Below are 72,089 nucleotides of genomic sequence, written 5' to 3'. Positions count from 1 at the left end.
AGATACAGGTGTGTTTTTACAACAATCAATTGAACCACCTTGACTGCACACAGGTGACCTCCATTTAACTAATATTGTGACTTCCAAGATAAATTGGCTGCACCAGTGATGATTTTGTCTGTCGTATTAAAGGGAGTGAATACTTATGCAATCAATTACTTTGTGTTTTATATTTGTAATTAATTTAGTTCACTCTGGAGAGGTTTGTTTTCATTCTGACATGACAGACTTTTTCTGTTGATCATTGTAAAAAGAGCCACTGTGATTGAATGATGTAAAACAATATAACATGAAATCTCAAAAGGTTGGTGAATACTTTTTACAGGCACAAAATAAACAGACCCCCAAACAGTATTTAGAATATGGCCTACAACTTGTGATGGGAAATAGAAAATGCATTCCAAAAGGGCAATGTTACAATAGTCATGGTGGATTTCAATATGCGGGTAGATTGGGGTTGGTGCTGATAACAAGAGGGGCAATATCTATAATGCCCATGAATGTTTTTTAGAGTAACGCATGGTTGAGCCCACTAGGGGATCATTTATTCTGGATTGGGTGCTGTGCAATGAACAGGAATGGATTAGAGAGTTAAGGCAAAGGAACCCTTGGGAGAAATGATCATAGTATGATTGAATTCAGACTGAAATTACAGAAGCAGAAGATGATGTCAAATGCATCAGTATTACAGTGGAGTAAAGGGAATAACAAAGGTATGAGAGATGAGTTGGCCAAAATTGATTGGAAAAGAACATTTGCAGGGATGATGGCACAGTAGCAATGGTTGCAATTTCTGGAAGCAATTTGGAATGCACAGGATATATACGTCCCAAAGAGGAAGAAGTATTCTAAAGGCAATATACCACAACCGTTGTGAACAAGAAAAGTCAAAGCCAACATCAAAGCCAAAGAGAGGGCATATAGGAGTCCAAAGATTAATGGGAAGTTAGAGGATCAGGAAGCTTTTAAAAACCAACAGAAAACAACTAGAAAGACATTAAGAAGGAAAAGGTGGAAAAGTCGACTGTACTTCCTTAGAAGGTTGGCGTCATTCAATGTCTGTAGTGAGATGCTGAAGATGTTCGATAGGTCAGTTGTGGAGAGCGCCCTCTTTTTGTGGTGGCGTGTTGGGGAGGAAGCATTAAGAAGAGGGACGCCTCACGTCTTAATAAGCTGGTAAGGAAGGCGGGCTCTGTCGTGGGCAAAGTACTGGAGAGTTTAACATCGGTAGCTGAATGAAGGGCGCTGAGTAGGCTACGGTCAATTATGGAAAACTCTGAACATCCTCTACATAGCACCATCCAGAGACAGAGAAGCAGTTTCAGCGACAGGTTACTATCGATGCAATGCTCCTCAGACAGGATGAAGAGGTCAATACTCCCCAATGCCATTAGGCTTTACAATTCAACCGCCAGGACTTAAGAACTTTTTAAAAGCTATTATTAATGCTTTTTGAGTAAGTGATTTAGATGCATATCATATTTTTTTTACTGAGTTAAGTATTGTATGTAATTAGTTTTGCTACAACAAGTGTATGGGACATTGGAAAAAAGGTTGAATTTCCCCATGGGGATGAATAAAGTATCTATCTATCTATCTATCTATCTATCACAAAAGTAAGTGGGACAATAATATTAAAGAGGATACCAAAAGTTTGTTCAGATACATAAAGTGTAAAAGAGGGGCGCTGGAACCCGATGCTGGACAGGTAGGAATGGGGCACAAGGAAAAGGCAGATGAACTGAATAAGTATTTTTCACAGTGGAAGACACAGCCTGTACGCTTGAAGTTCAAGAGTGTCTGGGGGCAGAAGTTTGTGAAGTTGCCATTACTAGTGAGAATGTTCTTGGGGAAACTGAAAGGTTAGAAGGTAGATAAGTGTACACACCACGGTTCTAAAAGAGGTGGCTGAAGAGCTTGTAGAGACATTAGTAATGATCCTTCAGAATCACTGGAATCTGGAATGGTTTCAAAGCAATGTAAAGTTGCCAATGTCAGTTCGCTCTTCGAGAAGGGGGAGAGGCAGAAGAAAGACAATTATAGGCCAGTCAGTCTGACCTCAATGGTTGGGTAGATTGAATCAATTGTTCAGGATGTGGTTTTGGGGTACTTGGCGTCACATGAGTTTCCTCAAAGGGAAGTCTTGCCTGACAAATCTGATGCAATTCTTTGAAGAATAACAAGCAAGATAATCAAAGGAGAATCTTTGGATGTTGGGTACTTCTATTTTCAGAAGCTCTTTTACAAGTTTAGGCTGGACTATAAGTGATCCACTCTTCCTCCAAGTTAAAGGTAAACTCAGGCCTAAAGACCCTGACTAGTCCAAAAACCATTGTTACAGAAACAGTAATAAGAAATCCTCCTATCATGGAGGACCTTCGTTGCTGCTCTCAGCACCAGCAGTGTAACGGACAGTGATAAAAACAAATTGAGAAGGTGCCACACATGAGGCTGCTTCACATGCTCAGAGCCCAGTGTATTACAGGAAAGATACTGGCATGGGTAAAGCAGGGACTGTCTGGCAGGAGGCAAAGAGTGGGAATAAAGGGAGGCTTTTCTATTTGACTGCTGATGACTAGTGATGTTCCTTAGTGACCTGTGTTGAGAGCCCTTCTTTTTACCATGTCTGTCAATGACTTGGATGACGAGATGAATGGCTTTATTGCAAAATTTTTGCGAATGATAGGTGGAGGTGCAGGTAGGTTTGAGGAAGTAGAGCCACTACAGAAGGACCTAGCCATGTTAGGAGAATGGCAAAGAAGTGGCATTTGGAATAGAGTGTAGGGAACTGTGTATCATGCACTTTGGTAGAAGAAATAAAAAGAAAGAAATCTATTTTCAAAATGGAAAGAAAATTCAAAAATCTGAGATGCAAAGGGACTTGGTGTCTTTGGGTCTCTACTCATTGGAATTCAAAACAATGAGGAGTGACCTCATTGAAACCTACTGAAAGTTGAAAGGCCTCAATAAATTGGACGTGGAGAGAATGTTGCAGGCCGCAGCTCCAGCTGTACGCTACAGTCTGGGATCCATGTCTGAACTACTCTCCGATCCCTTGTTCCAGCTGCACACTGCAGTCTGGGATCCAGGCTATGGCTGTACACTTTAGACCAGGCCTTAGCAACAGCTGTACACTCCATTCGGTGTCCAGGCTCCAGCTACGTGCTCCAGTCTGGGATCCGGGGTACTCCGGGTCCCAGCTCCAGCTACACTCTACTCCGGATCTAGGCTCTGTGCCCCCGCTCCAGCTGCATGCGACAGCTCCATTCGGTCAAGGCTCCATTTTTAGCTGCATGCTCTGGCCCTCCACCTTCTGATCTCCTTCATGCCTTTCGTCACCGAGGAGCTGTACCAAAGTTTGTCCAGGTGACTTGTTCAGGACCCGTCGAGTATCACCGTGACCTCGTATCCCCAGTGTGATGAGGTTTGTGTGTGTCTGTGTGTATGTTTGCTCGCTGTAGAACTCACAAGTAACCGGTAATCAGAATCAGGTTTATTACCACTGACGTCTGTCGTGAAATGTGTTGTTTTGTGGCAGCAATACAGAGCAAGACATAAAAATTACTGTAACAAAACAAAAAAAATAAATAAACCATGCAAAGAGGAAACAAAACAGAGCACATGAACACAAGCAATTCTGCAGATGCCAGAAATCTTGAGCAGCACACACAAAATGCTGGAGGAACTCAGCAGGTCAGTCAGCATCCATGGAGAGGAATAAAGAGTCCATGTTTCAGCTGGGACCCTTCATCAGGAACTTTTTCCCTCCACAGATGCTGCCTGACTTACTGAGTTCTCCAGCATTTTGTGCTTGTTGCTCAAAAGTAAGATATGGTTCATGTGTACATTGTTGGTTCGGAAATCTGATACGACCATAAGACATAGGAGCAGAAAGACGGAGGGGAAGAAACTGTTCCTAAAATGTTGAGTGTGCGTCTTCAGACTTCTGTGCCTCTTTCCTGATGGTAGTAATGTGAAGAGGTTTATTTTTGTCACATGAACGGAGAGGCGGTTTTAGGATGAGGGAGGGGAAGTGTAAGTTCAAGTTCAAGTTTTTTGTCATTCCAATTGTACACGTATACATCCGAATGAAACAACCGACCAGGGTACACAACACAGTACGTATAACTCACACACAACACATAAAGTCATATTACCACAAATCAACTGACAAATTATCAAGTGTATTTGCATTGCAAGTTAAAAATTAGACAGTATAACGCTACTGGTGCTTTATTGAGCTGCCGGAGGTGGTGATAGAGTGTTCTTAGACTGTTTTCAATGTCTGTGGATGTAACTCGTGCTGCCGTGCTTCAGCTTTCCTCCCCTTCCTCTCTTCCCGCAGAACAACTGGATGGTCGAGAGAGCTGACCACAACATGGAGTTTGTCCATCATCCACACCATCTGGTCCTTGCGAGCCGACTACAACTTCACCAAGACCAGTGCTGACTGTGAGTCTGCATTTCCACACCGCTGTCCTGCACGGATCACTTGAATTTCCCAGGCTGCACTGTGGTTTTTGGAATAGAACCATAGAACATTACAGCACAGAAACAGGCCTGTTGGCCCTGCTTGGCTGTGCAGAACCATTTTTCTGCCTAGTCCCACTGACCTGCACCTGGGCCATATCCCTCCAAACCCCTCTCATCCATGTACCTGTCCAAGTTTTTCTTAAATGTCAAAAGTGAGCCCGCATTCACCACTTCATCTGGCAGCTCATTCCACACTCCCACCACTCACTGCATGAGGAAGCCCCCCCCCCAATGTTCCCTTTAAACTTTTCCCCCTTCACCCTTAACCCATGATCTCTGGTTTTTTCTCCCCCAGCCTCAGTGGAAAAAGCCTGCTTGCATTCACTCTATCTATACCCATCATAATTTTATACACCTCTATCAAATCACCCCTCATTCTTCTACGCTCCAGGGAATAAAGTCCTAACCTATTCAACCTTTCTCTGTAACTCAGTTTTTCAAGTCCCAGCAACATCCTTGTAAACCTTCTCTGCACTCTTTCAACCATTTTAATATCCTTCCTGTAATTAGGTGACCAAAACTGCACACAATACTCCAAATTCGGCCTCACCAATGTCTTATACAACCGCACCATAACATTCCAACTCTTATACTCAATACTTTGATTTATAAAGGCCAATGTACCAAAAGCTCTCTTGACGACCCTATCCACCTGTGACACCACTTTTAGGGAATTATGTATCTGTACTCCCAGATCCCTCTGTTCTACTGCACTCCTCAGTGCCCTACCATTTACCTTGTATGTTCTACCTTGGTTTGACCTTCTGAAGTGCAATACCTCACACTTGTCCACATTAAACTCCATCTGCCATTTTCAGCCCATTCCTCCAGCTGGTCCCAATCCCTCTGCAAGCTTTGAAAACCTTCCTCACTGTCCACTACACCTCCAATCTTTGTATCACCAGCAAATTTGCTGATCCAATTTGCCACATTATTATCCAGATCATTGATATAGATGACAAATAACAATGGATCCAGCACTGATCCCTGTGGCACACCACTAGTCACAGGCCTCCACTCAGAGTAGCAATCCTCCACTACCACTCTCTGGCTTCTTCCATTGAGCCAATGTCTAATCCAATTTACTGCCTCTCCATGTATACCTAGCAACTGAATCTTCCTAACTAACCTTCCATGTGGGATTTTGTCAAAGGCCTTACTGAAGTCTATGTATACAACATCCACTGCCTTCCCTTCATCCACTTTCCTGGTAACTTCCTTGAAAAACTCTAATAGATTGGTTAAACATGACCTACCACGCACAAAGCCATGCTGACTTTTTCTAATAAGTCCCTGTCTATCCAAATACTTGTAGATCCTATCTCTTAGTATTCCCTCCAATAATTTACCAACTACTGATGTCAAACTTACCGGCCTGTAATTTCCCAGCTTACTATTTGAGCCTTTTTTAAACAACGGAACTACATGAGCTATCTTCCAATCTTCCGGCACCTGACCTGTGGATATCGACATTTTAAATATTTCTGCCAGGGCCCCTGCAATTTCAACACTAGTCTCCTTCAAGGTCCGAGGGAATACCCTGTCAGGTCCTGGGGATTAATCTACTCTGATTTGTCTCAAGACAGCAAGCACCTCCTCCTCTTTAATCTGTATGTTCCATGACCTCCCTACTTGTTTGCCTTGTTTCCATAGACTCCATTCCAGTTTCCTTAGTAAATACAGATGCAAAAAAACCCATTTAATATCTCTCCCATTTCTTTTGGTTCCATCCATAGCCGACCACTCTGATCTTCAAGAGGACCAATTTTATCCCTTACTATCCTTTTGCTCTTAACATACCTGTAGAAGCTCTTAGGATTATCCTTCACCCTGACTGCCAAAGCAACCTCATGTCTTCTTTTAGCCCTCCTGATTTCTTTCTTAAGTATTTTCTTACTCTTTTTATACTCCTCAAGCATCTTATTTCCTCCCTGTTGCCTATACATGTTATACATCTCTCTCTTCTTCTTTATCAGAGTTCCAATATCCCTCAAGAACCAAGTTTCCTTATTCTTATTCATTTTGCCTTTAACCCTGACAGGAACAAGAACATAAAAACTCTTGTTTTCTGTTTTCACTCCATTTTTTTGTCACCAGCACAAAGAAAAAGCTACTTGCCTTGTCATTACGAGTTAGATCTGGGGATGATATTGGTCAGAAGGTTTATTGGAAGTCAGAGATGAATGTCACAAATCTTGTGGTTACATCTATTTTATTAGGTATTCATAACAAAGAATTAGGTTGATTGGGTGGTTAAAATAATTTTGTTGCATTGGCCTTTGTTAGTTGGTGGATTGAGTTCAAGAGCTGCAAAGTGATCTTGCCCCACTCTTAGAATATTGTGTTCATTTCTGGTTGCCTCATTATAAAAAGAACGTGGAAGATTTAGAAATGGGAGAGATATTAAATGGGTTTTTTTCAGATTTATCAGAATGCTGCCTAGATTAGAGAGTATGTCTTGTGATGATAGGTTATATGAGCTTGGAGCTTTGCTGTTTGGAGCCAAGGAGGTGAAGAAAAAGGGCACATAAAAGTAGAGCAATGTTACTGTAGTCACGGGGGATTTCAATATGCAGGTAGAATGGAAAAATCAGGTTGGTTCTGGACGACAAGTGAGGTATTTGTAGCATGCCTATGAGATGGATTTTCAGAGCAGCTTGAGGTTGAGAACAGCAGGGGAAAGGCAATTCTGTATTGGGTGTTGTGTATTGAACCAGATTTGATTAGGGAGTTTAAGGTAAAGGAACCCTTGGGAGGCAGTGATCATCATATGATAGAATTCACCCTGCAGTTTGAGATGGAGAAGAGAAAGTCAGATGTATCAGTATTACAGTGGAGTAAAGGGAATTACTTGGATTTTCAGAATGCCTACAACAAGGTGCCACACATGGGACTGATTAGCAAGATCAGAGTCCATGGTATTGGAGGAAAGATACAAGCAAGGGGGCTCATTCTGGTTGCCTGCCTGTGACAAGGGGTATTCCGCAGGAGTCGATGTTGGAACCGTCTCTTTTCACATTGTATGTCAGTGATTTGAATGATAGGGAGTATGCAGAAGGATTTGGACAGATTGAGAGAATGGACAAAGATATGGCAGATGGAAGCATATGGTCCTACTCTTTGGCTGAGGAAATATAGTCATAAACTATTTTCTTAATAGGGAGAAAATTCCAAAATCACAGGTACAAATGGTTTTGGAAGTCCTTGTGCAGGATTCGCTCAAGATCAACTTGCAGGTTGAGTCAGTGTTAAGGAAGGCAAATGTAATGTTAAAATTAATTTTGAGAGGACAGGAATATAAGAAGACAATTGTAATGCTGAGGCTTTATAAGGTCAGACCACACGTGGAGTATTGTGAGCTGTTTTGGACCCCTTATCTGGCGTTGGAGAGGGTCCAGAGGAGGTTCATGAGAAGGATTTTGGGAATAAAGGGTTAACATATGAGGCGTGTTTCATGGTTCTGGGCTTGTTCTCATTGGAATTCAGAAGAATGAGGAGGGATCTCATTGAAACCTATCCAATATTGAGAAGGCCTAGACAGAGTGGAGATGGAGTGGATGCTTCCAATAGTCGGTGAGTCTAGAACCAGAGGCACAGCCTCAGAATAGAGGGATGTCCATTTAGAACTAAGATGAGAAGCAATTTATTTGGCTAGAGTGTGGTTAATCTGTGGAATTCATTGCCACAGACGGCTGTGGAGGGCAAGTCATTGAGTATATTTTGAGTGAAGTTGATTATTTCTTGATCAGGGTGTCAAAGGTTGTGGGGAGAATGCAGGAGAATTGGGTTGAGAGGGATAATAAATCGACCGTGATGGAATGGTGGAGCAGACTCGATGGACTGAATGGTCTAATTCTTTTCCTATGTCTTGTGGTATAAAAGGTCAGCACAATGTTGTGGGCTGAAAGGCCTGTACTGGGCTGTACTGCTCTATGTTCTGACAGTAAAACACAACAGCAGATAACTAAGTGTAAACAACTCACTCTGCTGTAAGTAGGGAAGAGAGAGCAAAGAACAAAGAACTTGCCTCATGGGGGAACTTTATACTGAAAACGAGTGTGAACTAGATAGATAAGGGAAAATATTTGCATAATGACAGTCAATGAGACAACAGAGAGAGATAGGCTGTGCTTTACTTGTGTTTGTCATGACACAAGTTTAAAGACACAGGAACTACAATAAAATACCGAAATGGCCACACTGTGAATTACTGAAAATCCACTGAATATGTACAGAAAAAAACAGGGGATTAAAGAAACACATAGGCAAGCATAAAAACAACTTAAACTACAAAAAAAATTAACTGCTGGACATTAAGTGCAGCGTGTAGTGTACTGATTAGTGTAACACTATTACAGCGCCCATGACCTGGGTTTGTATGTTATCCGGGTGATTGTATGAGTTTCCTCCGGATGCTCCGGTTTCCTCACACATTCCAGAGATGTACGGGTCAGTTGGCCAATTGGGTGACGAGGGCTCGTTGGGCCAGAAGGACCTGTTACTGTGCTCTATCTCTAAATAACATCAAAATGACAATTAGACCCGAATCCAACATGAGACACAACGTCAATCTAAAACATCCTCTCATCTGCCACTCCAAACACTCACTCGCTCCAGCATCGATGAAGGTCGTGACATCTAAAAAATTCCTCACTCACCTCGGTTACTCTGACCCATGACTGCAACACCATGAAGTACTGGCAGTGGGTGCAGGATCTTCTTTCCCCGACCTGGAGATGCATCGTTATTACACTGAAACTGGACCCAAATCCTGGAACTCCCTCTCCATCAACACCAGGTTAAAGATTACCTTTATCTGTCACTTGTACATTGAAACATAGAGTGAAATGCATTGTTTTGTGTCAATGAACTTTGTATCATTTATTAATGCATGCATTTCTAAATGACAATAAGTGAGGACTGAGTATCCTCATAATCTAATCCAGTCTAAAAATGACCAACACAGTCGGAATACGTGAACAAGTGTCACCACGTTTCCAGCACTAACATTGCATGGCCACAACTCCCTGACACAAAATGTAGAGCAGGGAACAGCACAGCACAGGAACAGGCCCTCAGTCCCACAGTGTTGTGTTGAACCAATTAAATTAGTAATCAAATGGCCAACTACGTTCATCTGTTCTGCCTACAGAATGTCCATTGTCCTCACATTCATGTAAACAGAAAGTTTTTGGAAGGTGGGAGGAAACTCACGCAGTCACAGGGAGAACGTACAAACTCCTCACAGAGCAGTGGGAATTGAAACTGATTGCTGATTGCTGAACACTGGGTCTGTAACAGTGTTACACTAACGGCTACGTTACCGTACCATCCCCATCATGGAAACACTTTTGCCAGGACTGTCATGGTTCTGGATGGCAGCTCAGTAACCCCCCACCCAAACCCTCTCCCCATCACCGCTTCGGCAAGGAGATTTCATGGGTGGGCTAAATCAGAGCAAAAATAAAAATAATGTATTTTGAAAAGATTGTATTAGAAGATATGCTGTTCCATGTGTAAACACTAGAGATTCTGCAGATGGTGGAAATCCAGAGTAACACACACAAAATGCTGGAGGAACTCACCAGATCAGGCAGCATCTATGGAAAGGAATATAAAGTTGATGTTTCAGGCCGAGACCAGTCCTGATGAAGGGTCTCAGCCAGATTCATCGACTCTTTATTCCTTTCCATAGATACCGCCTGACCTGCTGAGTTCCTCTCCCACTTTGTGTACATTCACACAGTGCTAGAGCAGGGGTTTCCAACCTTTTTTTTTGCCATGGACCCTACCATTAACTGAGGGGTCTGTGAACCCCAGGTTGGGAACCCCGATCCTAGAGAAACAACTCTTGCACGTTGTGTGGTTGGATCATGTGTCTTCTGAGGCAAGGAAGGAGAAACATCGAAGCCTCATTGGAACTGTTTCTGACTCAGGTTAAACCACAGGGTTCATACAGTTCTGATCTTGTGTAGGAGGGAGAACATGACAGCACACAGGAGATGAATGGAGGGCGGGTACATTACAGCTTTGAGGAGGGAGTGTGCAGCCTGGGGGTATTTTCTCTCAGTGAAGGAGAAGTGATTGAAGTTTGCACAATTAAGGGAGGCCTGGTCAAGGGAAACAAGTAGAACCTGTTTCCCCTGAGAAAGGAGATACTGGAACTGGAAGCAGTTCTGGAATGGGAGTGTTGGCCTGTCACAAGCAAATTAATGATCGTGGTCGGCCAGTCCGAGGGCAAAATCTGAAGTTGGGGAGATGCCAAGAGTCTGGGCCGAGGACTATAGGCCCGGAGGCGACCTGTCCTGGGTTCTGACTCCTGTCTGTGTGAGTGGGTGGGTAGTTGAGTGGAAAAGGGTTTTCTTTTGCTGTTGTTGTCATGTTTTGTTACTGTTGTTGTTGCTTGTGACATTCTAACAGTGAGTGATCGTCACGGACGTTTCTCTTGTTATCAGAATACCCTGTTGGTCATTAGTGATGTAAATTACTGCAAGTCCATTTCACTTGTTTAATGGTGAAACAGATTGGGGGAACTGCGCGGGCTCGGTTGTAGAGAAGTTTAAGGTGCAAGCCGTGGGTTTACGTGTTGCAGCAATCCAGGAAGGGAGACGCCACAGGCAGTGTAGCACAGCTTCCATACTGGATTGGGGGTTGCCGCCCCCCCATCGGTGCTGCCACTCAGTATTCAATGAGTGGAAGGACAAGCTGGACTGTGGGCGCGTGTACTTATGTGAACTGCTGAGAACGGCTTGATCTTGCCAACTTATGGGATGTGGGTGTCGCCAGATAAACCAGCATTTATTGCCCGTTCCTAGTTGCCCTCGAGAAGGTGGTGATGAGCTGCCTTCTTGAACCACTGCAGTTCCTGAGGTGCAGGTTCACCCACTGTGCTGTTAGGGAAAGAATTCCATGATTTTAGCCCAATGACAAGGAAGGAACGGTGATATGTTCCCAGGTCAGGATGGTGAGTGACTTGGAGGGGATTTCCAAGTGGTTGTGTTCCCAAGTATCTGCTGTTCTCATCCTTCTCGATGGAAGTGGTCGTGGGTCTGGAAGGTGCTGCCTTAGGAACTTTGGTGTGTTGTTGCGGTGCATCTTGTAGATCGTACACACTGTCTCAACTGTTCGTCGATGGTGGATGCTTGTGGAAGGGGTACCAATCAAGTGGGCTGCCTCGTACTGGGTGGTGTCAAGCTTCTTGAGTGTTGATAGAGCTGCACTCATCCAGGCAAATGTTAAGTATTCTATTACCCTCCTCACCTGAGCCTTGTAGATGGTGGATAGGTTTTGGGTGGCAGGAGGTGAGTTACACGCTACAGGATTCCTAGCCTTTGACAGTGTTAAAATGACTAAAACAGTTCAGTTTCCTGGCAATGATAACCCCCAGGATGTTGATAGTAGGGGATTCAGTGATGCTGATGCCACTGAATGTCAAGTGACAATGGTGAGAGCCTCTCTTGTTGGACATTGTCGAGGCACTTGCGTGACTCGACTGTTACTTGCCATTTGTCAGCCCAAGCCAAGATATTGTCCAGATCCTGCTGCATTTGGGTATGAACTGCTTCACTGCTATATATGCGATATGTGTCTTGGGCTGCGCGTGACTGTGGTACAGTGTTTTCTATTTTCAGAAGGCCTTTTCCAAGTTTAGGCTGGACTATGAGTGGTCCACTCATCCTCCAGGTTCGAGGTAAGCTCAAGGCTAAAGACCCTGGCTAGTCCAAAAACAATTGTTGCAGAAACAGTAATAAAAATCCTCCTATCGTGGAGGACCTTCCTTGCTGCTCTCAGCACCAGCAGTGTAACGGACGGTGATAAAAACAAATTGAGAAGGTGCCACACACGAGGCTGCTTCACATGTTCAGAGCCCAGTGTATTACAGGAAAGATACTGGCATGGGTGAAGCAGGGACTGACTGGCAGGAGGCAAAGAGTGGGAATAAAGGGAGGCTTTTCTATTTGACTGCCGATGACTAGTGATGTTCCTAAGTGACCTGTGTGGGGAGCCCTTCTTTTTACCGTGTCTGTCAATGACTTGGATGACGAAATGAATGGCTTTATTGCAAAGTTTTTGTGGATGATAGGTGGAGGGGCAGGTAGGTTTGAGGAAGTAGAGGCACTTAGTCATGTTAGGAGAATGGGCAAAGAAATGGCATTTGGAATAGAGTGCAGGGAACTGTGTATCATGCACTTTGGTAGAAGAAATAAAAGGCTTGACTATTTTCAAAATGGAAAGAAAACTCAAAAATCTGAGGTGCAAAGGGACTTGGTGGCTCTGGGCCTCTACTCACTAGAATTCAGAAGAATGAGGAGTGACCTCATTGAACCCAGAGAGTGGTGGATCTGTGGAATGCTCTGCCTCAGAAGGCAGTGGAGGCCAAGTCTCTAGATACTTTCACGAGAGAGTTAGATAGAGCTCTTATAGATAGCGGGGTCAAGGGATATGGGGAGAGGGCAGGAACTGGGTACTGATTGTGTATAATCACCCATTATCATAGTGAATGGTGGGGCTGGCTAGAAGGGCCAAATGGCCTACTCCTACACCTACTGTCTATTGAAACCTATTGCAAGTTGAAAGGCCTCGATAGAGTGGACGTAGAGAGGATGTTGCAGGCCGCAGCTCCAGCTGTACGCTACAGTCTGGGATCCAGGCTATGGCTGCACACTTCAGACCAGGTCCTAGCAACAGATGCACACTCCATTCTGGCTCCAGGCTCCAGTCTGGGATCCGGGGTACTCTGGGTCCCAGCTCCAGCTACACTCTACTCCAGACCTAGGCTCTGTGCCCCCGCTCCAGCTGCATGCGACAGCTCCATTCGGTCAAGGCTCCATTTTTAGCTGCATGCTCTGGCCCTCCACCTTCTGATCTCCTTCATGCCTTTCGTCACCGAGGAGCTGTACCAAAGTTTGTCCAGGTGACTTGTTCAGGACCCGTCGAGTATCAGCGTGACCTCGTATCCCCAGTGTGATGAGGTTTGTGTGTGTCTGTGTGTATGTTTGCTCGCTGTAGAACTCACAAGTAACCGGTAATCAGAATCAGGTTTATTACCACTGACGTCTGTCGTGAAATGTGTTGTTTTGTGGCAGCAATACAGAGCAAGACATAAAAATTAGTATAAGTTACAAAAAGAAGCATATAAAAATAAATAAATCGTGCAAAGAGGAAACAAAACAGAGCACATGAACACAAGCGACTCTGCAGATGCCAGAAATCTTGAGCAGCACACACAAAATGCTGGAGGAACTCAGCAGGTCAGTCAGCATCCATGGAGAGGAATAAAGAGTCCATGTTTCAGCTGAGACCCTTCATCAGAATCTTTTTCCCTCCACAGATGCTGCCTGACTTACTGAGTTCTCCAGCATTTTGTGCTTGTTGCTCAAAAGTAAGATATGGTTCATGTGTACATTGTCGTTTCGGAAATCTGATACGACCATAAGACATAGGAGCAGAAAGACGGAGGGGAAGAAGCTGTTCCTAAAATGTTGAGTGTGCGTCTTCAGACTTCTGTGCCTCCTTCCTGTTGGTAGTAATGAGAAGAGGTTTATTTTTGTCACACGAACAGAGAGGCGGTTTTAAGATGAGGGAGGGGAAGTGTACGTTCAAGTTCAAGTTTTTTGTCATTCCAATTGTACACGTATACATCCGAATGAAACAACCGACCAGGGTGCACAACACAGTACATATAACTCACACACAACACATAAAGTAATATTACCACAAATCAACTGACAAATTATCAAGTGTATTTGCATCACAAGTTAAATATTAGACAGTATAACACTACTGGTGCTTTATTGAGCTGCCGGAGGTGGTGATAGAATGTTCTTAGACTGTTTTCAATGTCTGTGAATGTGACTCGTGCTGCCGTGCCTCAGCTTTCCTCCTCTTCCTCTCTTCCCGCAGAACAACTGGATGGATGAGAAACTGGACCACAACATGGATTTTGTCCATTATCCACCCATCTGGTCCCTGAGTGCTGATCACAATCTCACCAAGGCCAGAGCTGACTGTGAGACTGCATTTCCACTCCCCTGTCCTGCACGGTTCGCTTGAATTTCCCAGGCTGTACTTCCCACGTTTTCCAGAGCTGAGTGATGGTTCACTCTCCCCTGGTTAATGTGGACAGTCACCTGGATCCCAGCTGACGACTGTCCGGTGCCGCACAGACGAAAGTTAGCGCTGGGGGAGATGCTGTTCTTGAGAGAAATGTTGGACGGTGAACCCTGCACCCCTCCCTCGTGTGGATCTCTGGGGTTTCACTGCCGAGTGGGTTATCAGTTTTAATATTGATATTGTTTATGATTATGATTGTCACATCACAGGAAGCAGCATCTCCCCTATGGTCTCTTGTCGATACTCTCACTGTCTCAGTGAAACAGCCGGTATAATCAAAGACCTACCCAATCCGGACAGTCTCCCTTCTCCCCTCCCCATCAGGCAGAAAATACAAAAGCCTGAAAGCATGTACCACAGGCTCAGAGACAGCTTCTATCACACTGTTATAGACTATTGAACAGACCTCTTGTACAATAATATGGACTCTTGGTGCACAATTGACCTTGTTATGATCTTGCACTTTATTGTTGACCTGCACTGCACTTTCTGTGTAGCTGTTACACTTTATTCTGCATTGTTACTGTTTTACCGTGATCTACCTCAATGCACTGTGTCATGATCTGATCTGTATGAACACTCTGCAAGACAAGCTTTTCACTGTATCTCCGTACTTGTGACAATAATACACCAAAACCAGTAATAGACCAATACAAGTCAGGGGGAACTGAGGGGGAATTTCTTCACTCAGAGGGTGGTGAGAGTGTGGAATGAGCTGCCAGTGGAAGTGTTGGATGTGGGTTTGATTGTAACATTGAAGAGAAGTTTGAAGAAGTATATCATCAGGTTTTAGATGGGGAAAATGTTTCCTGATCTCTGCCCTACCTGGACCCCATGTTTGTCTGAACAAGCCTCCCTTCATTTGACACAAGGATCTCATACCACCTGGGCCATGGTATCTGCTCACAACTACCACTGGGCAGGAGGTGCAGGAGACTGAAGTTCCAGACTGTGGTGCAATGGTAGAGTTGTCCCTGTACCATGACTTACCTGAGAATTCTTGCTCTCATAGATTCTCTACTTGTTGCCTGAAGGTTACTTGAAGTGTTGGACAAAAGTACAGCTGACCTGGTGGTTCTGTTCACCTCCTACATCGAGATGCTGTCCTCCTGCAAGACAGCAATGGTGCTGGTGGACAAGGACTGTCCAGCTGGCTGTGCCGTCGCCATCGCCTCGGACCGCTGCTCTGTCCACCTGATGCTGAAGGTAAGCTGATCTCAACACCACCTCCCTGACACAGTCCTTCCGGAGATGCTGCCTGACCCCACTGAAAGTTCCTCCAGTATCTTATGAAGAGGACCTGATTGGGAAGTCAACATCCCTGAACCTGGAGATGCTGCCCATCTCAATTCCCATTTTGGAGATAATATTCCACCGCCCAGGACATGGCATGGTTCTTGTTGGCCGTGTCTTTGTGGGTTCATGGTATGGTTTTTGGAATGTCTGTTTTTACTCTGTTTCTTTGTCACCAGCACCACAAAGCTTCTCGCCTTGTAGTTACCAGTGTTGGATCAGGGGATGATATTGTCACAGATGGTTCAATGGAAATCAGGAATGAGTCACAAATCTTGTGGTTACATCCATTTTATTAGATATTCATAACAAAGAATTAAGTTGATTGGCTGGTTAAATAAGTTTGTTGCATTGGCCTTTGTTAGTTGGTGGATTGAGTTCAAGAGCCGCAAGGTACTATTGCAGCTCTATAAAACTGTGGTGAGACCACTCTTAAAAAAATATTGTGGTCATTTCTGGTCGCCTGAATATAGGAAGAATGACAAAGATTTAGAGAGGGTGCAGAAGAGATTTATGGGAATGCTGCCTGGATTAGAGAGTGTGTCTAATGAGGATGGATTAAGTGAGCTAGGGGCTTTGCTTTTATGAGCCAAGGTGGATGAGTGGATTCCTGCGGGTTAGATTGATATTAAAATCATTTTTTAAAATTGGATCGAAAGGGCAGGCAGGTATACAGAGGCATTGGAGTGGGTCTGTTGATAAAAAAAAATGAAATTGAATACTTAGAAATGAAATAAAGATGTGCAATCATTGTACATTGTTATGAAACTGCAAGGGTAAAAAGACCCTGATGGAAGTTATATACAGGCCTCTGAACAGTAGCCAGGATGTGAGATATAAATTGAAATGGGAGATAGAAAAGGCATGTAAGAATAGGGCAATGTTACGATAGTTATGGGGGATTTCAATATGCAGGTAGAGTGGAAAAATCAGGTTGCTGATGGATGCCAAGAGAGGAATTTGTAGAATGCCTCTGAGATGGGTTTTTAGAGAAGCTTGAGATTGAGGACAGTAGGGGAAAGACAATGTGGACATGGTGGAGGATTACAAGTACCTGGGGGTATGAGTGGACAATAAACTGGACTGGTCAAAGAACACTGAGGCTGTCTACAAGAACGGTCAGAGGCGTCTCTATTTCCTGAGGAGACTGAGGTCTTTTAACATCTGCCGGATGATGCTGAGGATGTTCTACGAGTTTGTGGTGGCCAGTGCTATCATGTTTGCTGTTTTGTGCTGGGGCAGCAGGCGGAGGGTAGCAGACACCAACAGAATCAACAAACTCATTCGTAAGGCCAGTGATGTTGTGGGGGTGGAACTGGACTCTCTGACGGTGGTGTCTGAAAAGAGGTTGCTTTTGCATGCCATCTTGGACAACAACTCCCATCCACTCCATAATGTACTGGTTAGGCACAGGAGTACGTTCAGCCAGAGACTCATTCCACCAAGATGTAACACTGAACATCATAGGAAGTCATTTCTACCTGTGGCCATCAAACTTTACAACTCCTCCCTCGGAGCGTCAGACACCCTGAGCCAATAGGCGGGTCCTGGACTTATTTTTTCCACTTGGCATGATTAACTTATTATTATTTAATTATTTATGGTTTTATATTACTATATTTCTTCACTATTCTTCGTGGTGCGGCTGTAACGAAACCCAATTTCCCTGGGATCAATAAAGTATGTCTGTTTGTCTGTCTGTAATTCTGGATTGGGTGTTGTGTAATGAACCGGATATGATTAGGGAGGTTAAAGTAAAGGAACCCTTGGGAGGCAATGATCATAATAAGATAGAATTCACCCAGCAGTTTGAAAGGGTTAAGTATGAGGAGTGTTTCATGGCTCTGGGCTTGTACTCATTGCAACTCAGTAGAATGAGGGGGGATCTCATTGAAACCTATCCAATATTGAAAAGGCCAGGATAGGGGGGATGGACTGAATGGCCTAATTCTGCTCCTATGTCTTATGGTATAAAATGTCAGCACCCTCACCCCAACCTCACACACCTCACCGGGTACAGGGTTCCTCTGTCCTCACCTACTACGCCACCAGCCTCTGTGTCCAGCACAGAAGTGCTCCGTAAATTCTGCCATCTCCAACAGGATCCCACCAAGTACATTTTCCCTCTCCCCCACTTTCTGTTTTCCACAGGGATCACTCCCTAAATGACTCACTTGTCCATTTGTCCCTCCCCACTGATATCCTTCCTGACAGTTATCCTTGCAACTGAACAACTGCTACACCTGTCCCTACACCTCCTCCCTCACCACCATTCAGGACCCCACACAGTCCTTCCAGGTGAGGCAACACTTCATCTGAGAGTCTGTTGGGATCATCTAACGTATCTGGTGCTTGTGGTGTGGCCTCCTGTGTATCATTGTGACCCGACATGGATTGAGAGACCACTTCGCTGAGCAGCGATGCTCCATCCGCCAGAAAAAGCAGGATCTCCCAGAGGCCACCCATTTTAATTCCACTTCCCATTCCCATTCCGTCATGTCTGTCGATGATCTCCTCTACTGCTGCGATGAGGCCACACTCAAGCTGAAGGAGCAACACCTTATATTCCACCTGGGTAGCCTCCAACCTGATGGCATGAAAACTGGTCTCTCAAACTTCCAGTAATGCCCACCTCCCCCTACACCACACGTCTCCTTCACCATTCCTCATTCGGGTTTCCCTCTCTCGCCTTATCTCATTATGTTCCTATCTCCTCCCTCTGGTGCTCCTCCCCTTCCCTTTCTTCCACAGCCTTCTCTCCTCTCCGATCAGATTCCCCCTTCTCCAGCCTTTATCTCTTTCACCAATTGACTTACCGGCTCTTTACTTCACCCCTCCCCCCTTCCCGTTTTCACCTATCACTACTTCCTTATTTCTCCCACCCCTCCCCCCACCTTCTCCCTCTGACCTCATCCTTTTCTCTCCAGTCCTGATGAAGGGTCTCGATTCGAAACATCGACTGCTGACTCTTTTCCACAGATGCTGCCTGGCTTGTTGAGTTTCACCAGCATTTTGTGTGTGTTGCCAACTAAACTAACCTCTTCTGTCTACACAATGTCCAAATCTTCCATTGTCCTCACATTCCCGTAAACAGAACGTTTTTGGAAGGTAGGAGGAAACTCACGCAGTCAGGGGAAAAACGTACAAACTCCTCACAGACAGCGGTGGGAATTGAACCTGATTGACGATTGCTGAACTCTGGGTCTGTAATACCGTTACACTAACTGCTACGTTCCCGTGCCATCCCCATCATGGAACCACTTTCGCCAGGACTGTCATGGAAGGCAGTTCAACAACAAGGAGATTTAGTGGGTGGGCAATACATGCTGGTCTTATCAAAGCAAAAACTGAATGATTTCTTTAAAAAAAGATTGTATTGGAAGATATCTTGTACCATGTGTAAACACTGGAGATGGTGGCAATCCAGAGCAACAGGCACAAAATTATTGTTACAATAAGGATCTCTAAAAAAAACCTGTAAATAAATAGTCCAAAAAGTGAAGAAAATATTGAACAGATAAACACAAGCAATTCTGCAGATGCTGGAAATTCAGAGCAACAGACACAAAATGCTGGAGGAACTCAGCAGGTCAGGCGGCATCCATGGAAATGAATGAAGATTTGAAATTTGAGGCCAATGCCGGTCCTGATGAAGGGTCTCGGCAAGAAATGTCGACTCTTTATTCCCTTCCATCGATACCCCCTGACCTGCTGAATTCCTCTAACACTTTGTGTATGTTCACACAGTGCTAGAGTAGGGGTTCCCAAATTTTTTTATGCCACGGACCCCTACCATTAACTGAGGCGTCTGTGAACCCCAGGTTGGGAACCCCTGTCCTGGAGGAACTATCTCACACTTTGTGTGGTTCAATGACGTGTCTTCTGAGGCAAGAAAGGAGAAACATCCATGTTTGGTGTTTTCAATCTGCTTCCAAGTGATACTATAAACTGAATTGCTGTCAGTTGGTTCTGCTGATGTGAATTATTATTTTACTTTGCAGAGTTATTAACTGATAACATTTGTTGCAAAAAGTGGGTTTGACCAGATGATCACAAATGAGAGAATCCGCAGATACAAAATGTAGGCAGGAATATATAGATATATCCCTCTTCTTCTCCCTCTCCCTCGCTCTCTCTCTCTCCCCCTCTCTCTCCCCCTCTCTCTGCCCCTGCCCCTCCCTCTGCCTTCCATCCCCTCTTCCCCCCCACTCCCTCTCTCACACCATTTATACATGGTGAGACCTGGCAGTGTGATCAGTTGTCTTACAGCCTTGGGCAAGAAGCTGTTTCGCATCCTTACAGTGCTTGTCCTAATGGTACAGTAACTCCAGCCTGCTGGTTAATGATATTGTTGGATGGATGGGAGGATCATTAACAATGCTAAAGGCCTGACGTTTGCAGCACTCTATCAGGTAGGACCCCACCACCGAGGACATTCCCTCTTCTCATTGTTATCACCGGCAAGGAAGCCTGAAGGTGCACACTCAGCGATTCAGGTACAGCTTCTTCCCCTTTCCCATCCAATATCTGCAATATTTTGTAGATATTCATATCCTATATGGACATTGAACCCTTGAACACTACCTCACTATATTTTCCATTTCTATTTTTTTGCATTACTTATTTTAGCTTTTATTTAATATTTATATTTACTGAAATTCGGTGTTTTTCTCTATATTTATGTATCATGTATTTCATTGTACTGCTGCTGTAAAATTAACAGATTTCATGACATATGCCGGTGATATTAAACCTGATTCTGATAACTATCTCTGATGAATGGAATAGAGACCCCGATGATACTCTCAGCGGTCCTCGCAATCCTTTGTGGGGACTTGTGGACAGATTCCCGAACCAGACGGTGATGCAGCTGGTCAGGACACTCAAATTTCAAAGTTCAAGTTCAAAGTACTGTGGTGACCCACTTTCTGCGCAGGCGAACCGGCTCACAAATAGCCCGCGCGCGGGGAGAGACTTTGGTAATGCACCTCTGACGTCATTTCCACCCGGAGAGGGTGGGAACTACGGATTAAAAGCCAGCGCTGCGAAGTTTGAATGAACTAGTCTCGAGTGCAATTTACAGACTGTGTGTCATTATTGCTAGCTCTGTATGTAGCACATCGCTACATTGGTGACCCCGACGGTCCAAACGGGATTTGGACCAAAGATGACCGACTCTTCATCTGTTCACGAAAACTACCAACTTTCTGGTCGCTGCGACCACGCGTGTGGTTTGACCAAGCAGAAGCCCAGTTCCAGATTTGGCAGATATCTTCTGATTCCACGCGTTACTATTACGTGGTGAGCGCCCTTGACCAGGAGACGGCCGCCCAGGTTGCGGATTTCATACAGTCACCCCTGGAAGGCAAATATGCAGCATTCAAAGCTCTGCTCATAGGGTCCTTTGGCATCTCATGGCGTGAGCGGGGTGCCTGCTTGCTGCACCTGGATGGTTTGGGAGACAGGCCGCCGTCAGCATTGATGAACGAGATGTTGGCCTTGGCTGAAGGACACAAGCCCTGCCTCATGTTTGAGCAGGCGTTCCTAGAGCAGCTGCCCGAGGACATACATCTGCTGCTGGCCAACGCAGATTTCAGTGACCCCCGGAAGGTGGCGGCCCGGGCAGACGTGCTGTGGAAAGCCAAGAGGGAGAGCATGGCATCCGTCGGTCAGATTACCAAGCCACGCGCCCAACAGCAGACCAGACCAGGCCCGCTAATGGCTATGGCAGCTGGCCACAACCAGTCGGGACGCCACTTCTTGGTCAACACCGGAGCAGAAATCAGTGTCTTACCCCCAACGTGGTATGACACCCGCAACAGGAAGACAGGACCCACCCTGAGGGCCGCAAACAGCAGCACGATACCTGCACAGTGCAGCTGCAGTTCGGCGCCAGCCGGTTCACGTGGGACTTCACACTGGCTGCAGTGGCCCAACTGCTCCTGGGGGCAGACTTCTTGTGAGCTCACAGCCTGCTGGTCGACTTGCAAGGGAAAAGACTGGTACATGCCAAGACTTTCCAGACGTTCTCCCTGGGTGAAGCCAAGTTGCCGGCCCCACACCTGGACTCCATCACGCTGTCGGACAACGAATTCACCAGAATCCTGGCAGACTTTCCATCGATTCTGGCACCACAGTTCACGGCAGCCATGCCCAGACATAGGGTTCAGCACCATATCCCGACCCAGGGACCACCCCTCCACGCCTGTGCACAAAGGCTCCCCCCGGACAAGCTCCACCTAGCGAAGGAGAAGTTCAAGAGGATGGAGGAATTGGGGATCGTACGGAGGTCTGACAGACCATGGGCCTCCCCCCTGCACATGGTGCCCAAAGCAGCGGCGACTACCGCAGACTGAACGAGGCTACAACTCCAGACCGCTACCCCGTGCCGCACATACAGGACTTTGCAGCAAACCTGCATGGGGCAAGCATCTTTTCCAAAGTAGACCTCGTCCGGGGACACCATCAAATCCCGGTGCACCCTGAAGACATCCCCAAAACAGCACTCATCACCCCGTTCGGCCTGTTCGAGTTCCTCCGAATGCCGTTCGGCCTGAAGAATGCTGCACAGACGTTTCAGCGGTTAATGGGCGCGACCTGGACTTCGCTTTCATTTATTTGGACGACATTCACATAGCCAGCAGCAGTCGTCAGGAGCATCTGTCCCACCTCGTCAACTCTACGCCCGACTGAGTGAATACGGCCTGACAATCAACCGCCCTCACGGTGGACGCATCCGACACAGCAGTCGGTGGGGTGCTGGAGCAGCTCATCGAGGGGCGCTGGCAACCCCTGGCGTTCTTCAGCAAGCACCTACGACCACCCGAACTCAAGTACAGTGCTTTCGACTGGGAGCTGTTGGCACTGTATCTGGCAATCCGGCATTTCAGGTACTTCTTAGAAGGCAGGCCGTTCACCGCGTTCACGGACCACAAACCGTTGACCTTCGCGTTCACGAAGGTGTCCGATCCCTGGTCAGCTCGCCAGCAGCGACATCTGTCCTACATCTCCGAGTACACGACGGACATCCAGCATGTCTCGGGAAAGGACAACGTCGTGGCGGACACACTCTCCAGACCAGCTGTCCAGGCCCTGTCCCTGGGGGCGGACTATGCAGCACTGGCGGAGGCGCAGCAGGCAGACGACGAGATGCCCAGCTACAGGACCGCAGTCTCGGGTTTGCAGCTGCAAGACTTCCTCGTAGGCCCAGGTGAGAGGACCCTCCTGTGCGACGTGGCTACCGGCCAACCTCGCCCCATCGTCCCGGCAGCCTGGAGGCGGCGAGTTTTCAACTCCATACGGTTTGGCGCACCCATCTATCAGGCCAACCGTCTGCCGGTCTCCAGCAAGTTCACGTGGCACGGACTTCACAAACAGGTCAGTGAATGGGCCAGAACGTGCGCGCAGTGCCAAACAGCCAAGGTGCAGCGGCACACTAAAAGCCCCACCGCAGCAGTTTGAACCCACCCACCGGAGGTTCGACCACATTCATGTGGATATCATGGGCCCCCTACCAGTGTCCCGAGGAGCGCGGTACCTCCTAACTATGGTAGACCGGTTCATGAGGTGGCCAGAGGCGGTCCTGCTCACCGACACATCTGCCGATTCCTGCGCCTGAGCACTGATTGCAACCTGGGAAGCGCGCTTCGGGGTACCGGCCCACATTACCTCCGACAGAGGCGCCCAGTTCACCTCCAGCCTGTGGTCGGCTGTGGCCAGCCTGTTGGGAACGCAGCTACACCACACTACTGCGTACCACCCACAGTCGAAAGGACTGGTGGAACGCTTCCACCGTCACTTGAAGTCGGCTCTCATGGCCCACCTGAGAGGGCCTAACTGGGTGCACGAGCTTCCCTGGGTCCTGCTTGGAACTCGCACAGCGCCCAAAGAGGATCCGCACACCTTGTCGGCCGAGTTGGTGTACGGCGCACCCCTGGTCGTCCCAGGAGAGTTCATACCAGCCCCAATGGGGCAAGAAGAAAAACCTGCAGCAGTCCTGGACAGACTACGCGAAAGGCTCGGCAACCTGGCCCCCGTACCGACTTCACAGCACGGATGGACCCCGACCCATGTACCCAAAGACCTGCAGGACTGTAAGTTTGTGTTTGTACGAAGGGGCGCACACCGGGCACGAGGGGCTGTTCAAAGTGATCAACAACAACGGGTCCACGTACGTTCTAGACATTGGGGGGAGAGAGGAGGTTTTCACGGTGGACCGACTCAAACCGGCCCATGTGGACTTGGCACAGCCGGTCGAGGTTCAGGCACCGCGGCGCAGAGGCAGACCTCCCAAACAGAGACTGACCCAGACTGTGGACATTGTGAGGTGTATCGCTGGTTCTGGGGGGGGGGGGGGGGGGGTGGCGGGTGGTATGTGGTGACCCACTTTCTGCGCAGGCGAAATGGCTCACAAATAGCCCGCGCGCGGGGAGAGATTTTGGTAATACACCTCTGATGTCATTTCCGCCCGGAGAGGGCGGGAACTACGGATTAAAAGCCAGCGCCTCGAAGTTTGAATAAACTAGTCTCAAGTGTAATTTACAGTCTGTGTGTCGTTATTCCTAGCTCTGTATGTGGCACGTCGCTACAGTACATACATTATCAGTGTGTATACAGTATACAACCTTGAGATTCGACTTCTTGCAGGCGGCCACAAAATAAAACACAACAGAACCGATTAAAGAAAAACCTCACAAGTAGATCACCGAGTGCAGTGGAACAAAGGTATCAGGGAATACAGATCCATAATTCATTGAAAGTGGTGGAACAGATTGGTCGGGTTGTTAAGAAAGCTTTTGCCACTCTGGGCTTTGTAAATCAAAGTACTGAGTGCAGGAGATGGGTTGATATATTGAAGATGCAGAAGACGCTGGTGAGGCCTAATTAGGAGCATTCTGTGCAGTTGTCAACAGGAAACATGCAAATAATATTGAAAGAGTACAGAAAAAATTACAAAGGATGGTGATTTCACATGCTTTCTTTTATAAACTGTGAAGGCAGTGTGAGGACGAATAACCGGAGCGATTCTCCCGCCTGCTGGCCGCACAGGGCAATGCACCTTCTCCAGTCTCCCAGGGTTGAGACAGTCTCCCAAAAGCACGTCCTCCTGCAGCCTGGAACACACCAGTTGGGAACATTCCCGTAAGGGAAGGCGGCATGCACAAATTTGGAAGAGGTCGGATCAGACGGGTCATTAGGAGCTTGCCGTGGATTATGGGGGCATGTCTGGGAAGGTGAAATGGTGATGGGCAAAATGGGGGAGGGGTTCAGTGATTTGTTTTGGCGACGGTCTGGTGATTGGGAATATCATTCGGGAAGTGTGTGCGTTACCAGGTGGATGACGGGTGAACCCGGAAGATGAAGCTCAGTCCAGCTGAATGGAGGAGATGCCAGACACGTGATTGGGGCAAGGAGTGGGGAGGGGGCGGGTGCTGACGATCAGTAAAGTGAAAGAAGACCCCCACGTTGTGAAAAGTAGACAGTCGAGACTCTCCAACAACTTCAGAAGTCAGGTGGAGCCTCTACACCGATAACAAGGAAAGACTTACGCCTTCCAGTCTAAACCAGCCTCAATAACCTTGTGTTACTGTATGTGTGGTAGAAGTGTGTCAGCGTCTGTCAAACACATTCGGCACCAGCGGGCTTTGCTGTACAGGAGGGGGAGGTCGATGAAGGACATCACTGTGGGCGCTTGGCCCAATTTTCTGCATCCTTCAGTATGACAGGAGGAGGAGTATAGGAAACTGATACAGGACTTTGTGATATGGTGCAACTCAAACTACCTGCGTCTCAATATCACCAAGACCAAGGAGATGGTGGTGGACTTTAGGAGATCTAGGCCTCATATGGAGCCAGTGATCATTAATGGAGAATGTGTGGAGCAGGTTAAGACCTACAAGTATCTGGGAGTACAGTTAGACGAGAAGCTAGACTGGACTGCCAACACAGATGCCTTGTGCAGGAAGGCACAGAGTCGACTGTACTTCCTTAGAAGCTTGGCGTCATTCAATGTCTGCAGTGAGATGCTGAAGATGTTCTATAGGTCAGTTGTTGAGAGCGCCCTCTTCTTTGTGGTGGCGTGTTGGGGAGGAAGCATTAAGAAGAAGGACGCCTCACGTCTTAATAAGCTGGTAAGGAGGGCGGGTTCTGTCGTGGGCAAAGTACTGGAGAGTTTAACATCGGTAGCTGAGCGAAGGGCGCTGAGTAGGCTACGGTCAATTATGGAAAACCCTGAACATCCTCTACATAGCACCATCCAGAGACAGAGAAGCAGTTTCAGTGACAGGTTACTGTCGATGCAATGCTCCTCAGACAGGATGAAGAGGTCAATACTCCCCAATGCCATTAGGCTTTACAATTCAACTGCCAGGACTTAAGAACTTTTTTTTAAAGCTATTATTAATGCTTTTTGAGTTAGTGATTTAGATGCATATCATATTATTACTGAGTTAAGTATTGAATGTAATGAGTTTTTTTTGCTACAACAAGTGTATGGGACATTGGAAAAAATGTTGAATTTCCCCATGGGGATGAATAAAGTATCTATCTATCTATCTATCTATCTAAACGATGTTGACTTAGAACTTGATGTTCAAATGCAGATGTGTGCAAGGATCGCCTGCTTGTACAATGAACTTGTGGGTGACCTTGGGGGTCGGCCGGAGGTATTGCTGTTCAAAATTTTCCCAGTGGACCTGGGGACTAGCTCCTCTGTAGGGGAAGACTGTGGGAGACAGGAGTTGGAGATGGACAAGGGCTTTATCCAGTGTAATAAGTGTGTGTTCTGGAAGAATTATTCAGAAGGATCTTCTGGAAGAATCTCTCCCTGCAGTGCCATATAAAAACTGCTCACGAGTCTCAGGGTGAAGATCCCTCAGCCCATGGCCCTGTTTCGGCCTTGAGCCAAAGTTTGGACACAAAGAATGAACTCCATAATGTAGTTCTTCTAATATGGCATCTGGATCCCTGGCTAATCTGCAAAAGCAAAACCAGAGCAGGCCCTCTATTGATCAGGATTGTCCGTGGACATTGTGTCCTAGCTGTCTACGCAAGCCAGGACAGTACAATATAGACAGCAAGCTGTTGCCCATGCAGTAAGCTCCCGTTCTCCACGCGGCTGATGGATCACCGATACAGTTTAGCACCAGTGGCGTCGCAGGAGTTTCCAGTCGGTATTTAACTCAACAAAAGGAGTCCAGCTCTGGATATCTTGCCTGGAGTTTTCTCCAGAAGGCTTCCCCGTGAGTGGTTCGATCACAAGATAACAGGTTTTGAGATCAGATTTCCTGTTCGGTGAGCTGTGAACAATGGCTGATGAGCCCATCTCCCTCAAAGGCTATTAACTCACCTTTGCCCCTTCTCCTGTCAGTAGAAACGGTTCCGACGGGCTTAATAGATAAACCACACATGAATACCTGGATCCAGACTTGTTTGCCAGAGGTTATTTCAGATGTACAGCATTGGGGGTCTTTATTATGAATTATGAAACTATGAGGCAGGAAACTGGAAGCTTAAATTGGGAACAGAAGTTCTCAGGGAAAAGTCGACTGTTGACTCTTTTCCACAGATGTTGCCCATCTCCCTGAATGACGGGTTTTAAGGCGCCATTAACTCGCCTTTGTTCCTTCACCAGTCAGTAGAAACGGTTCCGCCAGGCTTAGTACATAAGCCACATGTGAATGCCCGGATCTAGACTTTTTTGTCAGAGGTTATTGAAGATATAGACTATTGAGGGCATTTAATAGTTTGTGGGAGCTTAAACTCACCGCTCCCACCCCCTGGCTAAGACAAGCTTAAGGAACCGATAATCAGGTTTATTATCTCTGTAATATATTATGTGAAGTGTGTTGTTTTGCAACAGGAGTACAATGCAAAGACATAAAATCACAATGAATTATAAAACAAATGCTGCAATAAAAGGAATAACATAATCAATGGGAATCAGGGGAAACCCCTCCGGGGGCTGGAACAATCCCCGGCACAAAGAAAGTGATTGTGGTGTTTGGAAGCCGATCATCTCAGCCACAGAACATCTCTGCGGGAACTCCTCAGGGCAGAATCCTAGACCCAAACATCCCCAGCTGCTTCATCAATGACCCTTTCATTCCTATTCACGGGTAGGAAGTGACCAAGGAGGACATCAAGAAGTTCATTGTCCCCAAAGGGGCTTAGACAACATTGCAGGGTCAGAGACAACTGAGGAAACTGCAGACAGGGTGTAACACCTCATGCGCCCAGCCGGTGGCGCCGCCACCTCCAAGAGCTATGTTGTCATCTGTCTGGGAGGGGATCCTCACTCCTCATCACTAGGAGGAATCTCAATCGGATTTACAAGACACGCCCGAGTCTGATTGAGAGGTGTTTAAGGCTGGGGGCTGCGTCTGCCAGTTGCTCAGTCTTTGTGCTCTCTCTCTTTGTCAGAATCAACTGCTGGCGTTATTCATTCTCTGTGAATTTACTGACCTGCGGCTGTATTGTGTAAAGTCTGGCCTGGGATCTCGCCTGTGGAAACACCCCTGTGTTCTGTGGAACGACGTCTGATTTTCCCCTGAAGGCTTGGTCCTTGTGAGACAGCTTATCTCAAATCTTTTTGTTATATTCTCTGGGAACTCTGAAACTGCCTGTCTGTTTGGACTCTGAACAAGTGAATGTGGGAAGACGGTTGTGCTGAGCGCCTCTGACTGTTGAAGTAACATTTGAAGACATTTGACCAACACTGTCGCTGACCTCAGTATGTGCGGTTGGGAGACTGTAGGTCTGACACGGTGGTCAGCAGCACAGGAGCGCCGCAGGGAACCGTACTCTCTCCGGTCCTGTTCACCCTGTACACATCAGACTTCCAATATAACTCGGAGTCCTGCCATGTGCAGAAGTTCGCTGATGACACGGCCATAGTGGGGTGTGTAAGGAATGGACAGGAGGAGGAGTATAGGAAACTGATACAGGACTTTGTGATATGGTGCAACTCAAACTACCTGCGTCTCAATATCACCAAGACCAAGGAGATGGTGGTGGACTTTAGGAGATCTAGGCCTCATATGGAGCCAGTGATCATTAATGGAGAATGTGTGGAGCAGGTTAAGACCTACAAGTATCTGGGAGTACAGTTAGACGAGAAGCTAGACTGGACTGCCAACACAGATGCCTTGTGCAGGAAGGCACAGAGTCGACTGTACTTCCTTAGAAGGTTGGCGTCATTCAATGTCTGTAGTGAGATGCTGAAGATGTTCTATAGGTCAGTTGTGGAGAGCGCCCTCTTCTTTGTGCTGGCGTGTTGGGGAGGAAGCATTAAGAAGAGGGACGCCTCACGTCTTAATAAGCTGGTAAGGAAGGCGGGCTCTGTCGTGGGCAAAGTACTGGAGAGTTTAACATCGGTGGCTGAGCGAAGGGCGCTGAGTAGGCTACGGTCAATTATGGAAAACCCTGAACATCCTCTACATAGCACCATCCAGAGACAGAGAAGCAGTTTCAGTGACAGGTTACTATCGATGCAATGCTCCTCAGACAGGATGAAGAGGTCAATACTCCCCAATGCCATTAGGCTTTACAATTCAACTGCCAGGACTTAAGAACTTTTTTTAAGCTATTATTAATGCTTTTTGAGTTAGTGATTTAGATGCATATCATATTATTACTGAGTTAAGTATGTATGTAATTAGTTTTTGCTACAACAAGTGTATGGGACATTGGAAAAAATGTTGAATTTCCCCATGGGGATGAATAAAGTATCTATCTATCTATCTATCTGTCTGCAATTGTACTGAGACCCTCCTACACCCGTTACAGAGTTGCAGCAACTACTACAGTGAACGCGGTGGATTGAGGGAGGAGTACGAGAGGTGTAAAGGCGGCAATTCTCCACAACCATCTTCCGATCTCGGGTCCGCTCCATGGAACAGGATGAGTCCTGTTTACATTTCTTCAAACAAATGTCTCCCGGGGGGGAGGGGGGAGTTCTGTGATTCACAGCCTTATGGAAGAGGAAATGCTCGGTAGCATCCTCACAGACAGACCGACTGAGGATCTGTTGGTCCTTCTATAACGGTCTGTATGACCGAAAGGCCACAGAGTGCACAGCCTCCCGAACGTCCTTTCATCTATCACGCAGGGGTTAGGCAACAGCAAGTGGGAGAGTCTGGACCAGCCACTGACACTGGAAGAGCTCCATCCGATTGGCTTCATCTGTTCCTTTGACTCGAATGAAACTCGCAGCAGTGATGGATTACCGGCTGAGTTGTGCTCGGCTCTGTTGGACTGGATGGGTCCAGACCTGCTGATGTGTACAATGCTATGCTGCTAGCTGGCAGAATGTTGGAATCCGTAAGGAAAGGCATCATTATCGTCATCTACAAGCAGAATGGGAAAGGGATGACATCAAGAGTTGGAGATCCATTTCGCTCTTGAATGTAGACTATAAGAACCTGCTCCATGACATCGCCAACAGAGGCAAGTCTATTCTGGGACAGGTGATCTACCCAGACAAAACCTCTGCTGTACCTGGCAGGATGATCTTCAACAGCTTTGTGCTGCTGAGGGATACTATCACCTTCAAGCAGGACCAAGGGGTGGACGCCTCTTTGGTCAGCTTGGACCAACAGAAAGCCTTTGACAGGATATCACACACATACTTGATGGACGGGCTCTCCAAAATGGGATTTGGGGAGGGAGTCAGGCAATGGATCCAACTGCTCCACACAGATATCAGTAGTGCAGTCAATTCAATGGGTGGGAGACAGCTAGCTTTCCTATCAAGTCTGGAGTCAGGCAAGGTAGCTCACTCTCCCCTGTCTTGTCTGTGTGCTTCAGAGAACACTTTGCAGAATCCACCAGGAAGGAAAAGAGCACAAGAGGACTGACACTGCCGGGTAGTGGAGGGACCCAAATGAACCCCTCCCTGTGCATGAACCATCTTCTACTCAGATCTGAGGTCAGTTCACAGATCCATCAGCATCTTCACCTAGTTTGAGTTGGTATCGGGGCCTGGGTTAACTGCACGAAGAACGAGGCCCTGCTCTTTGGTAACTGGCTCAACTGATCCAGTGTCCTCTTCACCATCAGGTCCGATTACGCAAAGATGCTGGAGACCTGTTTCGGATGGGTTGAGGTCTGTAACAAGATTTGGCTGGAGCGGACTGAGATGGTAAAACATAAATTGAGACTTTGAGGTTGGCGTTCTATGTGGATAACTGGAAACAACCTGGTCATCAGGTGTGAGGTGCTCTCAGGGCTGCTGTACCTGGCGCAGGTGTGACTCACGTCCTGCTCCTCCAGCTTTGGAATCACCCGAACCGTCTTCAGGTTCATCCAGGGTTCCAAGATGGAGCGGATCAGATGGATCACAGCGCACAAGTTCCTGGACAACGGGAGCGAAAACGTCCCAATGTCGTCCTCACTCTGGTAATCACCTTTGTGCATGGCTGCATCAGCCTGTGCATGGAACCTAAATACGTGCTCACCAAGTACCACTACTTAACGAGGTTCCGTTTGTCACCGGTTTTCCAAAAAATGGGTCTGGTGCATTGCCGCACATCGCCCAGTCAGCTGGACAGTGCCACATACCTGTTCTCCATTGAAAAATTAGTCCACACCAACACCTTTGACCACAAGGCCATTAGGCAGTGGTCAGCACGGAACTTCCCACAGACACTGCAGGAGGAGGACTCAATGGACACGGTGAGGTGGTTTCCCTAACAGACTGTTCAAACCTTCTGGCAGAACTCCTCATCGCAGGCCTCACCAATCGGCCTAACCAACAGGTATCAAGAGGCTGAGAGGGTCAGATCATTTCTACCTGCCCAGAACATTATCATCACAACCCGCTGCCCGCGGGACGACTGTAGTGGGGAAGAGACAGTAACTCCACTCTCTGCGGACTGTGGGTTTGTAAAAAGGGTCTGGCGGAACATGAAAGGCCCCGTGTCGCTGCGTGACGAGGACTCTCTGATCTGCGGCTGTTCCCGGGGACACACACGGAGACAAACATCAAGCGCTGCTGACAGATCATCAGCTCGGCGGAAGACGCTCTTTGGTCATCCGGAAACTTGTTGGTATCCCAGCACATCGAGATTTCCGAGGAAGGATTCTGACAACTGGCACATTCCAGGCTGCGGGAGTACGTGCCGAGGGTCGCAGTGAAGCTCGGTGCGGCCATCGCGAGGGCTCGGTGCGGAAGGACCACGTTGTAGGGTTCTTCTCCTACTGGAGAGGGAGGGGTCAGGTGGGGGGAAGCCCCTCAATGATTGTAGTATTTAATATAAAACCGCAAAGTGTCACATGAATGGCAACAGTTCCAGAACAGTATGGGAAACATTGACCATGTTTGTACGGAATGGAAAGGCATGGAGTGGTTTGTCCTTGTAAATGATTTTATTACGAATAAATTATCTTCTGTAAATAACAAAAATAAGCGGGAGACCGGGCCCCACAACACTCAGCCCCCACCCGTCGTGGAAAGAGCCGCAGCTGTAGAAGCCGCCTGTTGAACAGTGTGAGGCTGGGCGGCAATTGGGGAAGCCGGCTCTCTGGAGATGAAGGGGTTCACAGGACAGGCCGAGGGAAACGATTTCCACGCGTGGGCACTGTCTCGAACAGGACAGGACCCTTTATTGGAGCCGGGCCGTACATGGGTGGTCAGGAAACTGCTTCACATGAAGGGCAGTAAAAATCAGGGCTTCATCGAAACACCGAATGTTTTCACCCTGTGATGTATAATGTCCAGTCCTGTGCTTTCTCCTGCAGCCACATCTCGGTCATCGCCCCCGGCATCTGTCTCCTCACAACACAATATTCCGTTCCCATCTCCAGTTTCGTGGCATTAACTTATTTACTAGATGCTGTAAGTTTACACTTAACCACTGTTTTACACCCTAGTCTGACTCTCCTTGGTCCTCGAGCAAAAAATTAGCAGGAGGGAATCAACGGGTCAGGCGGGATCTCCAGATGGAAATCGACAGCCAATGTTTCGAGTTGAGATACTCATCTGAAAACTGTATCGCTTTTCAGGAATTGTCCCTTTCAGTCCTGTCTTGCAATGAACCAGGCTCTTCTCTGTTTCTTTGATATTCTGATTTATATTGTTTCTGATCCCACCCTGATGTAGAAATGGCTGCAATTCTTTCACCTTGAACACTTGCACCAACATGACGTTCGTTCAACACACACAGAATGCTGGAGGATCTCAGCAGCCCGGGGAGCATCTATGGGAAAGAGTACAGTGGATATTTCGGGCCGAAACCCTTCAGCAGGACTGTTCATCACTGAGACTCGGCGCCTCTAGTGGACAGTCCCGGTACTGCAGGGATTCAGCAGCTCCCCGAAAGTGAAAGCATTCTGAGTCAGGAAGTACTGGGACTGAACATGGCTTCGAAAGGACAGGTCGAGAGTTTAACCGAGGAGGCAATTTGTCCCATCTGCCTGGATTTCTTCACTGAACCTCTCGCTCTGGATTGTGGACACAACTACTGTCGCTCCTGCATCACACAGTGTTGGGAAAGGCAGGAGAGAAACTCCTGCCCGGAATGTAGAGAGGAGATTGCAGACCGCACCCTAAAGGTCAATCGGGCCTTGGCAAATCTGTCTGAGAAAGCTCGAAAACTAAACCTGAATCCGAAAGAGAAGGAGAGTAAACGTTACTGCGAGGAACATGAGGAAGAGCTGAAGCTGTTTTGTGAGACGGACAAGACACTGATCTGCCTGATCTGTGCGGCTGCGCGGGAACACAAGTCTCACAACTTCATGCCGGTTAAAGAAGCCGTTCAAGTCTACAAGGTAAAAACAAACCACTTTCGCTCGTCTGTTTCTGTTGTGCCATGTATGTATTGTGTCCAATCTATTCACTCTTTAATTCCCAGGATCGGGTTAAATCTTCCTTCGACTCTCTCACAAAAAACAAAGCAGACTTTGAGGAAATGGAACAGCAACAGAAGGAGAAGATTTCCGAAGTTCGGGTGAGAATTCCTGAGCTGAATTTCTGATATTGTTGTGTGGATTTGTTCCCTTAGTGTAGAATAGCTGAGTATCGCGGATCCAGTGACCTGGGCTCAATCTGACATCTGGTGCTGTCTGTGTGGAGTTTGCATGTTCTCCCTGTGATCACAACAGTTTCAGATACATCTCACAGACATGTTCTTTGAATGATTAACCGGTTCCTGTAGTTAACTCTGTTAACCACTTCAAAGATTGAACCGGTGATCCTCAGCAACGTTCTGTGGGCTGCTGACAAAACTTATAAATATATTTCTTCTGAATTACTCTCACTCCGTGTCAAACATGCAGTTCTGGCATGTTTAAGTGGACGAAGGTTCATGGTCATGGCCAAAAGAGAGGGAGGAGGGGAGCATTCCAAGCCAGGCTGAAACACAGAGTCATAGAGGCTGAGAGTCATTGAGAAGTACAGCACAGGAACAGGCCATTTGGCCCATCTACTCCATAATTTAAACTGTCTACACCCATTGACCTGTACCTGGACCATAACCCTACATATCCCTACTATCTATGTATCTGTCCAAACTCTCTTAAACATTGAATCAAGCTTGCATGGAACACTTGTGCTGGCAGCTCATTCCACACTCTCACAACCCTCTGACTGATTAAGTTTCCCCTCATTAGCTCCCTAAACTTCTCACCTTTCACCCTTAAACCATGACCTCTGGTTGTATTCCCACCCAACCTCCGTGGAAAAAGCCTCCTTGCATTTGTCCCACCTATACCTCTCATAATTTAATTACTTCTATCAAATCCCCTCTGAATCTTCTCCATTCTAAAGAATACAGTCCTAACCTGTTCAATATTTCCTGAGAACTCAGGGTCTCCAGACCCTGCAACATCCTTGTAAACTTTCTCTGTACTCTTTCAGCCTTGTTGACATCTTTCCTGTAGATAGGTGACCGAAACTACACACAATACTCCAAATTAGGCCTCAATAATGTCTTGTACAACATCAACATAACAGCCCAATTCCTGGACTCAAATCATTGATTTATGAAGGTAAATGTGCCAAAAGATTTCTTGATGAACCTGTCTACCTGTGACCACTCTCAATGAATCATGGGCTTGTATTCCCAGATCCCTTTGTTCTACCACACTCCTCAGTGTCCTACCATTCACCATGTAGGACCTGCCCTGGTTGGTCCCACTGAAATGCAAAACCTCACACTTGTCTGTGTTAGATTCCATCTGCCATTTTTTAGCCCTTTTCCCAGCTGATGCAGGTCCCTTTGGAAGCCATGATAGTTGTCCTCACTGTCCACTACACTCCCAATCTTGGTGTCATCTGCAAATTTGCTGATCCAGTTAACAACATTATCAAAGGTTTTCAAAGGTGCATTTAATGTCAGAGAAATGTACGCAATATATATCCTGAAATGCTTTTTCTTCACAACCATCCACAAAAGCAGAGGAGTGCCCCCAAAGAATGAATGACAGTTAAATGTTAGAACCCCAAAGTCCCTCCAAACTCCCCTCCCTCCCGTGTGTAAGTGGCAGCAAGCAACAATCCCCCCCATCCTTCCCTCCCCCACCCCACAAGCAAAAAGAAGCATTGGCACCCACCACCGAGCACTCAAGCGTTCAGCAAAGCAACAGCAAAGATACAGATTTGCAGTTCCCCAGAGACGACTCGTTCACCTGGTATTCGACATAGCACAGGCTCTCTCTGTCCCTAATAAGTGAGAAAGAGGTGTCTCCATTTCACAGCGAGAGGGGAGACATAACAAACAACTCACTGGTTTACGATGCTAGAAGTCCATTGCACCCCTGTAGTACACCACTGGTCACAGGCCTCCAGTCATAGAGAGGCAACACTCAACAACAACGTGGATTGCACTTTGCACATTTAGTGGGAGACGTAACGTAAAGATTTTTACTCCTCATGTAGTATGTGAAGGATATAAGAAATAAAGTCAATTCAATTCATTTAAATACTACCACACTCTGGCTTCTCTCACCAAGCCAATGTTTAATCCAATTTACTACCTCATCCTGAATGCTGAGTGACTGAACCTTCCTGATCAACCTCCCATGGGGGACCTTGTCAGATGCCTTTCTAATGTCCATGTGGACAACATGCACTGCCTCACCTTCATCACCTTGTCTGGCTAGTTCCTAGAAATAGTCCATAAAATTTGTTATCCATGACCTACCACACACGAAGCCATGCTGACTGTCCTTTATTAGTCCATGTCAATCCAAATACTTGTATCTGGTTCCTTAGAGAACGTGCCAATGGCTTTCCCTCAACTGATGTCTGACTCAACGTCCTATAATTTCCTGGTTTCTGTTCAGAGTCATTTATAAATAGTTGGACAACATTGGCTATCCTCTAATCCTCTGGTATCTCTTCTGGCACTAAGGCTCTCTGCTAGAATCCTGGTAATTCCTGCACTTGCCTCCTGTCAGGTCCAAGGGAGCACCTTGTCAGACCCTGGGGATTTATCCACCTTGATTTGCCTCAGGGTAGCAAACAACTACTCCTCAGTAATCTGTACCGGGTCCATGAAGTTGATGCTGCTTTGCCTCACTTGTATAGACTCTGTATCCATCTCCCGAGGAAATACAGACACAAGGAATGCATCTAAGATCTCTCCCATCCATTTTGACTCCACACGTGGATTACCATTCTGGTCTTCCAGAGGATCAGTTTTGTCCCAGGCAATCCTTATGCTCTTAACATACCTGTAGAATCCCTTGGGGTTCTCCTTCACCTTGTCTGCTAGAGCAATTTCATCCCTGCTTCTTGCCTTCCTGATTTATTTTTTAAATGTTCTCTTGCATTTCTTGCACCCATTCGCACCTCAGTTATACCTTGCTTATAGCTACTATGCACCTCCTCTTTTCTCATAACCAGGGCCTCAATATCCCTCAGAAACCAAGGTTCCCTACACTTGTTATCTTTGTGTTTTATCCTGACAGGTGCATACAAGCTTGGTACTCCCACTTTCCAAGTACAGCTTTGCTGGAAAACAGAGTGCCCCAGTCCACATTTGCTGATCATTCTGATACCATCAAAACTGGTCATTTTCCAATTCTGAATCTGAACCCGTGGACCAGGCAGATCTCTTTTCATATTTACTTTGAAACTAATGGCTTTGTGGTCACCTGATCCAAAGTGTTCCCCTACACAAACTTCTGTCACCTGCCCTGTCTGATTCCCTAACAGCAGATCCAGAATCACACACTCTCTTGTCAGGACTTCTGCATACTAATGAAAGAAACTTACCTGAACACACTTGACAAACCCTGTCCCATCTAGTCCTTTTACAGTATGGGATTCCCAGTCAATGTGTGGAAAGTTAAAATAACCTGCTACAACAAACTTGTGTTTCTTGCAACAAATTTGTTCAGACTGTTGGGTGGTCTTTAATATATCCCCATTAGCATGGTCATATCTTTCTAATATCTCATCTCCACACATAGCACCTCACTGGTCAAGTTCCCCAGTCTATCCTGATGGAGCACTGCCATGACGTGTTCGCTGACTAGTAACACCACCCCTCCTTTAATCCCTCCCACTCTGTCATGTCTAAAACTAGCATGTGGCATGGGGAATCCTGAGATCACAACCCTGGAGGTCCCGCCCTTTACGTTAGCAGCTAACTCCCGGAACTCCCTTTGCAGAATCTCTTCATTCATCCTACCTATGTTATTGGTACTGACATGAACTACGACTTCTAGCTGTTCACCCTCACACAAGAATGCTCAGGACTCGAACTGGGATGTCCCAGGCCCTGGCACCCGGGTGGGAACTTATGTTCTGGCAATCTCGTTCTCACCCACCGAACCTCCTGTCCGTTCCCCTAACTAATGAATCCAGTGTATCTGGTGTAGTGTGGACGTTGCCTTAGGCTTGTTCAAAAAAGACTCTGCCTAATTATCATCAATATATCACCTACAGCCCCAGGGGTCCCAACACTCTTGCCACTGTCACAATATGATGGAAAACTTACCATTCCATGCCTAGAAATTTCAGGAAATTTGATCACTTGGCTGTCCTCCTCCTACCTGCATCCAGGTAGAGGCCAAAGAGCAAGACTCCAGAGATAAGGACAACAACAAGATAGTTGCGGGAGACTGAGGAGCGGCTGCAGGATTGCTAAAGTTGGTAGACCTGGCTGAGTTCAAAGACTTAACAGACAATCTGAGTTAATAAATCACGGCTATCATAGACTTTATAAAAGCAGCTGCACACGAGTGCAACACAGAATAATTTAGAATTTCCCTCCGAGAAACCTGGATGAATCAGATCAGTAACATTCTGGTCTGGCAAGTTACAAGCTTCAGTGGCTGAGATGGGAGAGATTGCACATACAACAACTGTTGCCCGGGTGCTTCACCAGTCACAGCTTTATGGGAGAGGGGCAAAGTAAAAGCCACTGTGGGGAAAAAACTCACATGAAATCTCCCCTTGAGTTTGCGGGAGACTTGAGTCAGAGTCAAGTCAGAGTCCAGAGCTCAATCCAATTGAGAATTTGTGGCTGGACTTGAAAAGGGCTGTTCACTCACGATCCCCAAGCACTCTGACAGAAAATTCATGTCCTAGGTCTCAATACATCCTTGTGCAACTAGATGCTCAATTTTCAGACCCCAGTCAATTCAGTTTAGTAAAAATATCTCTACCATTTCCCCCAGCTCAGGAACACCACAACGTTATGTGTTAGCTCCCTGCTCTACTCACATTATGACTGGGAGGCGAAGTGCAACTCCAATGCCATAGTTAAGTTTGCTGATAACACCACAGTCATTGGGCGAATGAAGGGTGCTGACAAATCAGGATACTGGAGGGACGTGTAAAATATGGCTGAGTGGTGTCGTAACAACAACCTCTCACTCAATGTCAGCAAGACCAAGGAGAAGATTATTGAATTCAGCAGGAAGAAACTGGAGGTCCACAAGCCAGTCGTCATTGGCATCTCACAGGAGGAGAGGGTCAGCAACATTAAATTCCTACGTGTTAATATTTTTCAGAGGATCTATTCTGGGTCCAGCATGTAAATGCCATTACAGAGAAAGCATGGCAGCACCTCAACTTTCTTAGAAGTTTGTGTATATTTGGCATGACATCTAGAACTGTGACAAAATTCTATAGATGTGTGGTAGAGACTATATTGACAGGTTGCATTGTGGCCTGATATGGAAATACCAATGCCGTTGTACAGTAAAACCTACAAAAAAGAAGTGGATATGACCCTGTCTATCACAGGTGAAGCCCTCCTCACTATTGAGCACATCTACTTGGAGCGTTGTCGCAGGAAAACAGCATCCTTCATCATGGACCCAAACCGCCTGGGCCACGCTCTCTTCTCACAGCTGCCATCAGGAACAAGGTACAGGAACTTCAGAACCAGCACCACCAGGTTCAGGAACAGTTATTACCACTGAACCATCAGGCTCCTGAACTAGAGGGGATAACTTCACTCACCCCATTACTGAACTGCTCCCACTGAACTAGATTTACCACATTACTTTATTGTCGCCAAACAATTGATGCTAGAGCATACAATCATCACAGCAATATTTGATTCTGTGCTTCGTGCTCCCTGGACTACAAGTCGATAGTAAATATAATAAAAATTTAAATTATAAATCATAAATAAAAAATAGAAAAGGGAAACTAAGATAGTGCAAAAAAAAACGAGAGACAGGTCCGGATATTTGGAAGGTACGGCCCAGATACCGATCAGGATCCGTTCAGCAGTCTTATCACAGTTAGAAAGAAGCTGTTCCCAAATCTGGCCGTACGAATCTTCAAGCTCTTGAACCTTCTCCCAGAGGGAAGAGGGACAAAAAGTGTGTTGGCTGGGTGGGTTGTGTCTTTGATTATCCTGGCAGCACCGCTCCGACAGCGTGCGGTGTAAAGTGAGTCCAGGGATGATCAAGGACTCTTCATCTCATGTTCTCTGTATTTATTGTTTGTTTATTTATTATTATGGATTTTTTTCTTTCTTCTTGTACTTGGACATTTGTTGCTTTTTCTTTGCACATTGATATTGTTGGGTACAGTCCTTCATTGATTCAATTATGTTTCTTGTATTTAACGTGACTACCTGCAAGAAAAGGAATCTTAGGGTTGTACATGGTGACACGTCTGTACTTTGCTAATAAATTTGCATTGAACTTTGAGCTTGAAACGGGGTATGTAACTCAGGTCGGAGTTAATGGGCACATGAGGGAGAAATGTGTTCAGGATAACATGAGGAAATGGGATTGATGGGATTGTTCTGAGAACCAATATATATTTGATGATTTGAACACACACCTTCCATGTCAGAAGGAAATATATCAAAGGAATATAGTAAATTAATCTTCACCTTTCACTTGACAGGAACAGTCACACATCATTCAGTCCCACGTCACATCACAATTTGCTGAATTGCACCAGATTCTCACTGAGAAAGAGCAGCGTATACTCAGAGATCTCAGGGAAGAAGAGGAGAGGATTCTAAATCCAATGGAGAAAAATCTTCGAGAACTTCAAAAGAATTTAAATTCTATTCAGGAGGAGATCTCAAGGTTACAGGAACAGATGGATCAAAAAGAGAGTGTGATATTTCTCAAGGTGAGAGATTATATTTCTTTTTGCTTTTTGTAAAGATAGACAAAATTGGGATCAATATATTTGAAGTAACTGTGACATTTACAAATGGTTGTAAACTGATTTAAGACAAAAAGATGTTTCAGAAGTTCAGGACTGTTGTTGTCCCAAAACTGGACTTCCACAATATCGGTATGTCACAGGACCATCTGCAATCTTTTTGTGAATGAGTTACTCTGAACATGACACTGAACTGGTGATTGTTTCCTCAATTCCCGTATCAAATATCCCTGAAACTCACATTAATATCCAGTCCCAGTCACATGCTGTGAGTGTGTCTGGTACCGTGGGTGAGACGGTCTCTCTGTCAATCAGTGAGAACAAAGGATCAATTCCAGAATGTGACCCACACATCAGATTTATCATCAATAGGTAAATGTGCTTTCCATTAGATTAGAGAATTAAGGGAAACCTACATTGTTTCTTTACATTTTCAGAAATATTCCTTGTCATTTACCAAGTCGTTCTGTGTTGTTTGTACATGTGTGTGACTGTAGGAATGTGCATTTACAACATCTTGTAATGATTTGTATGAAATTCAGGATGAGGACTGTAAGTCTCAGTCTGTTCAGATTTGTGTTTTATTTATTTCAGGAGGAAACTCGTCAGAAGAGGAGGTAAGATATGCTCTTTGCTGAATCTCTGTATGGATTTGTAAACTAGTTCAAAATTGCAGTTCATAACCAACAATTTTGTATTTGCAGAATTAGTGATAACCTCCAGCAATTGTCAGTGACAGATGGTGCCCTTCTGGTTGAAAAATTCGATCAGCTCTATTTATTGAACTCAGCTTTGAGAGAAACACTTGATACCATTAATCGAGGTAAAACTTACACTGATTCATTTGTCCATGTTTATGAGACACAATTCATTAGAATTAGAAGCAAAGATTGTCTGTAACAATGGACTGAAGGGGAACTGTAGTTTTATTCCAGTTTCAGACCCCTGAACACACCGACACAGGGGCACAATACAACCAGTACACAGGACTGGTAGATTTGTTACGTACCCCGTAACTGGGTTGACAGACCAGCAGAAATAGAAGAATCCGTTGGAGTCTGGTGGTATCGAAAACTAAAGGTGTTTATTAGTAAAATAAGCAAAACAGTATCAATAATACAAATATACATATAAAATAGGTTAGCAATAATAAACCTAGAAGTGTAGGAATAATAATCAACAATAAGAAACAAGCTCTATCAATGTCTAGGGGTAAATAAATTGTCATAGAAGAATATAAAGTACACGGGACTGTTAGATTAAACACTGCATCCTGGTTCCATCCAGACGGTACAAACCCGACAGGACACGAGTGTGAATCCGACCACATAAACTGTGGAAGTAATATTGATTTAATGATATTATAGGGAATAAATGGCAGGCACTGTAGCGTAGTGGTTAGTGCAAAGTTATTCCAGCTCTGAGTGTCAGATTTCAAGTTCAATTCCAGGGCTGTATGTAAGGACCACAGTCTAACAATGTAGCAGTTCGTAAGTTAGTTGGACATTGAAAATTGTCCTGTGATTAGACTAGTGTCAAAAAGTTTTGGGTTGCTGCTCAGTGTGGCTTGTTGGGCTGGAAGGGCCTGTTCCGTACTGTATCTCTAAATAAAATAAAGCTTATATTGGTGTGGTCTCCAGTATTGTCAGAAAGATGCACACGAGACCCTCGTGAGCCACTGACCCTGTCTGACCTGTCTGTGACTGCAGACACAGGTCTGCCCCCTGCTGGACTCGCGAGTCTCACTGTTGTTATGAAACCACCACATTTTCTCTCGAGCAAACACGAGGAAATCTGCAGATGCTAGAAATTCAAACAACACACACAGAATGCTGGTAGAACACAGTAGGCCAGGCAGCATCCATAGGGAGAAGCGCTGTCGACGTTTCGGGCCGAGACCCTTCGTCAGGACTGACATTTTCTCTCTCTCTTTATTCTCTCTCCCTCTCACAATCATTCCTTGCCCTCTGGTGCTCCACTCCCCCTTTCTTTCTCCCTAGGCCTCCCGTCCCATGATCCTTTCCCTTTTCCAGCTGTGTTTCCAATCAACTTTCCAGCTCTCAGCTTCATCCCTCCCGATCCTGTCTTCTCCTGTCATTTTGGGTCTCCCCCTCCCATTCCCACTTTCAAATCTCTTACCATCTCTTCTTTCAGTTAGTCCTGACGAAGTGTCCCAGCCCGAAATGTCGACTGTACTTCTTCCTGTGGATACTGCCTGACCTGCTGCATTCCACCAGCATTTTCTGTGTGTTGCTTGAATTTCCAGCATCTGCAGATTTCTTTGTGTTTACGTTGAATCATTTTTGGACTGAGCCCGGACACACCAACCAACATTGACCTCGGTCGAGATTTCACCAGCACCTCCTCATTTGTAATATGATATGTTCCAAAATGTCATTTCCTGAACTTATTTTCCTCAATTCCTTGGTTTCCGTGACCTTCTCCCTGGGAAATACAGATGAGAAATATTCACTTAAAACCACTTCCCTCCACAGTGGCTCCAGATTGTTCCTTAAAGAAACTAATTGCTAGGAACTTTCAGACTATTCTAGTGGTGTTTAGTATTGGGGCCTTCCGAAGATTTACAGAAATATTCCTGTGCAGGCCTGATTTTTTTAGTGCTATGATGTGGTGACTTAAGGATAATACCAGTTGTAGACATTACTATTGGGACAATATATTATTATTATTTTTAATAATAATAATACTCCAAAGCCAAAAACAAGCAGTTGGAGGAACTCAGCAGGTCAGGAAGAGTCTGCAGAGACAAAGAGATGGTCAAAATTTCAGGTGGAGACCCTGCATCAGATTCCTGCCTCTCTAGTCTCTTGAGAGGCCTGACCAAAGTTTCACTAGCTGCAACAGGACTTGCCAATTTCCACGTTCAATGCCCTGACTGGTGAAGACAAGCTTGTCCTACTCCTGCCTGAGCACACTCTGCACTTGTGTTGCCACTTGACAGAGCTGTGCTCTTGGACTTTAATATCCCTCTGTCATCAATGTTCCCAGGGTCCTTCCATCTGCTCTATAACTTTCCTTTACATTTAACCTTCCAAAAGGTATCCTCGCTCACTACTCCAGGTTAAACACCATCAGCCGTTTCTCCATCCAGATCTCTAACTGATTTATGTCCTATTGTATCCTTCAACAATCATCTTCACTATCCACAACTCCACCAAATTTGTGCCAATTCAAGTGTACAGGCTACATATATCACTCAACAACAGAGTTACCAACACTGAACTCTGTGAAATATCTCTGGTCACAGACCTCCAGACAGAACAACACTCCTCCACCACAGACCTCTGTCTTCTGTGGCCAAGCTAATTGTGAATCCCATCTACATTCCTCTTTTGTAATATGGATACGTTCCAAGACATAACAACTCATTTGTCTTAATTCCCAACCCCCATACCCGTCCCCATGTAAAATACATAAACGGACTCTCCCATCTCCTGTGACTCCAGATATCAATGACCACATTGATCCTGAATGGGCTGACACCCTGGATCAGGACTGAGAGTGGAATGTGGGTGATGGGGTGGTGGAGGTGGGTTTGTGGCAAAGGGGACAAAGATCTTCTGTTTCCATTTGCATTAACAGTTCATCCACACACTTCTCACCATGGCCCATCCGGTTCTGATTCATTCTGCCATTCTTCTCTCTCCTAATGGTTCCCATTATCACCTCCTTCACTGACAAGATTCCTTCACACACTCTCCTTGCTCCATCTCCCTCTCATTTTATCCTCTGTGTCTGTCTCCCAACTCCAGGCCACACCCCATCCCTCACCTACCTGGAACAACCTGCCTGTCATCCCTCCTCAGTCCACAGTCACCTCAGACTCCTGTCTCATCACTCCCCTTCTCCTCTATGTACTGGCCATCTCCCCTCTCCACTCCCAGTCCTGATGTAGGGGTTAGATCTGAAACGTCGACAGTCCCTTTTCTCCCACAGATACTGCTCGACCCACTGAGTTCCTCCAGCAGATACTGTGAGGCCTGATAACTGGATATATTCAAGGTGGGGTTAGAAAGACTTTTGAAAGATTGAGAGATTGAGGTTTTGGGGATCTGGTACAGAAGAGGAATTGATGCCGGTATCGATCAGTCACGGTCACATTGAGTGAAGGGCCTGTTCCTGTGTCGTACTGTTCTATGTTCTCTGTTCAGACGAATGAGAGGAGATCTCAGGGAAACACAAAATTCTTCCCGGGTTCAACAGACAGGATGCAGGGTGGATGTTTTCCCTGTCTGAGGAGTCGAGGGTCAGGGGTCACTGTCTCAGGATGGGTGAACCCTCAGAGGATGGAGTATCTTTGGAATTCTCTGCACCGGAGGCTGTGGGGTCTCAGTCATTCAGTTCATTTAATGTCACAGAGTCATCGTCTAACAGCACAGAAACAGGCTTTTCCACCCATCAATTCTGTGCTAACCTATTTACCCGTCTATACTCATCCCATTGGCCGGCATTAGGCCAGTCTCCTTCTGTGCCTTGTCTATTGAAGTGTCTGTCTGAGTGTGTCTGAAACACAGTGATTGTATCTGATTCCATCACCTCCTCTGGCAGCAAGTTCCAACATCACCCACTCACTGTTCAAATGAACTCGCCTTTAAACTCCTTCCTCCCACCTCAGACATGTGACCTCTTGTATTTGATCCCACTCCTCTGGGAAAAAGATTTCAACCATCTGCTCAATTTATATCCCTCATAACCTCATATATTTCTGACAGATCACCCCTCGGCCTATTTACCTGCATTTGGCCCGCATCCTCCTAAACCTTCCCTGTCATCATTTCCCTGTCCCAGACCTCAACTCCTCTTCTGTGCCAGTTCCACTGGTGTATAATTTCTTGGGCTATCTCTACTCCCTTTCTTGAATAAGGGAACAACATCTGCAACCCTCCAAATCCTTGGGAACCTCTCCCATCCCCATTGATGATGCAAAGATCATTGCCAGAGGCTCAGTAAACTCCTCCCTCACGTTCCACATTAGCCTGGGATACATCTCGTCTGGTCCCAGTGATTTATCCAACTTGATGCTTTCCTAAAAGCTCCAGTACATCCTCTTTCTTAACATCTATATGCTCAAGCTTTTCAGTCTGCTGTAAGTCATCCCTACAATCACCAAGATTCTTTTCCGTAGTGAATACTGAAGTAAAGTATTCATCAAGTACCTCTGCTATCTTCTCCGGTTCCATTCACACATTTCCACTGTCACACTTGATAGGTCCTATTCTCTCACATCTTATCCTCTTGCTCTTCACATACCAGTAGAATGCCTTGGGGCTTTCCTTAATTCTGTCTGCCAAGGCCTTCTCATGGCCCCTTCTGACTCTCTTAATTTCATTCTTAAGCTCCTTCCTGCTAGCCTTATAATCTTCTAGATCTCTATCATTACCTAGGTTTTTGAACCTTTTGTAAGCTCTTCTTCTTGACTAGATTTACAACAGCCCTTGTACACCACGGTTCCTATATCCTACCATCCTTTTTTTGTCTTATTGGAACGTACCTACTCAGAATATTACGCAAATAATATTGACAATTTCAACCATCTGCTCAATCCATGCCCCTCATAACCTCATATATTTCTGACAGATCACCCATCAGCCCATTTACCAGCATTTGGCCGATATCTTTCTCAACCTTCCCTGTCCCAGGCCTCAACTCCTCTTCTGTGCCAGTTCCACAGGGTCCTCAATTCTCCCGTGTTACAGAAGATGACCGACCTCATTTTCTACCACATTACAGAAGCAAATGTGCTGCAGGTCCGAAAATGCAGAAAGGTCGATAAATCCCCAGGTCCTGATCAAGTGTATCCCAGGACATCGTGGGAAGCTCAGGAAGAAATAGTTGGCCCCCATTTGGAGATGTTTGTTCTGATCCCCCAACATCGGGAACGTGTTCCCTGCTTCTAGTGTGTCCAATCCCTTAATAATCTTATATGTTTCAATCAGATCCCCTCTCATCCTTCTAAATTCCATTGTATACAAGCCCAGTCGCTCCAATCTTTCAACATATGACAGTCCTACCATCCCGGGAATTAACCTCATGAACCTACGCTGCACTCCCTCAATAGCAAGAATGTCCTTCCTCAAATTTGGAGACCAAAACTGCACACTGTACTCCAGGTGAGGTCTCACCAGGGCCCTGTACAACTGCAGAAGGACCTCTTTGCTCTTATACTCAACTCCCTTTGTTATGAAGGCCATCATGCCATTAGCTTTCTTCACTGCCTGTTGTACCTGCATGCTTACCTTCAGTGACTGATGAATAAGGACACCTAGATCTCGTTGTACTTCCCCTTTTCCTAACCTGACACCATTCAGATAGTAATCTGCTTTCCTGTTCTTGCCACCAAAGTGGATAACCTCACATTTATCCACATTAAACTGCATCTGCCATGCATCTGCCCACTCACCCAACCTGTCCAAGTCACCATGCATTCTTATAACATCCTCCTGACATTTCACACTGCCACCCAGCTTTGTGTCATCTGCAAATTTGCTGATGTTACTTTTAATCCCTTCATCTAAATTATTAATGTATATTGTAAATAGCTGCGGTCCCAGCACCGAACCTTGCGATACCCCACTAGTCACTGCCTGCCATTCTGAAAGGGTAATCCCTGCTCTTTGCTTCCTGTCTGCCAACCAATTTTCTATCCATGTCAGTACCCTACCCCCAATACCATGTGCTCTAATTTTGCCTACTAATCTCCTATGTGGGACCTTATCAAAGGATTTCTGAAAGTCCAGGTACACTGCATCCACTGGCTCTCCCTTGTGCATTTTCATAGTTACATCCTCAAAAAATTCCAGAAGATTATTCAAGTATGATTTCCCCTTCGTAAATCCATGCTGACTGGGACCGATCCTGTTACTGCTACCTAAATGTGCCACTATTTCATCTTTTATAATTGACTCCAGCATCTTCTCCACCACTGATGTCAGGCTAACTGGTCTATAATTCCCTGTTTTCTCTTTCCCTCCTTTCTTAAAAAGTGGGATAACATTAGCTACCCTCCAAGCCACAGGAACTTATCCTGAATCTATAGAACATTGGAAAATGATTACCAATTTCCAATTACCAAAATCCACGATTTCTAGAGCCACCTCCTTAAGTACCCTGGGATGCAGACCATCAGTCCCTGGGGATTTATCAGCCTTCAGTCCCATCAGTCTACCAAACACCATTGTCTGCCTAATGTGAATTTCCTTCAGTTCCTCCGTTACCCTAGGTCCTCTGGCCACTATTACATCTGGGAGATTGTTTGTGTCTTCCCTAGTGAAGATAGATCCAAAGTACCTGTTCAACTCGTCTGCCATTTCCTTGTTCCCCATAATAAACACACCCGTTTCTGTCTTCAAGGGCCCAACTTTGGTCTTAACTGTTTTTTCCCTCTTCACATACCTAAAGCTTTTACTATATTCCTTTATATCCTTGGCTAGCCTACCTTCGTACCTCATCTTTTCTCCTCGTGTTGCTTTTTTAGTTATCTTCTGTTGCTCTTTAAAAGTTTCCCAATCCTCTGGCTTCCCGCTCATCTTTGCTATGTTATACTTATTCTCTTTTATTTTTATACTGTCCTTGACTTCCCTTGTCAGCCACGGTCGCCCCCTACTCCCCTTAGAATCTTCCTTCCTCTTTGGAATGAACTGATCCTGCACCTCGAGAAAATCTGCAGATGCTGGAAATTCAAACAACACACACAAAATGCTGGTAGAACACAGCAGGCCAGGCAGCATCTATAAGGAGAAGCACTGTCGACGTTTCGGGCCGAGACCCTTTGTCAGGACGAAGGATTCCACCAGCATTTTGTGTGTGTTGTTTGATCCTGCACCTTCTGTATTATTCCAAGAAATACCTGCCATTGTTGTTCCACTGTCATCCCTGCTAGTGTATCCTTCCAGTCAACTTTGGCCAGTTCCTCTCTCATGGCTCCATAGTCCCCTTTGTTCAACTGTAATACTGACACTTCTGATTTTCCCTTCTCCCTCTCAAATTGTAGATTAAAACTTATCATATTATGGTCACTACCTCCTTTACCTTCAGTTCCCTTATCAAGTTCATTACACAACACTAAATTGAGAATTGCCTTCTCCCTGGTAGGTTACCTCCCTGGTCACCTAGCCCTCTATTTTTCTAAGCTCCATGTACCTATCCAGGAGTCTCTTAAAAGACCCTATCATATCCACCTCCAACACCCTCACCAGCAACCCATTCTATGCACTCACCACTCTCTGCAGAAAATACACCTTACTCCTGACACCTCCTCTGTACCTACGTCTAAGCACCTTATAACTGTGCCCTCTCGTGTTAGTCATTTCAGCCCTGGGAAAAAGCCTCTGACTATCCACACGATCAATGCCTCTCATCATCTTATACACCTCTATCAGTTAACCTTTCAGCCTCCGTCGCTCCAAGGAGAAAAGGCCAAGTTTACTCAACCTATTCTCAAAAGGCATGCTCCCCAATCCAAGCAACATCCTTTCTATGGTTTCCACATCCTTCCTGTAATGAGGCGACCAGAACTGAGCACAGTACTCCAAGTGGGTTCCGACCAGGGCTCTATATAGCTGCAACATTACCTCTCAGCTTCTAAACTCAATCCCACAATTGATGAAGGCCAATGTACCGTATGCCTTCTTAACCACAGAGTCAACCTGCGTAGCAGCTTTGAGTGTCCAATGGACTTGGACCCCAAGATCCCTCTGACCCTCCACACTGCTAAGAGTCTTGCCATTAATGCTATATTCTGCCATCATATTTGACCTACCAAAATGAACCACCTCACACTTATCTGGGTTGAACTCCATCTGCCACTTCTCAGCCCAGTTTTACATCCTATCAATGTCCCACTGTAACCTCTGACAGCTCTCCTCACAATTTACAACATCCCCAACCTTTGTGTCATCAACAGATATACTAACCCATCCCTCCACTACCTCATCCGGGTCATTTATAAAAATCACGAAGAGAAGGGGATCCCTGAGGCACACCACTGGTCACAGAACTCCTTGCAGAATATGACTTGCCTAAAACCACTCTTTGCCTTATGTGGGCAAAACAGTTCTGGATCCACAAAGCAAGGTCCCTTGGATCCCATGCCTCCTTACTTCCTCAATAATCCTTGCATGGGGTACCTTATCAAATGCCTTGCTGAAATCCATATACACTACATCTACTGGTCTACCTTCATCATTGTGTTTAATCACATCCTCAAAAAAATTCATTCAGGCTCGTAAGGCACGACCCGCCTTTGACAAAGCCATGCTGATGATTCCTAAGCATATTATTCGCTGCAAATGTTCATAAATCCTGCCTCTCAGGATCTCTTCTGTCAACTTACCAATCACTGAAGTAAGACTCACTGGTCTATAATTTCCTGGGCTATCTCTGCTCCCTTTCTTGAATAAGGGAACAACATCTGCAACCCTCCAATCCTCTGGAATCTCACCCATCCCCATTGATGATGCAAAGATCATCGCCAGAGGCTCAGCAATCTCCTCCCCCGTCTCCCACTGTAGCCTGGGATATATCTTGTCTGGTCCCGGTGACTTTCCAACTTGATGCTTTCCAAAAGCTCCAGTACATCCTCTTTCTTAATATCTATATGCTCAAGCTTTTCAGTCTGCTGTAAGTTATCCCTACAATCACCAAGATCCTTCTCCGTAGTGAATACTGAAGCAAAGTATTCATTAAGTATCTCTGCTATCTCCTCCGGTTCAATACACACTTTTCCACTGTCACACTACATTGGTCCCATTCTCTCACATCTTATCTCTTGCTCTTCATGTACTCGTAGAATGCCTTGGGGTTTTCCTTAATCCTGTCTGCCAAGGCCTTCTCATGGCCACTTCTGACTCTCCTAATTTCATTCTTAAACTCCTTCCTGCTAGCCTTATAATCTTCTAGATCTCTATCATTACCTAGTTTTGTCTCCAAAATGCTCCCCCCTCTGGAGAGATCTGACACCTGACCAGGTTTATTTCCCAATACCGATCAAGTACAGCCTCTCCTCTTGTAGGCTTATCTACGTATTGTATCAAGAAACCTTCCTGAACACACCTCACAAACTCCACCCCATTTTAACCCCTTGCTCTAGGGAGATAACAATCAATATTTGGGAAATTAAAATCTCTCACCCCGACAATCCTGTTGATTGCCTATATGATTTATATAATTTATATAAATTTACAACCCTATGTGATTTATAGGGAGGCAGCTTGTTCGGTTTTATTTTGGTGGGATTTCCTGCAGGTCAAGACACTGAGAATCTGTAGTGGAGCATTCCAGACCACACCAAGAGATGCATTTGGGGTTGAACTGGGAGAGATGCCTCTTGACCAGCAGAGTGAAAATTTGAATCTTGCATAGGGGACTTTCATAGTAAGGTGTGGGACGTCCCATTTGATGAATTTGGTTTTAATGAATTGCTGGAGATATACTAACAGAGATGGTGAATATTTTGGGTGGACAAGTAGGGAATAGGTGCGGGAGTATGGTCTTGTCAATTTGCAGATTAGCCCAACAATGGCAGGGCCAGGAGTACAAATTTGGAAATTTCCAGACGTGGAAATAGATTTGTCGTTACTGGGGGATAGACAGGGTCTTGTGGGTGGTGAGAGGGTGTCTGGTCATTTACGGCAGCAGTATTTTTCCCTTTTGCCTATTTTCACAGATGGTTCTACTGACTCAGTTAGTAATGGGTGGCTCTGGATAAATATCCCCTGGATTAATGTTGAGAAGGGAAAAGGCTGACAGGTGGATTATCTGTCGATACGGCAGAATTTATGGCCATTATCATTAGTTTGCAATGGGTAGAACAAGTTAAGCCAAAAAGAGTTGTGATCTGCTCAGACGCTGCCTCGGAACTGCAGAGTTTGGAAACGAAGCGTTCAAGGAGACCTGATCTGTTGATGGACGTGTACAACGATTTGTATGTTCTGGAGAGAGTGGGAATAGTAGTGAAGTTTTGTTGCATCCCAGCACATCTGGGTGTATCGGGTAATGAAAGGACAGACGTTAGAGCAAAGCCAGCACTTACTAAGTCAGAGGTAGATATTATAGTCAATATAGGGAAGTATGAAGCCAAATCTTGTATTAGATTGTTGGGATGAGAAAAGGCAGAATTTGTGGGATAGCAGTGGGACTGGGTGGTAACATTATAATTTGGTTCCATCAGTCCGGGGAGGTTCCTGAAGTTGTCATAGCTGGGGATAGTGGGGATAAGCTCCTGTTACTTATAAAGCGTTCCAAATGGCTTGCGTCTCTAACAGCCTCTGACAACCAAGTCCAACTCTTGGCCCGGCAGAACTGTTCCCAATGCCAAAGGAAGGGGCAAATGCAGACCACTGGCTCCTCAAAACCAGTTGCTTCGGGGAGGTGGGGCCCATCAACATTGGACGGCCAGGAGAAGGAAAACTCTGATTTTTAACCTCCACTGCCTTGCGGCCAAACCCACCCATGGGAGAGGCTTCGGGAGTGAACCCTGAGGAAGAAATCCTGAACTGGGTCCCTAAGGCAGTTTGATGTTTACAACCTCACTCTGGCAACCTCTGTGATGACACTGGTGCCAAGCTGTATCAGTGCTTGCCCTTCCCTTGGACTACATCAGTGACGCGGAGCGGGGAACCCACTGCATGGGCAACAGCCGGTTCTTCAAATCTTCCCACCCAGCCTTGCACCCTGGAGAGGACACAGTCCACCAGAGGCACAAACCCATGATCCCCTGGGATTGACAGCTGTGGATGAGTTCAGGGGAGGCACCATTTGGGAAGGAATAAGAGGGAAGATGCGTGGTTGGCGAGTTTGAGGTTAGGACACACAGATCTGCTCTCCACTATGGCAGTTGCTGGTAAGTATGGGAATAAGTTGTCATTTTTTAAAGGTACCAGAAACAGTGGAACATGCATCATGTTGTGCCCCAGATATTCGGCATAACGTAGGAAGCTGTTTAATCAATTATTGGGTAGATCTGAGGTCCCTAGGCTGCAGGATATTCTGGCACCTGAAGCAGGAATGGATAAGTCATGTCGGGCCCTGGTGAACTTTTTAATTTAGAGAGGTTTGGGGGTGGCAGGACCTGATCCCCATGACAGCTCCTATCATACTCCAGTCCAGTAGGTGGCAGTAATGCACCGTACTGATAGGTGCGAGCTGCCATTAGCACAAAAGTCAGTGGATGAAGAAGGTTTGGTGCTCAGTTGTCAGCTGGCCTCTGGATCCTTGTCTCAGTCTCGTATCGTGTATCGATTCTACTCTTGGACACTCCAGCATTGGGTCCTTACTGTCCTCGCCTCGGACTCTCGTCCCGATATGTGTATCATCAATAGGTACGTGTGAGGGGCCAGAAGACTGGAGGGTGGTTATTGTTGAACATTTATTTAAGATAGACTGTCGGGGAAAGCCTGGGAGGTACAGACTGGTGAGCCTCACGTCAGTGGTGGGTATATTGATGGAGGGGATTCTGAGAGTCAAGATCTATATTCATTTGGAAAGCCAAGGATGAATCAGGGATACCCAGCCTGGCTTTCTGAATGGATGAAGAAAATGGATGATGGAAATGCAGTAGAGAAAATCTACATGGACTTTAGCGAGATATTTGACAAGGTACTTTATGGTAGAATATTCCAGAGAGTTAGATCACATGGGATACTGTACGATCTGGCCAATAGGATACAGAATTGCGTGGGATGAGGCCTGTGTTCAGTGATGTTCTGCAGGGATCGGTGCTGGGTCCACTGTTTATCATCATTCTTATTAATGATTTGGAAGTGGGAGTAGGTGACATGTTTTGTATGTTTGTGGAGGACACTAAAATTGTTGGCCATTGAGGACTGGAGGGCTTGGGTTATACGGAGAGGCTGGATAGGCTGGAAATTTCCCTGGAGCTTAGGAGGCTGCCAGAGGAAGTGTAGAGGTGGGTGCTGTTAAATACTTTTAAAGACATTTGAACTGGTCCGTGGATAGGAAAGGGTTAAAGGAATAATGGGCAAATGGGACTAGCTCACTGAAACAAGTTGCTCAGCACAAGTAAATTCGGCCGAAAAGCCTGTCTTACCTCCTCTTTAAATGCTTCCAGTGTTGACTCAGCACATCCTCATCTGGATCCAGTGTTGCTCCACCCCTTCCTCACACCAGTTTCCACCGGCTATCCCCCGTCTTTCTTTCCCTTCCTGAGTATAGAAGAGTAGATTATCATTTAAATGGTGAAAGATTGCAGCATGCTGTTGTGCAGAGGGACTTGGGAGTGCTTGTTCATGAATCACAAAAAGTTGGCTTGCAGGTACAACAGGTTATTAAGAAGGCACAAGGAATGTTGACCTTCATTGCTAGAGGGATTAATTTCACGAGCAGGGAGGTCATACTGCAACTATACAGGGTACTGGTGAGGCTGCACCTGTGCAGTTCTGGTCTCCATACTCGAGGAAGGATATACTGGCTTTGGAGGCAGTGCAGAGGAGGTTCGCCAGGTTGATTCCAGGGATGAAGGGGTTAACCTATGAGGAAAGATTGAGTCGCCTGGGACTATACTCTCTGGAGTTCAGAAGAATGAGAGGGGATCTTAGAGAAACATACAAAATTTTGAACGGGATAGATAAGATAGAATTAGGAAAGTTGTTTCCATTGGTAAGTGAGATTAGAACTAAGGGATACAGTTAGATAGATTTTTACATCGTAGGGGAATTAAGGGTTATGGAGAAAAGGCAGGTAGATGGAGCTGAGTTTACGGACAGATCAGACATGATTTTATTGAATGGTGGGGCAGTTAGATAGATACAGTTAGAACTAAGGGATACAGTTAGATAGATTTTTACATCGTAGGGGAATTAAGGGTTATGGAGAAAAGGCAGGTAGATGGAGCTGAGTTTACGGACAGATCGGACATGATTTTATTGAATGGTGGGGCAGGCTCAATGTGCCGGATGGCCTAATGCTGCTCCCATTTGTTATGTTCTTATGTAAAACAACTACAGTCGATCTCACTCCACATCTGCTGCTTAAACCACTGAATTTCTTCAGATTCTGTGTGTTTTGATCCGGGAAAACTCTGCTCACCATCCCAGAGGAAAAACCTCGGGAATGTTTTAGTTGTCCATCTGCCGTAAAACCCCAGGAAAGGTTCCTGTCGTCCATCCGACTTTGCCTGAGGCTCAGCGGCCTCTCCCCCGATCCCGGGCCCGCGCTGCCCGAGTCTCCCCCCGATCCCCGGGGACTCTCTAATTCTAGATAGATAGATAGATAGATACTTTATTCATCCCCATGGGGAAATTCAACCTTTTTTCCAATGTCCCATACACTTGTTGTAGCAAAAACTAATTACATACAATACTTAACTCAATAAGAATATGATATGCATCTAAATCACTAACTCAAAAAGCATTAATAATAGCTTTAAAAAAGTTCTTAAGTCCTGGCAGTTGAATTGTAAAGCCTAATGGCATTGGGGAGTATTGACCTCTTCATCCTGTCTGAGGAGCATTGCATCGATAGTAACCTGTCGCTGAAACTGCTTCTCTGTCTCTGGATGGTGCTATGTAGAGGATGTTCAGGGTTTTCCATAATTGACCGTAGCCTACTCAGCGCCCTTCGCTCAGCCACCGATGTTAAACTCTCCAGTACTTTGCCCACGACAGAGCCCGCCTTCCTTACCAGCTTATTAAGACGTGAGGCGTCCCTCTTCTTAATGCTTCCTCCCCAACACGCCACCACAAAGAAGAGGGCGCTCTCCACAACTGACCTATAGAACATCTTCAGCATCTCACTGCAGACATTGAATGACGCCAACCTTCTAAGGAAGTACAGTCGACTCTGTGCCTTCCTGCACAAGGCATCTGTGTTGGCAGTCCAGTCTAGCTTCTCGTCTAACTGTACTCCCAGATACTTGTAGGTCTTAACCTGCTCCACACATTCTCCATTAATGATCACTGGCTCCATATGAGGCCTAGATCTCCTAAAGTCCACCACCATCTCCTTGGTCTTGGTGATATTGAGACGCAGGTAGTTTGAGTTGCACCATATCACAAAGTCCTGTATCAGTTTCCTATACTCCTCCTCCTGTCCATTCCTTACACACCCCACTATGGCCGTGTCATCAGCGAACTTCTGCACATGGCAGGACTCCGAGTTATATTGGAAGTCTGATGTGTACAGGGTGAACAGGACCGGAGAGAGTACGGTTCCCTGCGGCGCTCCTGTGCTGCTGACCACCGTGTCAGACCTACAGTCTCCCAACTGCACATACTGAGGTCTATCTGTCAAGTAGTCCACTATCCAATCCACCATGTGAGAGTCTACTCCCATCTCCGTTAGTTTGTGCCTTAAGATCTTGGGCTGAATTCTCTGCTTCTCCCCCCAGTCTCTGTCACCCTGGATGTGGAAATGGCGCATCTGCTGCTCGAGGTGTCTGAGGATCGGAAGAGTGTGAGACGGACCGGGACCCGGAGGGATCTCCCTGACACCGGGAAGAGGTTCACAGGCTGGGTTGCTGTGCTGGGATCGGAGGGATTCACATCGGGGAGACATTACTGGGAGGTGGAGGTGACGAGGAATCGGCGCTGGGGTCTGGGAGTCGCCGCAGAGTCTGTGGAGAGGAAGGGAAAGTTCACACGGAGTCCGGAGACCGGATTCTGGAGAATCAGGCGGAAAGATGACGGGATGTGGGTTCTCACCTCCCCTGAGTCCCGTCTCCATGCTGGTCCCATCCCCGGGAGGGTGGGAGTTTATCTCAGTTACGAGTCCGGGACAGTTTCATTTTACAACGCGGAGACCAAGTCCCATCTCCACACCTTCACTGGGAATAAATTCACGGGGAAACTTTATCCTGCATTCTCGATTGGATATGAAAACGAGTGGCTGAGAATCTGCTCCGGTTCCGCTCCGGGTCTGTAAACGGGTCGGGTCCGGGACCGGCGTCAGGAGTAAATCAGTGTAAATATAAATGTGCGGAGAGTGAAATAAACACGATGTGAGAATTATCGATCCGTTAATTTTAACTCGTTCACCGCATCCGTCAACGGAACAGAAACACTGCGGATTCAGCAGCAGCCGCGGGCGGCGGGTCCTGAGCTCCCCGGCTCCCCCGGGTGCTAAAGTCCACCGGGACTGACAGGGTAACTGGGGCAAATGGTGGTGGTGCTGACTGGAAGAGGGAGTCAGAGTGAATCTTGGAAAGACGGGACATGTAGTGGTGGTAACACACAAAACGCCGGAGAATCCCAGCGTGTCAGGTAACATCTCAACAACAGTTATATCACTTTGGATACTGTTGTGGGGATGACCTGGCAGAGGAAAGTCACCGCGTAGGGTCTCTGGCAATGAGTCTGCCTCTGTGACTCAGAAGGGAAACCGGGAGAAGAGCTGTGCTGTGTGATAGGGGGTTCATCAGTTCAGAGAACCGAGAGGAGGTTCTGTGGGTGAGAATGATATCCCCGGATGGTATATTGCCTCTCGGTGTCAGGGACCAGGACATCTCACATCGAGTCGTCAGCATTCTTCAGTGAGATGGTGAACAGCCAGATGTCGTGGTCCACGTAGGTACCAATGATACGGGTATGACAAGTGACAGGTCCTGCACAGGGAACTCTGGGAATTCGGTGCCAAGTTAAAGGGCAGGACATTAGAACTGGGAAGATGATACAGTTTAACTTGTGACTAAGTAATTGGTGTAGGGGGGGAGGGCATGAATTTTCTGGATCATTGGTCTCTCTTCCAGGGGAGGTGGGACCTGTACAGCAGGGACTGTTTGCACCTGAACTGGAAGGGGATTCATATGCTTGTGGGAAAGTTTGTTAATGCTGCATGGTGGGGTTTAAACTAGAGTTGCAGGGGGATGGGAACCAGAGTGCCAGAACAGTTAGTGGAGAAGTTGTTGAGATAGAGGTTGGTAAGACCTCAGACCGAGTCAGGAATCAGAAGGTTGAGCATGGTGTAACTGGTATCTGAGCTGTGTAAATATCAATAAATGACGTGCCGTAGGAAAGGGGAATGAGCTCAGGGCATGGATCAACACCTGGAATTATGATATTGTAGCGTACTGGGAGGGGTGTGGTCGACTGCTGCTGTGAAATAAGAAAGGTCTTACCACATTAATGGGATTATATTACAGACCAGCCAACCATCCTGGGGATTTAGAGGAACAAATTTGTAATGAGATCACAGATTGTAGCAACAAATATAATGTTATAGTCGGTGATTTTAACTTTCTACCTAGTGACTGAGAATCCCACATATTGACTGGGTACCAGAGGACTGCAGGATAGCCAGTGTTGTTCCATTGTTTATAAAAAGCCTCAGGACTCGCGCCACCAAGTTCAAGAACAGTTACTACCCCTCAACCATCAGGCTCTTGAATAAAAGGGGATAGCTACACTCATTGAAGGACTCTGTTATATTGTTATTTCATGCTTGTTGTTTATTGCTATTTATTTATTATTTGCACAGTTTGTTTACTGTTTACAGTTCTGGATGTTTACAGTTACTGTTCTATAGATTTGCTAAGTAAACCCACAGAAAAGGAATCTCAGGGTTGTATGTAGTGACATGTATGTACTCTAATAATAAATTTTACTTTGAATTTTGAACATTGAACCAGTTTCCAGTCTGCCCTGACGGAGTGTGAGGAGCTCTTCCTCTAATTTATGAGACAAATCGAGCCAGGATCCCAACCGGTTTCCACACAGAATCAGTTATTCTGTTTTGGACCCATTTCATCCCCAGGAAATGCAGGGAAAATAACAGCTGATCCAGAGAGAGAAATTGAGTTTGCGTTCCACGTTGATGACAACTTCTGGAATTCATTCAAATGCTGCCTGGCCCTCTGTGGCTTTCAAGTATTTCCTGTTCATTTTTAGTTCATTGACCCTTGGATTCAAACAAACAAACAACTGAAAAATTATCTTTTGTTACAGGGAAGCTACTGGCATTCATAGAGTATTGTCTGAGATTCAGGAGGCAGTAAGTGGGAATGAAGGGGCTTTTTCCATTTGGCGGCCAGTGTCTAGCGGTGTTCCCCAGGGACCGCTACTTTTCACTTTGTTTGTCAATGATTTACATAGAAAACATAGAAACAGAAAACCTGCAGCACAGTACAGGCCCTTTGGCCCACAAAGTTGTGCTGAACATGTCCCTACCTTAGAAATTACTAGGGTTACACATAGCAACACACACAAAATGCTGGTGGAACGCAACAGGTCAGGCAGCATCTATAGGGAGAAGCACTGTTGACGTTTAGGGCCAAGACCCTTCGTCATGACGTCAGTTCCACCAGTATTTTGTGTGTGTTGCTTGAATTTCCAGCAATTGTAGATTTCCTTGTGTTTGAGGGTTACACATAGCTCTCTATTTTCCTAAGCTCAATGCATCTATCCAAGTCTGTTAAAAGACCCTATCATATCCGCCTCCACCACTGTTGCTGGCAGCCCATTTCACGCACTCACCACTCTGAGTGAAAAAGCTTACCCCCTGACATCTCCTCTATGCCTACTCCCCAGCACCTTATCCTGTGTCCTCTTGTGGCAGCCATTTCAGCCCAGGGAAAAAGCCTCTGACTATCCACATGATCAATGCCTCTCATCATCTTACACACCTCTATCATGTCACCTCTCATCCTCCGTCGCTCCAAGGAGAAAAGGCCGAGTTCACTCAATCTGTTTTCATAAGGCATGCTCCCCAATCCAGGCAACATCCTTGTAAATCTCCTCCGCACCCTTTCTATGGTTTCCATATCCTTCTTGTAGTGAAGCGACCAGAACTGAGCACAGTACTCCAAGTGGGGTCTGACCAGGGTCCTATGTAGCTGCAACATTACCTCTTGGCTCCTAAACTCAATCCCACGATTGATGAAGGCCAATGCACCGTATGCCTTCTTAACCACAGAGTCAACCTGCGCAGCATCTTTGAGCGTCCTATGGACTCGGACCCCAAGATCCCTCTGATCCTCCACACTGCCAAATCTTACTATTAATACTATATTTAGATAATAGAGTTGATGGCTTTTTGGCAAAGTTTGCAGATGACACAAAGATAGGTGGAACGGTAAGTAGTGCTGAGGAAACAATGTGATTGCAGCAGGACTTAGACAAATTGGAAGAATGGGCAAAAAAACTGGCAGATGGAACACAGTGTAGGGAAATGCACGATAATGCATTTTCGTAAAAGGAAAACTAGCCTGCACTATTATCTAAATGAAGAGATGGTTCCAATATCAGAGGTGCAGAGAGACTTAAGAGTCCCATGCAAGACTCCCAGAAGGTTAATTCTTTGGCTGAGTGCATGGTAAAGAAGGGAAATGCGATGTTGACATTTATTTCAAAGGAAATAGAATATAAAAGTAAAGAAATAATGCTGAGCCTTTAAAAGACATTCGTCAAACCACACTTAAACAACTATTAACAATTTTGGGCCCCACAACTCAGAAAGGACATGTCATTGGAGAGAGTTGAGAGGAAGTTCACAAGGATGATTCTGGGAATGAAGGGGTTAACATATGAGGAGCGTTTAGCAGCTTTGTGGCTGTACTCACTGGAATTTCAAAGAGTGCGGGAGGATCTCATTGAAACCTACCGAATGTTGAAAGGTCCAGATGGGGTGAATGTAGAGAGGATGTTTACTCTGGTGGGGTGGGGGTACAGTAACCAGAACTAGAGGGCACAGCCTCAAAATTGAGAAACGAGCTTTGAGAACAAAGATAAGGAGGATTTCTTTTTTAGCCAGAGGTGAATCTACAATCTTCTGCCGCAGACTGCGTGGAGGCCAAATCTGTGGGTACATTTACGGTGCAAGTTGATAGTTTCCTGATCTGTCAGGGCATGAAAGGATATGGCGAGAAGGCAGGTGTATGGGGTGGAGTGGGGTCCAGAATCAGCCATGACAGAATGGCAGAGCAGTCTCAATGGGCTGAATGGCCTATTTCTACTCCTCTGTCTTATGGTCTATCTGACACAAGAGATTCTGCGGATACTGGAAATCCCGAGCATGCCCATCTTGCCCATTCTTCCAATTTGTCTAATTCCTGCTGCAATTGCATTGTTTCCTCAGCACTTGTGATTGGTGAGGCCAGGTGAGTGGGTGGGGAAGGGAGCATGAAGGAAGAAGCTGGGAGGTGGAAAAGGTAAAGAGGTGAAGAGAATCTGATGTTGAGGAGATGGACACCGGAATAAAGGGGAGGATGGGGGATCCAGTGGGAGGTGATAGACAGGTGCGGAGAACAGAAGGGGTTGCAGTGGAACTAGAATGGGGAGTGCAAAAACAGAGGGGGGAGGGGGATAAATTACTGGGCATTGGAAAAATGGATTTTCATTCGGTCAGGTAGTAGCTACCCAGACAGTGTGTTACGTGTTTCTCCTCCGACCTGAGTGTGTCCTCATCGTTGCAGTAGGGGAAGCCATGGACTGACATATCAGAATGGGAATGGGAAGTGGAATTGAAATCGATGGCCACTGGAATCCCACCTTTTAAGGCGGATGGAGAAAAGACGCCCGATGATATGGTCTCCCATTCTATGCTGGATCTCACCGATGGATAAGGGAGTCGCAAAGAGAGAGATCCTAGTGGATAGGCTGGGTGAGTGGGCAGATGACGTTTAATGTGAATAAATGTGAGGTTATCCACTTTGGGAGTAAGAACAGGAAGGCAGATTATTATCTGAACGGTGTAGAGTTAGGTAAGGGAGAAATACAAAGAGATCTAGGAGTCCTTGTTCATCAGTCACTGAAGGTGAATGAGCAAGTGCAGCAGGCAGTGAAGAAGGCTAATGGAATGTTGGCCTTTATTACAAAGGGAATTGAGTACATGAGCAAGGAAATCCTCTTGCATTTGTACAGAGCCCTGGTGAGACCACACCTGGAGTATTGTGTACAGTTTTGGTCTCCAGGGTTAAGGAAGGACATCCTGGCTGTAGAGGAAGTGCAGCATAGATTCACGAGGTTAATTCCTGGGATATCTGGACTGTCTTACGCAGAGAGGTTAGAGAGACTGGGCTTTTACACACTGGAATTAAGGAGATTGAGAGGGGATCTGATTGAAACATATAAGATTATTAAGGGATTGGACAAGATAGAGGCAGGAAATATGTTCCAGATGCTGGGAGAGTCCAGTACCAGAGGGCATGGTTTGAGAATAAGGGGTAGGTCATTTAGGACAGAGTTAAGGAAAAACTTCTTCTCCCAGAGAGTTGTGGGGGTCTGGAATGCACTGCCTCGGAAGGTAGTGGAGGCCAATTCTCTGGTTGCTTTCAAGAAGGAGCTAGATAGGTATCTTATGGATAGGGGAATCAAGGGATATGGGGACAAGGCAGGAACCGGGTATTGATAGTAGATGATCAGCCATGATCTCAAAATGGCGGTGCAGGCTCGAAGGGCCGAACGGTCTATTTCTGCACCTATTGTCTATTGGAAAGCTGAGGAAAAGATTCCTACAGGAAGTTGGAAAATTAGTCAGCTCCATTATGGGTACTAGCCTCCGTAGTATCCAAGACATCTTCAAGCAGCGCTGCCTCAGAAATGCGGCCTCCATTATTAAAAATAACCATCAGCCAGGACACACCATCTTCTCAGTTTTACAAGCCTGAATGCCCACACTCAGCGATTCAGGAACAGCTTTTTCCCCCTGCCATACTTCCTCTGATTCGTTTTTTTCTATATTTATCATGTATTGCATTGTACTGCTGCCGCTAATTTCATGACCTGTTTCGGTGATGTTAAACCTGATTCTGTTCCAGGTGAATTGCAGTATTTGGTGTTTCGGCTCTTCCTGCAGTACCGGTTACCAGCAGCAGGTGGGGATCTTCTCCGTGAAGTTGACCTTCGGGCCGCTCGCTATCCCCATCGTCTGGTTGAAAGCGGTACTGCCATGAACTGAACTTACAAACATTTTTTAGTTGGATTGGCGGAGTCCTGAATTAAGAGCATTAACAACGGATGACCGAGGTGGGGGGTCACCCTTTCCTCTCACACCCCTCCTCCATGTGATCCGCAAACTCAGTGCCTTCCACTCGCTCACTCACTCTCCAGTCCTGTGAACCTCACTGGGAGCCAAAATGCCCCCAGCGAGGAATGAGGTGTCAAAGGTCTTCACACACTGTTCCAGATTGTGGATTTCTCTCTGCCCATCCCTCACTTAGTGTTAGACCATAAGATATAGGAGCAGAAGCAGTCTATTCGGCCCATCGAGTCTGCTCCGCCATTCAATCATGGGCTGATCCAATTCTTCCAGTCAGCCCCACTCCCCTGCCCTCTACCCATAACCCTTCGATGCCCTGGTTAATCAAGAACCTGTCTATCTCTGCCTTAAATACACCAATGACTTGGCATCCACTGCCGCTCGTGGCAACAAATTCCACAGGTTTACCACCCTCTGACTAAAGTAATTTGTCGGCATCTCAGTTCTAAAAAGACGTCCTTCAATCCTGAAGTCGTGCCCTCTTGTCCTAGAATCCGCTACCAAGGGAAATAACTTTGCCATATCTAATCTGTTCAGGCCTTTTACCATTCAGAATGTTTCTATGAGACCCCCCCCCCCCACCCTCATTCTCCTGAACTCCAGGGAATACAGCCCAAGAGCTGCCAGACATTCCTCATACGGTAACCCTTTCATTCCTCACAAGATCACAAGACAAAGGAGCAGAAGTAGGCCATTCGGCCCATCGAGTTTGCTCCGCCACTCCACCATGAGCTAAACTATTCTCCCATCTAGTTCCAATTTCCGGCTTTTTTCCATATCCCCAGATAGCCTGACTAATTAGATACCTATCAATCTCCTCCTTAAACACCTTGAATGATTGGGCTTCCACAGCTGCATGTGGCAACGAATTCCATAAATCCACAACCCTCTGGCTAAAAAAAAATTCTCCTCATCTCTGTTTTAAATGGGTACCCTCTAATTCTAAGACTTTGGCCTCTTGTCTATGACTCACCCACCAAGGGAATCAGCCTTTCCACATCTACTCTGTCCAACCCCTTCAACATTCAAAATGTTTCTATGAGATCCCCTCTCATTCTTCTATACTCTAATGAATACAGTCCAAGAGCCAACAAACGCTCCTCATATGTTAGCCCTTGCATTCCAGGAATCATCCTAGTGAATCTTCTCTGAACTCTCTCCAACATCAGCATATCCATTCTAAGATAGAAGGCCCAAAACTGCACACAGTATTCCAAATGGGGTCTCACCAGTGCCCCATAGAGCCTCACCAACACCTCCTTACTCTTATACACTATTCCTCTTGAAATGAATGCCCACATAGCATTTGCTTTCCTTACTGCCAATCCAACCTGGTGGTTAACCTTTAGGGTATCCTGCACTAGGACCCCCAAGTCCCTTTGCAATTCCGATTTTTGAATTTTCTCCCCATCTAAATAATAATCTGCCTGATTGTTTCTTCTTCCAAAATGTACAACCGTACATTTCTCACCATTGTATCTCATATGCCATTTCTTTGCCCACTCTCCTAAACTGACCAAGTCTCTCTGATAATGTCTTCCACTGTGAAGACTGATGCAAAATACTCATTTAGTTCCTCCGCCATCTCTTTGTTACCCATTATAATTTCTCCAGCATCATTTTCAATCAGTCTTATATCTACCCGTGTCACTCTTTTATTATATATTTAAAAAACTCTTAGTATCCTATTTTTATGTTAATTGCCAACTTCCTTTCATAATTCATCTTTTCATTCCTAATGACTTTCTTAGTTTCCTTCTGTAAGTTTTTAAAAGTCGCCCAGTCCTCAGGTTCCCCACTAATTTGGCACACAACATTGTGTGCCGAAGGGCCTGTAATGTGTTGTACTATTCTATGTTCTATGTTCTATATGGGAGGCAGGGTTTGAGGGTCAGCACAACATTGTGGGCCGAAGGGCCGGTAATGTGTTGTACTATTCTATGTTCTATGTTCTATATGGGAGGCAGGGTTTGAGGGTCGGCACAACATTGTGGGCCGAAGGGCCGGTAATGTGCTGTACTATTCTATGTTCTATGTTCTATATAGAGCCTAAACATCACATCCCGGCTCTTATATTCTATACCTCTACAAATGAATGCCAACATTCTTCACAACCGACTTAACCCGGAGGTTAAACTTTATGGTATCTTGCACAATGACTCCCAAGTCCCTGTGCATCTTTGCATTTTGAATTCTCTCCCCATCTAAGTAACAGTCTGCCCATTTATTTCTTCCACCAAAGTGCATGACCATACACTTTCCAACATTGTATTTGTTTTGTCACTTCTTTCCCCATTCCCCTAAACTATCTAAGTCTCTCTGCAGACGCTCTGTTTCTTCAACACTACCCGCTCCTCCACCTATCTTTGTATCATCAGCAAATTTAGCCACAAATCCAATAATACTGCAGTCAAAATCATTGACATACATCACAAAAAGCAGCAGTCCCAACACCGACCTCTGTGAAACTCCACTGGGAACTGGCAGCCGGCCAGAATAAGGCCCCTTTGTTCCCACTCTCTGCTTTCTAGCGACCAGCCAATGCTCCACCCATGCTAGTAACTTCCCTGTAATTCCATGGGCTAAGCAGCCTCATGCGGCATCTTGTCAAAGGGCTTCCGAAAATCCAAGTACACCACATCTACTGCATCTCCTTTGTCTACCCTGCTTGTAATTTCCTCCAGGAATTGCAGTAGGTTAGTCAGGCAGGATTTTCCTTTCAGGAAACCATGCTGGCTTTGGCCTATTTTGTCATGTGCCTCCAGGTACTCCATAATCTCATCCCTAACAATCGATTCCAACAACTTCCCAACCACTGATGTCACCTATAGTTCCCTTTCTTTTTCCTTTTTCCTTTTCTTTTATAGTCCCCCAACCAACACATACTCCACTCTCCCCTCCTACCCCTCCTCACAGCCCCCCACCCTGCTCTCGTGACTACACCCCTCCCACACCTGAAACCACCACAGTGGGCTTCACAGCTGAACAGGTGAGAAGACAGCTGAAACGTCTCCACCCAAGGAAGGCTGCAGGCCCGGATGGTGTCAGACCCAGAGTGCTCAAAGCCTGTGCCCCCCAGCTATGTGGAGTACTTCACCATGTCTTCAACCTGAGCTTGAATCTCCAGAGGGTTCCTGTGCTGTGGAAGACACCCTGCCTCGTTCCTGTACCGAAGACGCCGCGCCCCAGTGGCTCCAATGACTACAGACCGGTGGCATTGACCTCCCACATCATGAAGACCCTGGAGAGACTTGTTCTGGAGCAGCTCCAGCCTATGGTTAGGCCACACTTTGGCCCCCCTCCAGTTGGCCTATGAGTTGAGGATGCCATCGTCTACCTGTTGAACCGTGTCTACGTCCACCTGGACAAGCCGGCGAGCACTGTGAGGGTCATGTTTTTTGACTTCTCCAGTGCGTTCAACACCATCCGCCCTGCTCTGCTGGGTGAGAAGCTGACAGTGATGCAGGTGGATGCTTCCCTGGTGTCATGGATTATTGATTACCTGACTGGCAGACCACAGTACGTGTGCTTGCAACACTGTGTGTCAGACAGAGTGGTCAGCAGCACTGGGGCTCCACAGGGGAATGTCCTGTCTCCCTTTCTCTTCACCATCTACACCTCGAACTTCAACTACTGCACAGAGTCTTGCCATCTTCAGAAGTTTTCTGATGACTCTGCCATAGTTGGATGCATCAGCAAGGGAGATGAGGCTGCGTACAGGGCTACGGTGGGAAACTTTGTCACATGGTGCGAGCAGAATCATCTGCAGCTTAATGTGAAAAAGACTAAGGAGCTGGTGTGGACCTGAGGAGGGCTAAGGCACCGGTGACCCCTGTTTCCATCCAAGGGGTCAGTGTGGACGTGGTGGAGGATTACAAATACCTGGGGATATGAATTGACAATAAACTGGACTGGTCAAAGAACACTGAGGCATTTTTTAAATCCTTTTCTTCTATACTTTCTCCTTGGCTTTGTAAAATTTTTAAAGATGCATTAAGTATAGGTAAACTACCACAATCTTTTTATGAAGCTTCTATTTCTTTAATTCTTAAAAAAGATAAAGATCCCACTGAATGTGCATCTTATCGGCCTATATCTTTGCTGAATATGGACTTTAAGATTTTTAGTAAAATCCTGGCTGTTAGATTAGAAAATATATTGCCTCGGATTATTTCTGAGGATCAGACTGGATTTATTAAAAATCGTTATTCATCTTTTAATATTAGAAAATTAATTAATATTGCTTATACTTCTTCATCTAAAATCCCAGAATGTGTCATCTCCTTAGATGCCGAAAAAGCATTTGATAGAGTCGAATGGTCATATTTATTTAATACTTTGCAACATTTTAATTTTAGTTCAAAATTTATATCATGGATTAAATTAATATATCAGAAACCTTTAGCTTCGGTTTTCACTAATAATCAAAGATCCCCTTTTTTTCAACTATTTCGGGGTACAAGGCAAGGTTGTCCTTTAAGCCCTTTATTATTTGACATTGCTTTGGAACCCTTGGCTATAGCTATTCGTGAATCACCCAATATTTTAGGTATTACCCGCGGGGAGGCGATGTATAAGGTATCATTATATGCAGATGATTTGTTATTATATATATCTGATCCTGAAAGATCTATTCCTGCTATTTCTTCTTTGCTTGCTCAATTTAGTAACTTCTCTGGGTATAAATTGAATTTTAATAAGAGTGAACTTTTTCCATTAAATATGCATACTCCAATTTATAATCGGGTACCATATAGAATTGTTACAGACTATTTTACTTATTTAGGTATTAAAATTACTAAAAAACATAAAGATTTATTTAAAACTAATTTTTTGCCTTTAATAGATCAAATTAAGCAACTTGCTAATAGGTGGTCCCCATTATCTATGTCTTTGGTAGGTAGAATTAATGCCATTAAGATGATGATACTACCTAAATTTTTATACCTATTTCAAGCATTACCAATTTTTATTCCTAAATCTTTTTTTGATACAGTTGATTCTAAAGTATCGTCGTATTTGTGGCAGAACAAAAATCCTAGGTTAGCTAAAAAATATTTACAGAAGCCTAAGAAGGAGGGCGGTTTGGCTCTACCAAACTTAAGATTTTACTATTGGGCAGTTAATATACGGTATTTGATATTTTGGACACAAGAATCGACTACAGTTGCTGGCCCACAATGGGTAAATTTGGAATATAAATCTGTGCAAGATTTCTCATTGATTTCAATCTTAGGATCTTCACTTCCCTTTTCGTTATTTAAAATGAATAAACAGATAACTAATCCTATAGTCAAGTATACATTACGAATCTGGTTTCAATTTCGTAAATTTTTTGGTTTGAATAAGTTTATACTGTCAAGCCCTATAACAGCTAATTACTTTTTTCGACCATCTTCCATAGATCAAGCCTTTTATTTATGGAAAACAAAAGGTATAACATGTTTTCGTGATCTGTTTCTGGATGATAACATTATGTCCTTCGAACAATTATCTAATAAATATAATTTATCTAAAACCCATTTTTTTAGATATCTACAAATTAGAAATTTTTTATATAATGAACTAAAGTCTTTTTCGAAAGAATGTCCATTGGACATTACAGAAAGAATTTTAGCTCTTAATCCTTGTCAAAAGGGTCTTGTTGCTATCATTTATAATATGATTATGAATCTACAACCAGATATATCTGAAAAAATTAAGAAGGAATGGCAGGAAGAATTGCATTGCCCTATTTCTACTGAGCAATGGGAAAAAATTTTATTATTGGTAAACTCATCCTCTATATGTGCTAAACATACTCTAATACAATTTAAGGTCGTACACAGAGCTCATATGTCTAAAGATAAACTTGCTCGATTTTACTCGTATGTTAATCCAACCTGTGATAGATGTCATTCTGATATAGCTTCGTTGACTCATATGTTTTGGTCCTGTCCTTGCTTACATAACTATTGGAAAGATATCTTTAATATTATTTCAAGAGTTTTAAATATTAATCTCCAACCACACCCTTTTACTGCAATTTTTGGCCTACCAATGATGGATAATAAGTGTTTATCCGCTTCATTCCAACGAATGATTGCATTTATTACACTAATGGCTAGAAGATCCATTTTACTGAATTGGAAAGAAGCCAATCCTCCAACAGTATCTCAGTGGTTTTCCCAAACTATTTCCTGTTTAAGTTTAGAAAAAATTAGAAGTGTGGTTTTCGATCCTTCAGTTAAATTTGAGGAAACTTGGAGACCATTTATCCAGCATTTTCATATGAATTATACGGTCTGATCCTGAACCTTATTGTCACTATCCTGAATTGTGTGGATGGAGGTTGGGAGTCATAGGCACTACTGTATATATATAACATTATGCGATTGCCCATGTTGGTTAGTTTTCTTTTTCTATTTAGTTGTTGTTTTTTTTTTTTTTTGTTTTGGGGGGGGGGGTTTCTTAATCATTTATATTATTATATGAGTTTGAGAGATTCTATGTATGGATCAATATATATTTGAATGTTTATCAATCTATTATGTACTCTCAAATGTCTTGTAACAATATTTTTCTTCTGTTTTTTTTCAAAAAACTAATAAAAAGATTTGAAAAGAAAAGAACACTGAGGCTGTCTACAAGAAGGGTCAGAGCAGTCTCTATTTCCTGAGGAGACTGAGGTCCTTTAACATCTGCCGGACAATGCTGAGGATGTTCTACGAGTCTGTGGTGGCCAGTGCTATCATGTTTGCTGTTGTGTGCTGGGGCAGCAGGCTGAGGGTAGCAGACACCAACAGAGTCAACAAACTCATTAGTAAGGCCAGTGATGTTGTGGGGGTAGAACTGGACTCTCTGACAGTGGTGTCTGAAAAGAGGATGCTGTCCAAGTTGCATGCCATCTTGGACAATGTCTCCCATCCACTCCATAATGTACTGGTTAGGTACAGGAGTACATTCAGCCAGAGACTCATTCCACCGAGATGTAACACTAAGCAGCATAGGAAGTCATTCCTGCCTGTGGCCATCAAACTTTACAACTCCTCCCTTGGAGTGTCAGACACCCTGAGCCAATAGGCTGGTCCTGGACTTATTTCCACTTGGCACGATTAACATTATTATTTAATTATTTGGTTTTATATCGCTATATTTCTACACTATTCTTGGTTGGTGCGGCTGTAACAAAACCCAATTTCCCTCGGGATCAATAAAGTATGTCTGTCTGTCTGTGTGCTACCTCCCACCATTCTTAAATAGTAGAGTAACATTTGCAATTTTCCAGTCATCCGGTACAATGCCAGAATCTATTGATTCTTGAAAGATCATCATTAATACCTCTGTAATCTGTGCTGCTACCTCCTTCAGAACCCAAGGGGTGCAATCTATCGGGTCCAGGAGATTTATCCACCCTCAGACCATTAAGCTTCCTGAGCACCTTCTCAGTCATAATTTTCACTGCACAAACTTCACTTCCCTGATACTCTTGAATGTCCAGTATACTGCAGATGTCGTCCACTGTGAAGACTGATGCAAAATATGCATTCAGTTCCTCTGCCATCTCTGCATCTCTCATTACAATATCTACAGCATCATTTTGTATTGGTCCTATATCTACCATCGACTCTCTTTTACCCTTTATGTACTTAAAAAAGCTTTTAGTATCTTCTTTGATATTAGTCATCAGCTTCCTCTCATAATTAATCATAAAAAGATGTAACACTGAGCGTCATAGGAAGTCATTCCTACCTGTGGCCATCAAACTTTACAACTCCTCCCTCGGAGTGTCAGACACCCTGAGCCAATAGGCTGGTCCTGGACTTACTTATCCACTTGGCATGATTAACTTATTATTATTTAATTATTTATGGTTTTATATTGCTATATTTCTTCACTATTTTTGGTGGTGCGGCTGTAACAAAACCCAATAAAATCTGTCTGTCTGTCTGTTTTCTTTCCTAATGACCTTAGATTCCTTCTGCAAGTTTTTAAAAGCTCCCCAATCCTCTATCTTCCCACTAGCTCTGACTTCTTGTATACCCTCTCTTTGCTTTTACCTTGGCTCTGACTTCACTTGTCAGCCACGTCGCATCCTTCTTCCCTTTGAAAATTTCTTATTATTTGAATATATCTGTCTTGCACTTCTCTGATATTTTGCAGAAACTCCAGCCATTGCTGCTCTGTTGTCCTTCCTGCTGGTGTCCCTTTGCAGTCAGCCTTGGCCATTTCCCCTCTCATGCCATTGTAATATCCTTTATTCCACTGAAATACCAACACATTGGAATTTAGTTTCTCCTTCTCAAATTTCACAGTGAACTGGATAATATTGTGATCACTGTTCCCTAAGGGTTCCTTACCCTTAAGCTCTCTTATCACCTCCGGATCATTGTACAACACCCAATCCAGCACAGCTGATCCCTTAGTGGGCTCAACAACAATCTGTTCTAAAAAGCCATTCCTCAGACATTCTACAAATTCTCTCTCTTGAGGTCCAGTACTGGCCTGGTTTTCCCAATCCACCTTCATGTTAAAATCTCCAACGATTATCATGACATTGCCCTTCTGACACACCTTTTCTATCTCCTGCTGTAATTTGTAATCCACATCCCGGATGCTGTTTGGAGGCATGTATACAACTGCCATTAGGGTCCTTTTACCCTTGCCATTTCTTAACTCAACCCGTAGAGACTCTACACCTTCCAATCCTATGTCATCTCTTTCTAATGATTTAATATTATTTCTTATACACAGAGCCACATCTGTCTACTAACCTATCTTTCTGATACACTGTATATCCTTGGATGTTCAGCTCCCAATGGCAGCTATCCTTCAGCCAAGTTTCAGAGATGGCCATAACGTCATATTTGCCAATCTGTAGCTGAATTTCAAGATCGGCCATTTTATTCCTTATTCTGCGTGCATTTAAATACAACACTTTCAGTCCAGTATTTGTTGCTTTCTGTTTTAACTGCATCACGCCTCTATTGCCCTGTAACTCATGCCACTGGCTGTGATTAAGCCTCATCTCCTGCCAGTTCTTTCTATAATCTCTGTTGCACGCTATCTTTGATTTATTTCTGTTTTCCCCATCCTCAGCCCTATCACTCCAGTTCCTATCCCCCTGCCAAATTAGTTTAAACCCTCCCTAAAAGCTCTAGTAAATTTACCCACTAGAATTTTGAACCCCTTTGGGTTCAGGTATAACATGTCTTTTTTGTACAGGTCATATCTCCCCTAGAAGAAGCCCCAATGATCCAGTAATCTGAAGCCCTGCCCCCTACACCAGTCTCTCAGCCACACATTCATATGCCTGATCATGCACTCGCTAGCAAGTGGCACAGGCAGCAGACCTGAGATTACTATCCTAGAGGTCCTGCTTTTCAGCTTCCGACCTTACTCCCTGAATTCTCTCTTCAGGACCTCCTCCCTTTTTCTACCTATGACATTGGTACCAACGTGTACCAAGACTTCTGGCCATTCACTCCCCCCCCCCTCAGAATACCCTGCACCTGATCCGAGACATCCCGTACCCTGGCACCGGGGAGGCAACACAACATGCGGGTATCTCTATCAGGCAGACAGAACCTCCAGTCTGTTCTCCTCACTGTGGAGTCCCCTAGGAATACCGTATTCCTCA

At 45.4% G+C, this 72,089-nt stretch overlaps 1 protein-coding gene across 1 annotated transcript; it reads left to right on the top strand.

Moving 5' to 3' along the window:
* The first annotated feature begins 33,257 nt into the window (after positions 1-33,257).
* LOC140718931 (zinc-binding protein A33-like) lies at positions 33,258-58,113 on the top strand. Its single transcript, XM_073033234.1, has 6 exons — positions 33,258-33,705; positions 33,789-33,884; positions 40,256-40,489; positions 41,120-41,142; positions 41,230-41,348; positions 55,890-58,113. The coding sequence occupies exons 1-6, from the start codon at positions 33,295-33,297 to the stop codon at positions 56,420-56,422; spliced, it is 1,416 nt and encodes a 471-aa protein (XP_072889335.1). The 5' UTR covers positions 33,258-33,294; the 3' UTR covers positions 56,423-58,113.
* The last annotated feature ends 13,976 nt before the right edge of the window (positions 58,114-72,089 follow it).

The sequence above is a fragment of the Hemitrygon akajei genome, chromosome 2 (assembly GCF_048418815.1).
Source record: "Hemitrygon akajei chromosome 2, sHemAka1.3, whole genome shotgun sequence".
Lineage (NCBI taxonomy): Eukaryota > Metazoa > Chordata > Chondrichthyes > Myliobatiformes > Dasyatidae > Hemitrygon > Hemitrygon akajei.
Note: the sequence above shows the minus strand (reverse complement) of the source record. Positions and strands in the feature narration are given on the sequence as shown.

What these genes read in the sequence shown, in the direction of transcription:
- LOC140718931 (XM_073033234.1), top strand. Translation starts at nt 33,295, where the DNA reads ATGGCTTCGAAAGGACAGGTCGAGAGTTTAACCGAGGAGGCAATTTGT. An exon ending in AAGCCGTTCAAGTCTACAAG is followed by an intron (nt 33,706 to 33,788) that starts GTAAAAACAAAC and finishes TTTAATTCCCAG; the next exon opens with GATCGGGTTAAATCTTCCTT. An exon ending in GAAACTCGTCAGAAGAGGAG is followed by an intron (nt 41,143 to 41,229) that starts GTAAGATATGCT and finishes TTGTATTTGCAG; the next exon opens with AATTAGTGATAACCTCCAGC.